Consider the following 72,089-nt stretch of genomic DNA (forward strand, 5'->3'; position numbering starts at 1 on the left):
AAGTGAGGACATTTTGGCCGGTCCTCACTTTTTCCAAGGGCTGTTTGAGGGTTAAGACTCTAGGTTATAATTAGGTTTATATTAGGTTTAGAGTAATGGTTAAGGTTAGGCATTTGTTTTGGATGGTTAAGGTTAGGGTAAGGGGCTAGGGAATACATTATGTCAATGAGTGTCCTCACAAAGATAGCATTACAAGGATGTGTGTGTGTGTGTAATCGTGTGAAAATTCAAATTTATAGGGGGTGATGCTGCAGGCTGCAGTTAAATAACAGAAGAAGACAAAATAACACATAACCTGTGGGGCAGCTAAAGATGTCGCAGCAAGGATTGATAAAAGCAATGGATCAACAATCAACACACACCAGCTTCCTTTGAAACATCTTAGACAAGAGCTACCTAACAAATGTCAACAGCATTTGAAGGAATCAATGAAGACCACTCCCTCGGAGGCGCCTCTTCAATATCTTATTGGCACACACACAGGACAGCCCGGCAACATAAATCTGCAACTTTATTGTCAGTAGTTAACAGAGACAAGACGAAAAGTTGACAGAGGAGCAGAGAAACTCATAACGCAAGCAGCTTCGGTGAGGATGCTTGTTAAAATAAAAAAGATACCACTTTGCTGCACTGTGTGTATGTGCGTGTGAGGCAGAATAAGAGCTTTTCATCCACTCCAGTTACTAATCACCGTCTCATTCTCTCGCACCCTGCATAATTCTCCCCCTCGCCTTTATAAATCTTTCCTCTCTCCCCACCTCTTCCTCTCTTTCTGAGGGCAGAGACAGCAGATGTGTTGGCAGGTTAAATGACCTCTGTGATGTATGACTGAACAAACCCCAGGCATCCATCAACCCCAGCCTAAGTGTGTGTGTGTGTGTGTGTGTGTGTGTGTGTGTGTGTGTGTGTGTGTGTGTGCGTGTGTGCGTGTGTGTGTGTTTGTGTGTGGAACAAAGAGAGAAAGAGATGCTTCTCATAAAGTGCAATTTTAGTTCACCTTCAGCCCAGACTTGTGACTCACAAACCCTCTCCTCTCCTCCTCTCCTCTCCTCTCCTCTCCTTCTCCTCTCCTCCTCCTCCTCCTCCTCCACTCCTTCTCTCTCCTCTCCTCCTCTCCTCTCCTTTCCTCCTCTCCTCTCCTCTCCTCTCCTCTCCTCTCCTCTCCTCTCCTCTCCTCTCCTCTCCTCTCCTCTCCTCTCCTATGAATCAATTCCCCTCTTCCCCCCCGGATTTCATGAATGAGTATGTAGATGTGCTGTATACATGAATGTGAATGAAGACCTTCAATAGTGTAATTACACTGGCCGGATCCCTCAGCCTGCTGCAGTCAGATGATTGACTAGAGATGCTCTGTCTGACCTGCGGCGTATCTGTGTCATAGAGAGAGATTTGATTTAAAGGAATAATAATAATAATAATTGTTCAACACACTTCAGCTTATAAGTTACCTAACAGACAACAAAAGAAGCAAAAACAGACAAAGGCAGAGAGGTTGTGTGTGCGCTTACTTGACAAAATGAGCAGCTTCAGTATTTATTGATCCCTTATCGTAAGTGCAAATGAAGTGGGCTCTTGCGAAATCACTTATGTGAATGTTTCCATCACATCAACCCGAACACGTTTTCCTGACTCTGCTGCCACAGTCGTCCATCAGGCCCGCGCTGACAGACGGCGGACGTGCCCTCCCTACGCGGTAATTACAGGAAGGCAAGGAGGAGCTGCTCCAGGCACATCCTGGCACACGGCTCACCTGGATGACTTTTTCTCACTCCTGTAAAACAAGTTTAGTTTGTTCTCGTTGGTTGAGTTTAGAGGGCATTAAAGATTAGTTCAGGTCAATCAGCCAGAGTGACATTTCATACTCTGTAGATTATTTCTACAGTTTTACATTCATCTTCTAATATCGGTAAATAGAGAGTAAGTGGCTCATGGTCATATTTTTAAGATTAGAACTGAACCTTTTTTTGTGAATCACTGCTGCTGAAAGATCTACACACTGTTAGTTGTCATGTTATTTTTTATTTAGTAAGACTTACACAATAATCTGAGACCAGCTGCCATCAGTTTGAATTGGATGGATGGATCCAGTTGTTACTAGCCTTTCACTTTTCATCTTAATCTTTCATGGACTTACGTATTTGTGCATTTCAAACATCAAAATGTGGTTTAATGCTGTAAACTCAGTTGTGATCTTACAGTAATAACAGTTTATCCATAGTTTACCAAATATGGTAAGAAAGGTTTCTATCCGTTTCTATTTCCAGACAGTTTACAAGTCTTAGAGCTTAAATGATATATTTTGAGTGAAGTATAAATCTCTTTATTGATGTAAAGATCAAAGTTGTCACAGCCTCCAACAATAAAATCAATTGGCAGCTGCCTTTCAAGAAGTTAAACACAGTTTTTGAAGAGATTATTGTTGTTTTATGGTATATTTGTAATTATTGTTTTATGCATTGTTTGTGTCTTCGTTTTTTCACATGTATTTCATTCTGGGGTTTTATGTGTTTGGTATATCTAGAAATGGGCAGAAATCTACTGAAGTTTAAGGAGTAATAATAAGAAGTAACTTTAACATGACCTTTGTACTATAAGCAGCTCATCACTGTCACAAATGCACCAAACAGCTTTGCTGAATTTGCAGCCTGTTCCCGTTTCCTTTTCTTTTTCACCCACTGATCGGCTCACCCCCTGGTTGTAATGAATATTTTTTGTGTCATGTTTAGCAGCTTGTCTTTTGACTCTGTGATTCTCCCGCTAATTGTCTCAGCAGGGCAGCTGACCAAGATGGCCGCCCTGCCCTCTGGATCACTGTGACTGTGCCCTACGAACAAAAGAGGAGATGAGGAAAACAACAAGGAGAAATAAAGTACTTCACCCCCCCTTCTCCCAGGGAAGTGCCAGATCTTTATTTCACCCTTTTCTTTCCTCCTTTTCTGTCTCAGTGCCCACAAAGTGATTGGAAAGCACACAACAATCTTTTTTTGTTGACGTTCGATGGCGCGTAATAATGTGGTCATTATCATCGCTAAAGGAACAGGTTGGGGCTCAGACAGGGTTTCATTGGGGGCCTTTAAAGCACACACACACACACAGCACACACACACACTTTCAGTGTGGGAAAAGAATGCTTCTAAAAGAGGGACAGCTGTTTGGGTGGCTCGTGAGGATGGCGATCAGGTTAAAGGAATGATGGGCTACTGTAAACTCCACCTGTGCATTTGGCCACGCCTGAGGCTGTGTGGGGGGGGCAGGGGCCAGTGTGGGAGCCTGTGATTTTGTCCAGACCAGTGGAAAGTGTGTATTTGGAATGAGGTCTTCCCACATGAAGCCAAAATACACCCTTAACAGATTTTAACCAGATTTTATCTTTGTGAATTTTCATCTTCTGATTTTAAAATCTTAAAACTCGACAGTCCTGAGCTACAAGGAGGTTTGTCTCAAGAAGAGGCCCAGAGTTTGTGCAAGATTTTCACTACACAGACACACAGATACACATGTGAACGTAAATTAACCCGAGCTTGTGCAAGAGAACTATTTTATTTTTATTTTGAAAAAGTCCGTAGCTCATATATTTTTCTAGGTGTCTGTCTGGTCATCAATAATTGATATTCATATTCCAATCAATATTAATTTTACATCTTAGTTATGTTAATTGTGTGATTTAAAGTGAGTTTATCACACCAAATTGCCGAAATACCCCTTATTTGGCTGTGTCTTATTTAGTTGTATGGAATTAAAAACTGATTTTAAAAAAAGAAAAGAAAAAAACCAAGAGGCTATCAAGTTTTCACATCAATTAGGTCAATGCTAACCTGCTGAACCCCAGCCCATACCCTGACCAACTGCTGCATTTTCACATAAATTCAAATCATCAGTCAGCTCCCTTTGTTACAAATGTTGTGGCTTGAATTCTTTCCAAAAAAAAAGAAAAAGAAAAATTACATGCACCTTTCTTTTTTAGGAATATGATTAACCTTACCCTCTGTAAAGCTTGCTTCATTCTGGCTTTTCATAGAACAAAGATGTAGAAAGGACAGGAAAGAAGTTAATACCAAACAAATGAAGGGTATTGATTAAATCCCACTGTTTATTACATTCAAAATTAAATCGAAATACTTCCTCTGTGGTTTTGGGCTATATTATGTCCAGGGTGTGCATCATCATGTTGTTGAACCACCCATGATTTAAAAAATAGGATTATATTTATGCTATATGAAAGTTTTTCCTCAGAGTGTAAATAGTCTGAGTTTAGTTAGTATATTTGAGTGATTTACAAAGCTGGAAAAAAGCACAGGAAGAGGTATTTTTCTGCAGACATTTGTTTTCAGGTGAATGAGATGAAATTGTGGAGGCAGCGATGGTGTCCTCCCTTTCCCTCCCCCAGGGCTGACTGGATACGCCCCAGGGACAGGATGGGATGGACCGGGACAGCCTCTCATTCATCAGCCTCTCCCTCTGCATAGCCTCACAATTCAGTAAAATAACAGGCTGTACAAAAACTAAAACAAAGCTTTTCAGTCTGAAGCCAAGTTGTTTTAAATACTTAAAACCTTCAAGTCTTTCGAGACCTTTTCCTAAAAAACACACTGCAAATCTTTTGTCAACACATTGAGTTTTAAATGTAGTGGTGTTTGTTTTATTATTATTATTTTTTACTCTTAACACAGTGACCTGGGTCTTTGAAGTCCCCCTTAAATCTATAGATGAGTATAAATTGTGATAGGCCTAAAATCATTAGCATTATCAAATACTAGTATTGATAGTTGCTGTTGAAACTATCAATCAATTATATGATAATATACACCTGATTAATTTGATCTTCTGATAAAGCAGCACTGCTATGAGTTCCTTGAAGGCTCCCCTCGCGAGACCTCACTTTTAAAAGATTTACGACGACCTCGAGCGCAAGTGTTCAGAAACAACCCGTGCTGACTTCTGATTGGTCCTCGGGCTCTCAGCGGCACTTCAAAGCAGTGAAGAAGCTTCAACTACTACAGCAGTCAGAGGGGAAACGCACACTGATCACCGACAGTCACCGCGGCCGCACGCACACATACACAACAGACAGCACAGCACAGCACAGACCATGGCTGCACATCAAGGGGTAAGTTTATATCAACTATCTTTTCTCCCCTGAAATATATTTTAATAATGTTAAAAAAAAAGTTTCTACATTATTCGTTTACAATAGACCTTGGTGTTGTCGCTTCTGTTTTTATTTGGAAAACTGACCTAATGCAGGCAAATCATTTGGATACACAACTTCATTGTCGTCGTGGTAGTTAGTTAGATGTGCAACTGTTTGTTTTTTGTTTTTTTAATTAAACCAGGTCATATTGTCAGTTCAGTTGTGTACAGTATGTAATCTTATTGGTTGTTTTGTGCCTATTTACGCACACCGTGTTTGGCGACTGTGCTTATAGTGACAGGTCTAAATGTGTGTGTTCCCCCCAGGAGGAGCCCCGGCTGGGCAGCACCCCGCTGGCCATGCTGGCAGCCACCTGCAGCAGGATCGGTGAGCCCAGCCCCTCCTGCTCCCCCGCTCTCTCCGACGGAGCCCCGGGATTCCTCAAGGGCTTTCACCCTTGGCGGGGGGGCGCGCCGGGCACCAGTGGCTTGGGAGTCTGTCCCACCTCGCTCGGAGTTCACGGCGCGGGACTGACGGAGAGCTCCAGCGCCTTCACGGTGACCTCGGCCAACTCTCCCTTTGGAAACGATATGTCGATGTACCAGACCGCTGCGTCACCAGACAACAGCTCCGACCCTACACACGCACAGCGGTCTATGTTTTTGACCAAATCCCCCTCCTCGGTGGAAGGCATTACGGGGATGTATCCCAGGATGCACGCGCATCCATATGAACCATGGTTCAAACCCGGGGTCGGTAACGCGTCTTCTGCCTGGTGGGACTTGGGCACCTGTTGTGTGCCCGTGGACACACACGCCACTAGCGGGTCTCTGGCGTCTCTAAGCGGCTACAGCAGCGACTACAGCTCCGCCTTCAGCCCCGGAGCTTCCCAGCACCTGCACCCCGCCGCACAGCACCTGTTTGACGGCTTCAGGCCTCCGGTCCCGGCCCCATACACAGAGTCCACGACCAGCAGGCCACCTGCGCTGACAGGGACCCCCGTCGTCCCCCTGACTGCATCTTCCCGCTCCTCGCGGCGTTACTCCGGCAGAGCCACGTGCGACTGCCCGAACTGCCAGGAGGCTGAGAGCCTTGGACAGGGGGGCTCGAGCCCGCGTCGGAGGGGCCAGCACAACTGTCACATTCCGGGTTGTGGTAAAGTCTACGGCAAGACGTCTCACCTGAAGGCCCACCTGCGCTGGCACACCGGGGAGAGGCCGTTCGTCTGCAACTGGCTCTTCTGCGGGAAACGCTTCACGCGCTCGGACGAGCTCCAGCGGCATTTGCGCACGCACACCGGGGAGAAGCGGTTCGAGTGCGCGGTGTGCCACAAACGGTTCATGCGCTCAGACCACCTCAGCAAGCACGCGCGGACGCACAGCGCGGAGGGCTCGGAGGACAGCGGGGAGGCGGGGGCCGGCAAAGGGAACAGCGACACGGACAGCAGCCTGTCCGGCAGCCCGAGCCAGTCCCCCAGGCTGCACGTGCGCGAGTCAACTTGAATCAGCGAGGGACAGAGAGCGGTGGAAATGGTTTACAGACATCAATGTGAACAAAGCAACACATGGACATTTAATTACATTGCACCACCAGCCTGTGTGGAGAGTGACTTCATGAGCGCTCCGAAACTGTTTTGGCACTTTATCATGAACTTCAGCCGTGGATAAACACTGTGTCCTAAAATGTGATATTTGTATCCCCCTTCAAAAAATAAATTTTTTACACACGTTATTTGAACACGTATGGAGCCTAATGTGCGCCTTTTTTATTCTACAAACACTTATTTCTATCGAAGTAAACAAATAGCCAAATCTTTTTTCAACATCGTCGCACTCATTTTTATGCAAGATGGTCATCGCCCTGAAATAATTGATTGAAACAAACTGTTAGATAATCTCTGCTAGTTCATCACCATTATAACTGACATTTAAAAAAATCCATTCGTTTTCTTTTTTTCTCTGTAAATATAAAACAGTTTGGGCTGTAATTAATTTTCCATCTTGACTATTTTATATCAGGCAAATAATGAATTACTACTTACTCATTAAACACACTAACTTTTCTGTCAGGCACCTACAGTTTATCCATCCTTTCACAATTGGGCTGTTCTGTTGAGTCTGACTTATTGGCCTGTAAAAATTAAATGTGATTAAATGTATTAAAACTATTTTATGCTGGTAATAATGAACAATATCACATTTATTAATCACTGTTTCTTGTTCAGTTGCGTATTATCAGCAGATTTGTCAACTGTTGCAAATATTACAATAAGCAGCAGTATCACAATTGATCTCAGTTGCCTTTGCGTGCATCTCCACCTAGTGTTCATTTTATACAATTACCTGTTGTTTCTGGACACAAAAGTTCATCATCACACATCACACTTTTGCGTATTTTTTGGACCACAAAATAATTCATAATTAAATATATTTCCATTGAAAACGTTGACAGTACTGGCTGGCTTGCAAATGTGGCACTGTGCTGTCTTTCTTTACAATTTTGTAAGCAAAAAATAATTGTGCTATGATTCACCACCTCAACACAAGTCTGGCCAAACAAATGTCCAACTTTTAGATTAAAAAAACAAAAACAAAAAAAAAACAATAATTCAGTACAAACAGCCCTACAACCTGAAATGCCTCAGAACTCAAGGAATGATTTAAAAAAAAATCTTGCACATTTTTATTGTGTTGAAATCATTCATGCTACACAACTAGTCACATTAATTTTCAACAAAACTACACAGAAAAGTGCTGTTGTTACACCGAAACAAGTGCCCGGTAAAATGAGATGATTATTGCTGAATTATTCTCCAGGTTTAGGATATGGACCACTCTTCATAAACATAAGCAGTACGTTATACCCATTACTCAAGTAGCCTCATCATAAAATTGTATAATAAACATTTCAATGAAGGAAAATGATAAGAAAATCACAATAAATAATCATTAGTGTTCCTGACTTTAAAACAAAATAGAGCAGCTAATGCTGTAAACAATGTTGCATTAAATACAAAATAAAATAAAAAGGAAAAAAAAAAACAGGGTTGGGCAAGCAAAAGTCTCACAAGATGCCATGCAACTCTCTCTGGATCTAGTGCATGAGGAGTGTGCGGAGGGTAAGTCCACCTCCAGTCTCAGTTCTGATTCGTACCCTCGTCCAGGGGTTTCTCTCAGAGTCTGAACATATCACTTGATCTACAGTTCTGAATAGTAATGGCTCTGGGATGATCAGCAGATGCATGCACACACAGATCAGTCTCTGCTGTAGAGGTCACATGTCACAGGCTATTGATGATTCAGTTGCCATTAATAATCAGTGTGTCTGTATTTTACACATGGATTTTCAGTCCATTTGTTACTCCAGTGTTGTTGTTTTGTTACATTGGCTTCAAATGCACTCTGATGCCCCCTAATGCCCAACATATAGCAAACTAATCCTCTCAGGCACCTCACCAATTACAGCTCTGTTGCCTCAGAGTACCTCAGTTTTCAGTAGTATAATGCAAAACAATTGTTCTAGTGCAAGTCTAGCCAGATTATTAACAACTGACAGTTATATGGAACTACATACTTACTAAAACAAAATGCAACAAATAATACCAAGACCAGGTACCAAACAAACAACTGACTGATCAAAGTTAAAAGGAATAAAGAGTCACTGGTGTGCTTCATGAATTAAATCCCAACACAAGACAGTTGAGGTCAGTAATGTGTAGACAGTATTATTCGTAAGCAAACGTCGTACCTCTAGCTGGCCACAAGGGGGCAGACTAAGACAGGGAGACAGTACAGTTGGAGTGTCACACAGTCACATGAACGTAGTGTTTTACTATAAAATTATAAATAGAAAGCCTAGATAGAGCACAAATGCGTCTACCTGCGCCACACACACATACTCGCACACACCCACACACCCACACACCCACACAGACACATGTGTCCATAAGTTAGAGCAGTAATTGCTGCATGGCTAAAAAAGCGAGGAATGATCACCCTTTGACAGGCGGGGAGGGGGGGGGGGGGGGGGGACTTGTGCTCTTCGTTTCATCTCCATTTTCACTGGCCACATTAGTCACACAGTCTAACGAGAGTCCGGTTGGTTTGTTTAACAAATGTGATTCCACGGAGGTTTCATAGTTTCGTTTACCTTCCTCGGTCTCCACATTCAGCCGGTTGAAGTTTCATGAAGGTTAACAGAAACAGAAAAGAAGATAATAGTCCAACTCTTCTTCTTCATGCTGCTCTACTGCCTTCTTTCTAAACGTGGCCTCTGACCTCAGCCCGGGCCAGGCTGCTACTGCCAGGGGTCCCCGAGGGGCATCTTGGGAACCTGAATGTGCATCTCCATGGGGCGGTCAGGGGCATGGTCCCTCCTGTAGGTAACTGTCTTCTCATTGGTTGTAGGAATGTATGACAGGTCCTGAAGGGTGACAGAAATATGTAGTCAGTAATACAAATACACACACAAACTCTTGTCTTACGGTACTTGTGGGGACACTATGTTTACATGATGCATTCTCTGACCCAGAGCCCTAACCGTAACAATCACAACTCTGACTGACTTCCTAACCATTACCCCATTATGTAATTCCTACCCAGACCATAAAACCAAATCTTAACTCAGACGCTATTCAAACTATTGGGTTTAGTTTATCCAATAATGTAAGACGGGAAACAAAGGAGCTGTCTTACGTTCAGGAAGTAGTGGAGCTGTGCATAAAGTCCATAGAGTGGGGTCCTAGTTTTGGAATAGTGCACATTGACAATATTGGGGACTTTACATTTTCTGTTAAAAATGTTCCCCTAGCCAGAATTATGCAATAGACGTCATTTGGATCTTTTTTTCCCCCAGAGCTGGAAAAGTTCCTCGAAAGCCGCAGAGGATCTAGTACAGCTGTCAAACTGCGTAGTTCTCCAGGCAACTACCAAATTGAGTTTGACATAAAATCAGCCTCTTTAATATTGAGGGGATTTCAAAAACATTTACACTAAGAAGTGTATGGCAACAGTTAATACATTATGTAATCCTGGAGGAAGTAGATACTGCTTTTCAACACATTAAAAACTCCCAGATAATGTAAAATACACAACATGTTTCCCCAGACAGTGTCATGTTACAGTGGAAACATGGTGACCAATGTATGATCTGTAGTATCATTAAGATGAACAATAAATAAGGGTTTTCCAAACATTTGAAAACAACCAGTTGAGGCACTCATAGCTCCAGTTAGATCCCCTCGTGTTCATATTTCCACCTTTTCCTTCTCCTCAAAGGTGCTATACATCACTGTAAGGTCACAAATCTGGACGCTGTACATGGCAAGCTGGGATTTGAGAGGAAATGTAAAATACAGATGTACCTCTAACAGCAATCTCAAATTTCTCAACCCTGGTTCTGGTTCCAGCGGATACTTCACATTAACAAAAGTGTCCTAAGGACTTATGGGGTCCCTAAAGCTTCTGTGGACTCAAGGGACACTTCAGCCTCCCTTCGATTCAGCCTGTGGCAGTGCTGATGACCACCACCGGCCTACTTGGCGTCTGAGAACGAACCTTTACAGAGCAGTGATAAACTCCGTCCTCAGCAGCGCCCCCCGGTGACCAGTCTTTTTTCCGTAGAACCAGCCGGGACATGGCGACCACCACCAGCCCACACAGCACCGTCAGAGCAGACACACTGAGGAATGTTCCCACCAGCCAGGTCCTGCCGGTACACTCTGTGGACACACACATAATCACACACACACACACACACACACACACACACACACACACACACACACACACACACACACATAAGAGGTTTCACTGGAGAACTAGAGCACTGTAAATGGGTCATATGGAATCTGAACACACACTCAAACACAGTAAAATGTGCAAATGAAATGTAATTTTATCATTGTACAGAAGTGCAGAGATTCCTCAAGACCCACACTAAAGCAACACACATTCAAATGCATTTTTTGCATTTTCATATTTGTACAGTCCTTATCTTGTAACATTGACCGTAATCATCACAAACTATACATGTTTTATCACAGTCCTTATCCTAAACCCTAAACCCACATATCATACAAAGTTTTAACTCTAAACCAACCCATTGAGGACAAGCCAAACTGTCCTCAATCCTACTGTCAATGTCTAATTCTGAAAAAAATGAGCGAGCAGTGGTAGAAGTATACAGAAGTGTTTCAGTAGTAACATATGTTACTACTGTAAAATACTCCATTATGGGTTAACTACAAGTCCTGCATTCAAAACCTAGGTAAAAACACACCAATATTTACAGCATTGCCATATATGACATCATTATAAGGTCATCATTGTATAACATGTAAGTGCGTTTACACAGTGGAGCTTGTTTTAACTACTTTATAATAGAGTTTGGTAGTTGGTTAGCTCACTGGTAGCTAACCTAGGGGTCGAACCCACACCTAAGGTGCAGAGGACACAACGTGGGTCATGAAAACATCTGTGTGTAAAAAAAGTGTAATTTCAATTCTAATTCTACTGACTCACACCTGTTTGGTTTTTGCAGGGGCTTGCAAGATCATTAACAATGAATATACACATACGCACGCACACATGCATGCACACACACAAACACACACACACACACTGCTCAGACACTCTGTGCCAGCGGTGCTGTACTGAATAGTTAGGAGGCTGTGTATCTGCTGGGGAGCATGTGTGGATGACGGGTTCATCGCTCAACACAAAGAGCCCAAAGACCGCTCTGACATTTTGTAACAGGGTTACCATGGAGACCTGGCTCCTGCTGCACCCAGGAGGGGTGGGCGTGAGCAGGAAGAGAGTGTCCCGTTGGGTTGGGGGGGTCGGGGAGGCGGGGAGGGGGGAGCGGGGACAAGGGGAGCAAAGGAGGGGAGGGCGGGGGGCGGCTGCACAATGAGCAGCGCTGTTCCAAAAATTGGGAAGGCGGGGATGAACTGTTACACTTGGATGTGCAATTATGTGTGTGTGTGTGTGTGTGTGTGTGTGTGTGTGTAACCCAGGGCATGTGTGAACGAGTGGGTTTTAAATGGTGTGTGAATTTGTATGTGTGTGTGTGTGTGTGTGTGTAATGTACGGTGGTGAAAATCAAACTGACTTGGGACCTGCTGAGGGGAAATGTAAAATACAGCTGTAACACTGACAGCAGACTTGCTGACTCAAATACACCAGGGTGCAGTAGTGCAGCAGTGGTAGGAAGTGACCTCCAATGAAAGCATGTGTGTGTGTGTGTGTGTGTGTGTGTGTGTGTGTGTGTGTGTGTGTGTGTGTGTGTGTGTGTGTGTGTGTGTGTGTGTGTTGACACTGTACCTGCTCTTCTGCTAATGTGAAGCTGGGTCTGACCAGACTGTGAGCTGGTTTGAAAGCGATAACGACAGCTGTCCTTACTGATGTACATACACTGAATCCACATCTCTCCTGCTTGACCTAAAAATGGAGAGAGAGAGGGAGAAAGAGAGAGAGAAAGAGAGAGAGAGAGGGTGGGAGGGAGATAGAAGGTATTTAACTCAGTGACAGCTCTTCATTTATCACCTAAACTGCACATATCTTTAGGCTACTGAAACACTGGATCAGATATGTGTTTAATATCAAAGATGTCACTGGTTCTGACAAATCTGCAAAATCATTACGTGACTCTGAAACTGCCTGCAAGCAGCAGGTATTATCAAAAATAATACCCTGGTGCTCCCATTGTGTGTTACCTGCCCAGCACAAACATGCAGACAGACAAAGCTATGCTCGTCAAAAGAAACCCATCTGCCTTTTGTCAGCCATGTGAACGGCTCAGATTGGATTTCGCTCCCACGTCGAATGACTCCACAGTATGATAAAGATAGCACACAGGAGGACACACAAATGTTCACCCCTTTCCTGTGCTGTGATGTCTTTCAGAGCAACACTGAACACTGTAAACAGACTTGTCAGACTTCTAAGTCTGAAAAACACAAATCTCTAACCCTCAGCGTGTGTCACATGCTGGTTGTAATATTTACAGGAGCAACAACCTGAGGATGACATATTTTGCCTGTCTGCACTGCAGCTAGCAGCTCACTGTTTGAATCTGTGACTGTGTGCTCTGCAGTTATGTGTCTATCTCCTGACTAGCTAGATTAGAAACTAGAAGGGGTTGCAAAAGAGTGTATCAGTTTCGTGTTTGTTGGGCCACGTGCAAGTTCCCAAAAAACACAACATAACCAGTTAATTCAGTTCTAAAGAGCACCCATTGAAAATCTGGTTTGTCCTGACAATGCACGTTACTGTTGTGTGTGTGTGTGGTCACAGGTGAAGTGGAATCATTACATGTTGGCTGTGGAAAACTTTGGACCATAGGCTCTCAGTTAAGGGGAGACACTACAGGTGAATAGGGTAAAACATTTTAAATAACAGATATCACCATGGAACTTCCCAAGTTCATCACTTACAATAAGACAAATATTTTTTGTATTACAAGTTTTGTCAAATTTTATGTTTAAATATGTAAATGAGGCAATATCTGATGAAATAGGTGCTAATTTGCATACATTTCCAGAATCGAAATGTGAACAATGGATAAAGCCCCTTTCCTTCTTGTTTTATTTTGTTGACATATTAGAGTCAGAAGTTTTTACAGAGGGGATTTTGGATATCTCTTTTTATCACTCTGTAAATGAGAAAATACTGTCACAAGACCTAGAAAATCTATCTGCCCTGTTTTTAGGAATAAAATGTTGTATAAATCAGGCTTTGAATGATATATCAACAGTCCCCTCTGTAAAAATCTTCAGAATATAGACAGGAATAAAACTGGAAGGTTTGGTGTCTGTAAGTGCTGCTGAAGTGGAGATTTCGGGTTCAGAGTGTGAGGAAAAACTAATTTTGAGAAAACTGCCTTTAAAGACTTGTACTGTAAAATTCCATAGATTGTTAATGTAAATCATACTTTTACGATTGGTTGCGGATACGGAGGAGATCATTGTTCAGGAGAGAGAGAGAGCTTTACAATGATACCTGACATGACATGGGTCAGACAACAAGCACAGCACAGTATGTCATTTTTGGTGAATTTAGGAGAAACCAACAACAAAAGAGACAAAATGAAGTAAAATAACCACCTTATTGTGGATTTTCTACCATTTCTTTTGACTTTTCTGAAAGAATGCATGCCAAGGAAGAAAAATAGGCCAAAATCTAAAAATTGATCAGTGCATGAAAAAACTGTGTTTTTGCCTGTAGTGTCTCACCCACAGGGAAGCTGAGATGAAGCAAAAGCCTTGAATTTAATATATACTGAAGTAAAACAATGTGAAAATGTAATATTCTGAATTTACCTGACACATCATCCATGTATCCCACCAATGGTGCGCAGGTGCTGTTGCAGTGTCCCGCCTCTTCCTGTGTGAGACCGTGAGCCAGGTGACAGTCCACACACTTCCTGGGAGAGGAAAGAGAGCAAATGGTGCTGTCAGCTTCGACTGCTAAACAGTAACAGGAGGATTTCCCATCATGCTTTGTGTGAGCCAAACAGAAGGTGACAAGTACCAGTATGATTGGCAGGTATTTTGGCAAGCAGGACATCTCTCACAGAAGTCTCCAGAGTACTGGGGGTCATCACACACGCACTGTCCACACACACATCTTCCCCGCCCGCTGCATAACAAGCCGGTGGATGATTGGCAGGTTGCCTTGGAGATGGGACAAGCGCAGCTATCTCCCATCCAGCCGTCGTCACACACACATTCACCTGTCACACACACACCTCGTCCTGAGATGGAAAACACGGCGGCAGAGGGAAACGTGTTAGAGAAATAATCTAAAAATGTATTGCACTGTTTTACATCTAAATTGCTCATAGACGTAATATTTAAATTTAAAAAAAAAGTGTGTCCTAACCTGCACACAGCCGCCCCCCTTCATACGGGCAGGAGAAGTCGTCTTTCTCACAGTATTTCCCGTACACTGTTCCAAGTCTGCTCTGGTCACACACACACTTCCCACACTCACACACACCCCGACCGCTGCAGTCCACATCAGACCCATCTGCTCTGCATTTCCAGTTTGAATCTCTTATTGAGTCGGTGAACAGTGCGTGATCCGGCCTCTGTCGCTGGTCAGCGGCGTCTTGGGTCCTCGTGCACGGTGACTGGCCGTCGTCATGACAGTGGCTTGTTGATCCGCAACTGCAGTGACATTTAGAGCGAATCCTGATGACAGTGGATTCGTTGTAGCCCACGGGGTGAACCATCACCCGTACATCTTCATCTTCACCGTCAGCAGGACAAGAGCGCAGGCCGATGGTGATATTGAAGTAAACCTGCATGGGGAGACAAAGATGTAGAGAAGCGACTGAGTGAGTGGGATATTTTAATGTAGCTTTGTTTAGCTATACCAATAAAATAAGATGGTAAATATTACAGCTGCTAATCATCAGCATGTTAGTAATGTTATTGTTATTGAGCTGGAAGTAGCACTGTGCCTATGTAGCCTCACAGTGCTGCTGGCATGACTGTTCAGAGAAAAATAGATGTCTATCACTCATTCGAAGCAAATGTTAAGAACTGGCTTGTAGACACCTAAAGATGTGAGCACTGATGTTGTTATTGTTGTCCAAATGTGTATTTATTATGTATGTATTTATGGACAGAATGTGTTCTACCCCATGTGGTACAATATTTTATTCCATTATTGTTCTTTTTAAAGGTTGCCTTGTACAATCTGGCAGAGGGACAGGATTTTTAAGCTAATTCAGTCGCATTTACATGTGTTTTTTCTACAATGTTTATTAATGTGCATTGTCCTTTTTCAAATAAACTAAACTGAAACTGAAACTGAATGTGTTTGTATCTGTAATCAAACAGTCCCGAGTGCAATGAGTACAAATAAAATAGTTGTAGTGAAAATACACGATGAACCTGCGAGCCCATTTCCCTGTTAGAAAGGCGAAATTGTGACAGATCTTCACATAAGGCAAGACAAGTTAAAAAATGTTCCAGCAGAACAGATTGATGATGACTGACTTTTTACCAAGCTGACTGAAGAACATTTCCCCCCTTGAAACTGCAGCTGTTAATCTAAAAGGAATGACATTTAATGAACAACTTCTCACTGCATAATTATGACAACTCCTGATAAGGCTTAGATAGCTGGATAGGGGACTTCAGGCCGGCTTAAGTTGAATGGTTATTGTGTTGCTGACTGTGGTTTGTGGTGAACGTTGTGCATGCCAGAGCTTTGAATCAACAATTGGGCTGTTTGCTTGATTTTTATCACCATTCTGGTAAAGCGTGGGTACTTTTCCATAATTCACTTTAATCCACCCGCGGATTAAATGTCTGAACTTCACTCACTTCGTATAATGGGACTAACTGCAAGAGCAGCGATTAAAACAGTTTTGTTTTGAAAAAGTTAAACAGCCCCCAAAAGACCGAGGAGGAGAAGAGTCTCGTAGGCAGTTTAGGGAGTGAACAGAAATACATTCCAAAATCCAGTCAAAACGCTCCAATTAGCACTAAATGAGCTCCTGGGTGGTGAGAAGTAGAAGAAAAGCTCTTTGCAGTGGTGCACTGCAGAATATGTAGGACTTTTGTTTTTGTGCATAAATAGTCTACAGGTACGACAGCTGTTAATTTCCAGCGACTTATTTCTATATGTAAATGTTCTCACTGTTGGCATGAGAGTTGTGGTGTTAGGAAAGGTTAGGGATTTCAGGGTGGAAAGGTCTTAGGATCACATGGAAATATTTTCCTGTTGAATACAGTCTATAATCCGCTCAGCCTGGATTATTTACCAAATCATTTCTGTCACGCAAAGCTCTCAGTGATGCCTTGTATGCGTTTGTATGTGTCACAGTAATCCAATCCAACCAATAACTGTCCGCTGATATTGCCAGGAGCATAAGTCAAGGATTTCTCAATGAACTCGAGTAAAAATTTGGCTCAGTTCTTACTCATCGGTCTGTTTAATTACGTTTGTGTGTTTACCGTCTGGTCAGGCTTCACCCCCGAGCAGCTGCGGCCCTTTGCAGTCGACCCATCGGGACAGAGAGGAGACACGGACACCCAGTACCTGCTGACTGCCTCGTCCTCCACCGACACCACCACCGCCACCTCCGACAACAACCTCTGGGTGAGAGAGAGGGAAAGAAAAAAGCATCTTCAAACCGACGGTATACTGGTGAGCGAGGGAACGCGGGTCATGATGAGCGAGAAGCGCAGTGGCAATTTAAATTTTAATGAACATAATCTGCGAGAGTGAAAAGTAATGAAGCAAGAGGAAGAAAGAGAGCTAGAAAGAGAGCAGTGATTAATTAAAGTTGTCACATGTCCCCAGAAAGCCCTCATTGTCGCCCTATCTGTCTTTCCAACGTACACGGGGGGGTTTATGGGAACAAGGAGGTGGGGCCAAAAATAGCATCTTTGTATTCGACCACGATTAGGACACATGGTTTCCGTGGGGATCTGATAGCTTTTATAATGCCAGCTTCTGTTCGGGCTGTGCTGCTTGTGTATGCATATGTGTGTGTGTGTGTGTGTGGGTGCATGTATGTATGTGTGTCTGTGTGTATGTGTGTGTGTTCGTGCACCCGGATCTGTGGATTCGGCAGATTCTCGAAGCAAACAATGGAGTGCTGTGCCTGAGGCGAGATTATAGCCTAGACTGCTGCCAACTGAACAAACGCTTCAACCAACACACACACACTAACACACTAACACGCACACATCCGTGCACAGAAGGCCTTGTATTCTCCATAACCTCCTGTTTTTGTCTGTGATTTTCTCTATCATTAGACCTTCAGCAACCAAAAAACATCTCCCATCATCTGTTTTCTCAGCTTCGGGGCTTTAGCCGTGTTTCAAGTGTCATTCAGACCTACATTTCCTGGGTACATACAGCACCCGCTGCAGGCACCTTCAGAGACACACTGTAATATCACTGATATCAAATAGGAATGTGCTCTAGGTCAGCTCGCACGATCAAACAGGGCCAAAAGAAAACCAAGCTCATGTTGACTCAGCGGATCAGTGGACTAATTCCTCAAAAACTTTTGAACCCGGGCTGCGTGGGCTCATGTATTCAGTTCCCGCTGTGCTTCTACTCCTCTGGCCAACCTTTTACATGTCCCTGTTGTCTTAAGGGCTGGTAATGTACTTCGGGGAAACAAAGGGATCTAAAAGCAAGAAAGAGTTTGTTTTGCTGAAGCTGCAGAGATAGGAGGTGCAGTGTGTCAGTACCTTGTATGCATCCACCACCAGCTCGATTAGGTTTGGAGCCTGGAAGAGGCCTAGCCTCCCCAGGTAGGAACCTGGCAGTAGATTCACCAACTCCTGGAGAAGGAAAGGGAGTTAGGCTAAAGAAATACTTTGATGCTGAAAATAACTTATTCACATAAAAACATTTGACCTAAAGGAGAAAGGGTAACCTTGCGCCCCTCAAATCTGTTAGAGTCAATGTGGAGCAGACTATATATCCCCTCTTACAACATTATTAGTTGATAAATACACATGATGAGGGGAGATTACCTCGTACCACTGGTACTGTTGCTTCTCCACAGCAAAGATGGAGTAGATGTGGTTTTCAAGCAGCTTATCTGACAACTGACCCACACTGGGATGGTCCTGAAGAAGAGAAAACAACAAACTGAATTACAAATGGATCCTACCCCACCCGCCCCCGCACCTGCCCCCACCCCCTCTAGATCTGTTGTTGCAGTCTCAGGTTCAATGTCTAAAAAAGATGTCACCTCCGGTGATGAAATTGTGCACAGTCATTATTATTGTTTGACCACAGCAGTGGCGTGCACAGACTTTTTGAAGGGCAGGGGCGAAAAGGAAAAATAAGGGCACATATAGCGCGTCCTCGCCACTAAAGAGGGCACTTTAGCACGCTTTTTGGCTCCTAGAGGGCACTTTAGCACGCGTTTTTCAACAATTGGGCCAAATGTCCTCCTCTCTCACCATCCTCGTGCTCCCCGTGTAGACGTTGCTCTCCAGGTGACAGAGGCCGTCGTGCGGCCTGACGATCCCGGCCAGTCGGCTGTCCAGAGCGAGGTGAGACGGCTGGTCGGTCATCAGGAGCAGTAGACGTTTGGCATCTGGTCGCCATCCCACCGCCTCCTAAAACGCACACAGAGTAAAAAACAAGATCATATTGTGCCGAGCTGTGAGTAAAAAGAAAAAAAAAACCAACTTCACAAATGATGTCATTTTTAATTCCCTTATTTCACACACACACACACACACACACACACACACACACACACACACACACACACACACACACACACACACACACACACACACACACACACACACACACACACACACACACACACACACACACACACACACACACACACATACTGGAAAATATTGTTTGCATGTGCTTCATATTTTAGAGGTTTACAACATGTGGTAAGAAACTGCACATTCAGACATGTTACTCATCCACATTATATTAGTTCCCTCTGGTGATCAGTAATGCCCCATTAAGAGCAACGCAGCAGCCACAGAGTCTCCCTGTTTATGTCTGTGACTCGTCATAGACACTGTGAGAAAAATGGGTCCGTGTGTGTGTGTTTGCACGTGTGTGTATTTAAGGAAACCCATCGAGCTAATAAGTAGGCCTGACATAATGGAGAGTCTATTTCTAGACTCATGACCACCACGGTGGTTCCCTGCAGACTGGTTACTCAGGCCCCCCCTGCATGGTGTGAATCACAGCCCTCCCGCAGCCATATAAGCAACTGTGACGCTGTGTGTGTTCATCCTCCATAGCTCAGCAGTGGTGTCATTGGATAGTGGGATTCCAGTGGCACCATCCCGTGCTGAGTCAGGCTACCACCATTCTCCCACAACACAAGCCTCATTTAGCAGCATGAGACCTACCACCAAATTTGGGCTTAACCCACATTTCTGTGAACGTATTGAAGCAGCTAACTCTCTCCCTCTTTGTTTCACACGTGCAGCTGGAGTCTGTTTTTACACACCTGGCAGACAGCAGCTTGCAGCATAGCGTCCAGCCCCCCCTCAGGTGTGTCCATGTTCCCAGAGATGCGCTGGCGCTTGATCACCCGTGTGAACTCGCTCATGTTTCCCGTCATACTCAGTACGTGGTGAAAGCCGTGGGCTGGGCGACAGCGGATCTCATAATCACTGGTGAGAAGCAGAAACGAGCCAGAGAAGAGAAAAAAGATTTTAAATTGCAACATTCAGGAATGCAGAGCTCCAAAACAACCACCCGAATAAACAAACGGCAAAAAGCCTGTCTGTTGTTTCAGTCTCCCAGCACGGCTCATCATCAAAACAACGTTGCCACCAGCAACTGATGAGTCTCTCCCTGAGTCACACAAAATTAGGAGATATAATGGAAGCAGCCTGCTTGGATTGGATTTTTTTTTTAATAATCACTCTTTTATCTCATTAAAGGTACATTGTGTAGGAATTACTCCCATCTAGCGTTGTGGTTGTATATCGCGAGCAACTCAATCGTATTTTTCATGCTGCATTCACGTGAAATTGGGCAGACGGCAGACGGACGACAGCCGCTGTACGTAACGGCATAAACAAGTCTCTATGTAAACAAGTGGTCCGTCAGCACGAGGCAAAACAATACACGTGACAATATGTTGTCATGGCGATGTCGTATTGTTTACCTGACCCACGTTTTACCAGCTTTCTCTCGACTTCTGTGACTAAAATACCGGAACACTTCAGTTTGTTGATGGGGGTGATTACTGATTAATGAAAAACATACTTTTGAACGAAATAATCGATTTTCGTGAATAGATAACAGGCGAAGTTACACAATGTTTGCTGAGGAATAAAATATGCCAAACTTTGGCAGTGTTAAAGATACATTAACTTAATGGGCTGAGCTCTACCCACTTTTTCCTCCACAATCAATAACCTAACCACCACACTGTGGGTCTTACCTGCAGGGGTTGTTGATCTTCGAGGGATGGACATTGATGTAAGGGGAGACAGGTTTGTCCACAAACGAGCCGAAGCCCAACCAAAGGTCAGAGGAGTAGTCTGTCATACGGAGAGACAGAGCTACACCCACCGTCTTCAGCTAGACCACAGACAGAGTATAGGAAAGCCACATATGGGTGTGAAAGGTAAGAACAACAACAGACAAAGACAAAGTCAGATATGACACAAGAGAAGAGAACAAAAGCTCGATGGAGAAACAGAGATCTAATATTTCTGCAGTTTATTTAATATAAAATTTTAAGTAGGAGTCTCATATGCTCCCAAGATCTAATACTAAGTCATTATCTGTATTCAGAAGTGCATACTCTCTAAATGATGCATTGGAGGAAATGAAAAAAAAAGAAAAGTGAACTGGCTGAGTGTTTAAACACGTACATGGTCCAGGTTTTCCTGCATAGAGGCTGATACATCCACCAGGTAGTACAGATCCACAGGGTAACGCTCCAGCTGCTTCACAGCCACTATTACACTGGCCTCTCCACCTAGAAACACACATTATGTAACATACAGTATACCTCTGCGCTGCAAAGTAAAGATTCAGTCACATCTGTGTGTGTTGTGTGTTGTGTGTACCTGGTCTGAGGGTGACACTGATGTCTTGCGGGGACACTTGTGTGCTGCTGGTGGTGGCGTTGACCTCCACCTTGATCTCTGTCTGCTCCATGAACTCCGGCCCGCAGCCTCTTCTCAGCAGGTTCACAGACAGGTCGCAGCGCCGGCCCATCCACAGCCCATCCTGAAAGTCCTACAGAGGTCACAAAAGGTCAAAAGAGGGAAACAGCAACATTTCTATTAGCATAGTTTAGGCTTACACCAATGAAATCAAGAAACATCTGAAAGCAACACAAGAGAAAATGAGCAAACCAGACATGGAACAAAACAGCAGACAGGCAGTTGACGAAGATGATGCACGTAATCTGTCTTTCAAGATCGCAGTAACCATGACGCAGAAGTGACAAACAAGTAGGTCAAGTTGAAGGTCGCATTGTCCCATAATACTCATAAGTCGGAGCCACTAATGCTGAGAAATACGTGACTATCTGAATCTGAATCTTCTCTGTGTTTATTCAGCTTTAATCTCCGTGTGCTCCTGTTCCAGTAATGGATGTAGCTATTCTTCCACCAACTGGAAAGAGAAAACATTGCAAATCGAAGCTTTCACATTCGCTCACTTTGGTTTCATTTTTTATTTCTGTCATCTTCACAATGTTTGTATTGATTTTCAACGATAAAACAGCCATTGTTGTTTTATTATGGAGTCATACTCATCAGTCAAGAATATCAGGAAGAATTCTGTACTCATCCATGCTCTTATCTTGTCCCAGAGGGGGAAGTTACATTAAATCCAAGGGGGAAATCTGACACACAGATGGCATCTGATCATCCACTTAGCTCTTATTTAGTACAGTAGTACATAATTTGATCAGCGCTGTGTTGAATGAATCTTGATACACTGTAGATAACCTCTCCACTGCCCAATAGCCTGCAGCAAAAACAACAACACGGTAGAAAAATGTCATGCCTTGCAGCTTTAGAGTGGATTATCGACCTTTGGTACTTCATTCTGCGAGAAACGCGCCCCAAAACAGCCTGGGAATAACCAGAAACATAAAAGTAGATCATTAAATCTGTGTATTTACAACATGTCAAGGGCGTGATTGGTATGAATCAATTTAAAGAGTGCGACATGACTGACAAGATCACACAGATAAGCACTAAAAATAGCAGCTGAACACGGAGCTGAATATGCGAGCGACCACAGGCTGAACCTGAAAGCTCCAATGACTTTGGTGTATTTATGGCTGCGCCTGCCTGCAGCTATCATTTGTCCTGGAGCTGCTCTGAATTTCACAAAGTTTCACAGAGACTTCCCGGGACTTCCCTTACAAACACCGCCTCTTCAGCTGGCGTTAAATGAAAGCGTCAGGATGGGAACGTGCACATTAAAAAGCTCTGTATCTGAGTGTGTGGCTGTGTGTGTGTGTGTGCGTGTGTTTGTGTGTGTAGGAAGTGAGGTAGGTGGAAGGAGAGACGTTTGAATGCTTTCACACACACCAGTGACCTGCTTAATGATGTCAGATAAGGTTAGGGTTCACATGGTGGGAAAGCACCTGAGGTCTGTAAACACACACATGTCGACTGTCTGGTCTGGCAACAGGTTAGCTCTATGTGTGTGTGTGTGTGTGTGTGTGTGTGTGTGGGAAGGTTTACAGCTTCTCAAGGCTCATTCAGGATGGGCTCTTTACGAGGCAGTCTAACACCCAGAACGCAAAGACAGATACAGACAAACACAGGCGAGTGGAAATACTCACATGCTCACATATACACAAACGCACAGATACAGGTCAAAGGGCGCTGAGCTCAAACATACACATTATATTCCCATCTGCGTGCCCCACCAGGCCTTTGATGCGTGTCATCTGTTGAACGCCACTGACTGCATTTTTCCCTCCACTCCGCCACACACACAAACACACACGTTTTTTTATAGTCTCTCCCACCTCCTTGAAGCACCAGGCACACTGTGGTCCACGTCTGAGACACTCAGCGCAAGAAGTGATACTGGGAGACTGACACACACTGTCACCTGCAGATGAGGAGAGGAGAAGAGAAGAGAAGAGAAGAGAAGAGAAGAGAAGAGAAGAGAAGAGAAGAGAAGAGAAGAGAACTGTCATTAGCATATGAAAGAGTGTGTGTGTGTGTGTCGACACTCATTAACCATGCAGTCGAGGCCCCTGTGGATATTTAGAGATCTCATACGCACTTTTGATGATCGAAGCACCACTTAGCATCTCATAGGAGGCCGTTCAGAACAGACACGTACTGGTAGTGCTAAAACGTCTGGGAGTGTGGGAACAGGTGCTTCAGTTGTTGGAGTGGTGTAAAAGATCATTTCCCACACCCACACACACTCACTCATGCACATGAGTTAACGCACGTATTAAAGGAGTTACAAAATATGTGACAAATCAGCCACGAAGCAAGATGCTTTATCTGCAGCATTCTGCAGATTTTAAGGAGCTGACAAAAGGTAAAGTTGTGAACCTGCAGCTTAATGTAGAGCGATGAATGATTCATTGAAGTGAATTATCTGCTGAAATCCAATTTTCCAGAGCCACCTCAGTGAGATACAGAGCTGGAATGTAGGACAGAGAAAGGCTGCAGGTCCTAGCATCACTAACAAGCAGCTGTGACCCAATTAGCACTCCTGGCCTCTGGCTATACCCCTGAATAGGTGAAAGCATTTAACTTCTATTTATAACTGATCAATACATGCTGAATGGGCTTAGACTGTTGCAGATGGGTTCACAGGTTTACCTTCAAAACATGAGGTGTAGTTTCCTACTGTGAGTGAGGCAACTTTTCATGCATTCCCTGTGATTTTGTGTGTAAATGTGCTCTCGAACAGAAAAACAGGGAGTCTTTAGGGCATTTTGGAGAACCCATCGACCCCATGCAGAGAGCACACATGACGCGGGATGGAGGCTGCCGTTGCGCAGTGATGTCTTGACAAGATACAAGACGCAGGATAAATGCTTGCTGGGATATGATGTAATTGGCCCTAATGAGCCTCCACTCACCGGCACCGGAGGCTTCTGCGCAGACGGCGACCACCACGCAGCAGAGCAGGACACACAGAGCGACGCTGCCGTATGTGCGGAGCCAGGAAGTCATATTATCCTATCCACGCCGGGAGCGAAGCAGCGAGGAGGCGCGGGGGAGCAGAGGTGTTGTTGGTCACGGCTACTTGATGAGATGATCCGGGGGAGACCGGGTACCGTGCGTCCGCCGCCGCGCGAACAATAGCCGGGAGTGCGGTACCGAGCCGTGGGGCATTGTCGTTGTTCACCCAATAACCTTCTAATCCCGGAGAGGTATTCACATCCCCGGGTCAAATCAGCTTACAAGCGCGCTCCCCCGTGGACCAGGAGAGGAGGTGAAGCAGTCGGTAGAGTGCGGCGTCAACAGCGGCTGCTGCGCAAGTCCCTCCATCTATTTCCATCCAGCCGCAGGTGAGCGACGTGTCCACGCGTGCGTCCACGTCGGACCTCGACCGTCTCACAGCTGATCGTGAAGTCTCATCCCGGGACGGAGCAGCTATACACACACTCATACGTACGCACACACACACACGTGCGCACACACATTCACTCTCTCTCTCTCACACACACACGCACGCACGCATACGAGTATAGGCTACCAAGCAGCGCTGCGTTCAGCCGGTGCGCGCCAACCGACCTGACTGAACATCCCCGCACCGAAGCGCAGGAGAGTGACCGTGTTTTAACCGCTGTACTGACTCAGGCAGGCGGCGCCATGGCAACGATATGCTGTATCAGAGAAGGAGCAAGCCAGTGTGAGTTTAAGAGGGAGGGAAGAGAGACAAATAAGGAGAGAGAGAGAGGAAGAGAGACCTAAAGTGCTTACTACTACGAGTAGTTGCGGTGGGGTGCATTCCGAGTGAACCACGGCCTTGAATTGAACACTGATGTTTATATTGGCTCTTCAGGGAGCCGTTTAACAGCATTGGGGCGCTCCTGTGTGTGTGTGTGAGTGTTGAGGGAGGAGAGAGGAGGGGGTGTGGGGCAAAACAGCATGTGGACCATGATGGGGTGAAGGAGACGAAGAGGGGGGTGGGACCTCTTGCAGAGGGGGTTCACAAGCTGGTGCTAAAGGAGGCTGAGGTGGAAGAGGAGGAGGAAGAGGAGGAGGGGGATTTGAGTCCATTGTGCACAGATTCCAATGACATGGAGTAACCTCGCCTCGCCGGCTGCTCCAGTGAGCAGGAGCCAGAGACTTACTAAACAACTCAACGTTTTAAGCCAGAGGAAAACAGAGACAAAGCAAAGACAAAAGGCGCAATAGTCTCCCATCTTTGGCATGATCACACGCTCGTCTCTCCGGTCGAGGTCTCAGCAGATAAAACAGACATGTTTTGCTTGGCCCGTAGCCTAAACAGTGTGAGAGTGCCAACAGTCAGAACCAATACACAGCAGCAATAACCCACCTCACACACACTAACACAAGTCCCTTATCTACTCTGTTTGACCTCATCAGGAGCTCGGAGCCGGGCCAGCTACGCCTCTCTCCTCTCATTCATTCACATAATTTGTCAAAAGGGGATTTTGGAAAAAGGAGGGTGGGGAGGTGGGGGTGCCCAACACCCCAACACATCCCCGGCTCCCCACCCATGCCCTCTTAGCAGTCACTCTCAATTATGGTAATGAAGCAAACACTCAGCACACTGTTTTCTGAGTGTGTGAAACATCTCTAAAATCCAGATTCCATAGACCCTCTACCCAAATCAAGCCTCTCCTCTCCTCTCCTCTCCTCTCCTCTCCTTCTGTCTCCTCTCCTCTCCTCTCCTCTCCTCTCCTCTCCTCTCCTCTCCTCTCCTCTCCTTCTGTCTCCTCGCCTTGCCTCTCCTCTCCTTCTCTCTCCTCTCCTCTCCTCTCCTCTCCTCTCCTCTCCTCTCCTCTCCTCTCCTCTCCTCTCCTTCTGTCTCCTCTCCTCGCCTTGCCTCTCCTCTCCTTCTCTCTCCTCTCCTCTCCTCTCCTTCTCTCTCCTCTCATTTCCTTCCCTCTCCTCCTCTCCTCTCCTTCTCTCTCTCCTCCTCTCCTCTCCTTCTCTCTCCTCTCCTCTCCTCTCCTCTCCTCTCCTCTCCTCTCCTCTCCTCTCCTCTCCTCTCCTCTCCTCTCCCCTCCTCTCCCCAGGTGAGGGGGAAGGGGGATTTGGATGCCAAAATATGAATCTGTCCCCTGCTGAGCAACCTTGATAATGGACTCCTGTGTAAACACTCTCTCGGTTCTGTCAATACTGGTCAACATCAGTGTCTCAGTGACAGTTGTCATACTCGTAAAGTTGACACAAAACACTCTTCTCTCTTATCACCCCCCCCACCCCCCCACCTTTCTAACCTCCGCTGCCCTTGACCCTCTTTTTCTGTTTCTCTCCCAGCAGTGTGTTTGTGTTAGCAGTCTGCTGGGCTTTCCATCACGCTGGTCTGGTCGCATCACCCTCTCCAACCACACACACAGAGCTCCTGGTTCGTGAGCTATCACTCCCCCGCAAACACCTTCCTTTGTCAAGTCAACTCATCTCACTGAAATTTCTCCCACACTCTCCTTTCAGCCCCTCATTCTGTGGCTAAACTCATGTGAGGACAAAGTAGAGGTCAAAGGTGAGATGGGACTAAAATGGGGGATTCCCATGAACAGCCCCAAACCAACTGCCACAGATGTATGATGTAGAAAGACATTTGGTACGGGGGAAATTTTTTCTTTGTCTGCGTGAATGTCTGCCATGAGCCAAACAATTGCACTGTTATAAAATCTGTAACATTTAATTCCCTCAAAAAATACATGTTAGCTAGGCAATTATAAACATAGAAAGCTGAATTCCCCTCTCATATACAGCAACAGTTGACATTTAGTGAACTGAATTCCCCCATATCAGCACGTTATCACAATCCTACACCTACTTAAAAACTTTTAACATGCACCACATACATAAACACTTTTTATGTAAATAGTGTCTTGTTTTTTTGTGAAATTCAGTGGAGGTTGATGTCAGGTTTCCGCCTCTGTCAAGAGTGCACATCACAAATCAAAAACGAGGCAGCAGTGATTTATATTTAGCTACTGCTATTATTCAGCATCTACCCGCAGACAGTTGCATTTCACTTTGTGACAACATGAAAGTCTAAAAATAGCACAGAGGAACCTCAGTGTTCCTGTTTCTGTGTTTGTATTTGTGTATTTCTGACGATGAGGTCAAAGAGCCCCCTCCATGGAAACCCAACGAAGAACTGAAATTTTAGAGACAATGATTAAAAAAAAAACATTATCCCAGTGACATTATCTGGTCTTTTTCGTGTGTCTAATGTGACCACTTCACTATTTTGAATGTCACGATGGGAACAATATGTGAGTTGTTGTGTGAAATAGATCTCAGTTGTTTACAGTAACTGTACAGGGATGGCCGGTGAAGAGCTAATCTGGTTTTTATCCTCATTCTACAAATAATGTCCTCATAAAATGTGTTTGGTTACTGTTTTGCAGATGTGGTCGATTTTCGAAAATGTCACCTTGAGATAAACAGCAGTTTTACGTGATCTCCAAAATGTTTCAAAGACCAAGAACAACAACAAAGCTGTGGCTCTGGTTCCAAGTCTTACAGTGTTTGGCACAAGCAGAAGGTCAATAGTACATTTACAGCAGGACTAAAGAACATGTCCTCCCTAACCCTGTGATTACAGTTGTGTGTATTTAGACAGCGATGATGAATATGTAGCACAGAGCTTTCTGTGGCTTTAGATTTATGACTAGACAAAACCTGTTTTTGGTCAGATCAATTTATTTATCGGTTTTGAACCTAAAGCTTTCATCTATTCTACTTCTACCTTACTCATCCCTCCACAAACTCAACCTCCTCATGTAAGGCTGTTGATTTCATGCTTTGTTCCTGCTCATTTACATAGAGTGTGGTTGTGCTGTTGATTTGTCCTAAGGGAAATAAATATGCATCTGCTCTTCATTAATAATGTATTTGTTGACCATCAGTGCAGAGTAATAAGTCTACAGGAAAAAAATTAACACAGACAACGAATGTAAAAGATTACAAAGTGCTGCTGTAGCAAAGAAGTCTTAATGAGCTTCTTTGTAACTGTAAACAATGAAAACATTGATTCCCATTTCATTTATGCTAAGCTGTTTATCGACTTTAAAATGCAACAGCTAAACAGTAATGTAGGCGCTGACCCCAGTTTCCTCTTTCAGTGTTCAATCTAATAGACTTTATTTAAGGGAGAACATTCAATCATTACAGTAGCAGTAGCAGTGAAAGCAGTGGAACAAAAAATGTCCCCCCACAGTTATGATGCAACTTCTATTTAAGTAGCATCTTTAATTATATACGTAAAATGTCAGAGCTATGATAAAATCTGAATAAACCCCCCTCCACCTTCTTTTATCAGTGGGGCTGTTTGCGCGGGTGTTTTTCCACACTCAGAGCACAGTACAAATGTTTTACCATTCATACCACTCTCTGACATTATGAGTTATTTGGAAACTTGAGGTTGTGCACACACAGAGCCTTGTTTTGTATGTGGCAGTGTACGTTTAAAATGTCTGAATTGAGATGTACAGTGTATCTCAGCCCGAGTGAGAACAAACAGGATCATTTGATTTCCATTGTGGTTTCATGGTTGGAATGATAGCATGCAGTTGGATCTCAAAAAACATCCGTTTGCTCATAACCAAGGAAACCCCGTGGTTCTTCTACCATGACAATACTGATACCTACATCCACATCAGCAGCCATGTGGTCAATGCATACACGCATGTAGCCACCGACGCTTTAGTCAACCACTAGCATGACTGTCAGCACACAAGCAATACTTCAAGGCCACAGTGAGGAATGTTTTTATGCCTCTAAGTGCTTTATTGTGCTGAGGAAATTCAAGTGAACGAAATGATTGCGAAACTAACTTCCCAAATAAATCTATTCTCTTTAAGATCTCATAAACAACATAGGAATCCTGTGAACCCTGAATCATTTATTATACCAGAGGCAAATCTGGTAAATGATCGAAAAGTCTCTGAAAAGTGACTTTCAATACAGTAAATGCTATGGGCAGTGCGGGCAAAATTGAACTCTAACTTTTCATTAGAAGTTAGAGGCTAATTTTCTTAGAAACAAGATGCTACCATAAGCTGGAGAGAAGTGAGATAGATGCTCACATCTTTGAACAGAAGGACACTGCTCTCTGCCATTTGACAACCTGTTGTGACTAATGCTTTAGGTCATGTGATCTTCATTTGGGTACACAGCAATGCTTATCCACTGTTAGATGTCAGTGGAAATATCACCAAACAATGTTGAGGTTCCAAGATCATTTACAGAACTCATTTCAATTATTTATATATTAAGGACTGCACAATAAGTCGGCAGAATTTAAAAAATAGATATTTAAAATTAAAATAAAAACAACAACAACAACATAATCTTCATAGCCTAATTGTTATACTCTCTGTGCTACTAAATGGTGTCTTGCCGGGAACTAGTTGCGATGATTGTCACCTGACAAGAGCTTTGTCCAACTTTTTTGTTATAATAAGGTTACAATATGTCCCTTGAGAAGCATTACATCTTCAGGGAAGATTGGGGATATTGTTACAGCTATCAGGACGTGAATGCAGGCTGTGGCTAGCTGGTTAGCATGCTAACTCCAGTAGAAGAAAAGACACGGTAGAGACCAACAGAGCTGACACGGCTGGATGGAGACACCTCTTGGCAAGTAAACAGATGTTAATGCTAACGTCGGCTCTGTGGGCGCAGTTGAACATACAAATAGCCCCTTTAAACACTACTCTGCATCTTCTCAGGAAAACACCTGTTCCTGTAATCCTCTGGGCACAGTCCAGAAAGTAAGTCATTTTTCCTTGAAATGTGAAAGTGAAATGCAAGAGGCTGCTGGTGCCCACTAGGCTGGCTTAGTTATCTATTCCTGTCATCATGGCCTTTTCCACGCACCAGGGAGTCTTGGAGAGTCCCTGATTTTCTCACCCACATCCTGGGTGCCAGCAGCTGTGCAGAGTACAGTGCAAGTGTAATTCTCTCAAGGCCGTCTGTGGCTGCTCCCCGGCTCGGTGCCAGCCTCGCCATGAGAAAGAAAGTGAAAAGGGAGGGAGTGTGAGGGAGGCAGGGAGGGGAGAGAGGTCACCGGTCTCAAGGACTCTCAGCCACAGTGACTATATTCAGGGAAACACACATTTTGCAGTGCTGGGTTGACGCAGACAGGAGCAACAATGACAGACCATCCTGTGGTTTCGGTTGTGGTCCAGTCTACACATACACTCCCACACCAACCACTGCTTCCTCTGAATCTCCACCCGGGTTCGATGTCCCTGACACAAGTGTCCGGCTGTGTGATGTAATGTGACTCCACACTCATTTGGAAATTGACCCTGATTCCCAGGTAATACACCCATTTTCAGTTTCAGCTCAGACAAAGCTCCACTGCAGCACTGCGGATGACTCATGTGTTTACACTGTCAGTTTCCCAGTCGGTGTTAGAGAGTCACAGGTTGTATTCCCAAATCGGACCCAACAGATCAGCCATTCATCCGAAATGAAAGCAGCCTGGGCTAATTTAGATACGTACAATTGCAAAATCCTGTAAAAATAAAAAAAATTCCAGTCTTATTTGACATTTTTGTGGAATTAATTAAAGGGATAGAAAGGAGGCTTTATAACTCACCAAAGCCTTCACTGTTCTGGGATGCCCCTACATTTCCTGTTAGGCAAAGGTCAGCAGAGAGAAGCCTAGTCACCATGTTGCTGGCAGTATTAGATGGCAAAGGATCAGGCAGCAGTTTGACCTACAAGATAAAGGACAAAGACAAATATTTCAGAGCAGCCAAAGAGCATTTTTATGGCTTTATAGTGATAGTGGACAGGCTCAGTAACTACAGCAGTATCAAGAGACATAAAGTTGACTTTAGTCCTGTAGTGCATTTCAGCAGAGCTTGTGCTGACCAAAGTGCTTAACAAAGGGCAATTAAAATTAACTTTTTTAAAAACAGGTAAAACAAATGTACAACATATTCATACATGTTATTGAGTGTCTATAGGATAAGTGAGCTAAAAAGAATAAAAATATGTATGTATCTTTTAATCTAAATTTAAAAATGTAGATGGAAGGAGCATCTGGCAGACGCTAGTTTGGGGCTGCAACTGTGAAAGCTCTACCACCTTTAAGTTTTAGACAACATCACAGGACACTTAGAGGAGGTGAGCTTCAAGATCTTTCTAGTATCAGCCAACATCGCAGCAGCTGCATCCTGGACCAACGATAAGCAAGATAGTGAAGTTTACAGGGGATCTAAATAAAGAGAATTGCCTGGAGTCCAGTCGAATACTGATAAAGATTTGATAAGAGTTTGGAAATCGGTCTACAGTAACTTTATCTTCATAACTACAGAGGCGATAGGTTTGTCAAGGCAGAGGCTGTTAGGATTTACACCGATGTTATAAGCATGGGGCCAAAAATAACTACTTCAGTGTTGGTACTTTAAGATTAATATTTATGTGAATTAGTAAATTACCCATTTGACAATATTCTTGCACCACTAAAAACAATCTGTTTATGTAACATAAAGAAACACCCCACTTGCAGTGAATTTGTTTATGGCACATATGTATCATCTATTGGCCTATTGCTCAATCAGGTGGGTGTGGGCGGGGCCAAGAGGGAAGTGTTGCCCAGAAATGAATGAACAAATACTTCCTGCTGGTGTTTTCAATATCTGGATTATCTGGAAGTTCGGAAAAGGTATAATAATAACGCCAGCAATTAGCTATTAAAACTATGTTGCCAAACCGACTGCCTGTAATTATGGGTGAATAGTTCACTTGAGTATAGTGGCTGGTAATGTTTAGCTTGAGGGGGTGTGGGTGGTGACTGACCAGCACACATTTGGAGCTCAGAGCTTATAGTGCAGACTCACTGCTGAGATCATTCATTACAACAAGTCCAGATGCTTGACATGACAACATTAGAACTAGCTCTCACAGGCTTAACATGTGTTTCAGTACACGTCCTGTGAGTGTACACCAAAGAGGGCTTAGGGAGTAGACGTAACTAATTAATTGATTAGATTTTACAATACAAATGGCACCAACACAATTATTACAGTAGATTAAAGGGGAACTATGCAAGTCCAGTCTCTTTTCCGCTGTTTTGCTAACCCTCCTCCTGGCCATGTGCATTTGTTCAACAAAGCTGGTGAAAAATGTATCCAGAGCAGTGGATAACGTAATTTATCATATACAATGTTACAATGTGTATATCTGTGTAGTCTTATCTGTCATAAACAAGAGATTACGCGTTACAGGGTGCATTTGTGTCGTGGTGCTGCAGAGACTGGGTCGGAGGCTCTGATCTTGTAAGGTTGGTTTTTCAGCCAAGAGATGCTATAGGTGTAGCAGGTTGGAAGTCATTTATTAAACCACCCAATTACTCTGAAGCTGTTTAATCGAAGTATAAATGTAGCATAGTGAAGGTGAAAATCCTGCATAGTAAAAAATTAAATCTGATTCTTAATCTCATGTCTGAGTGTGTATAGTCACAACTTGTTGAAGGCACGGAGACAGAAAAACTCTGGTCACAGAGGTGGAGCTGGGATCAACAGCATATCTGGAAATAGTGTACAAGATTTTAAGTATGACATTCAGATATTGAACTGATGTTCATGTGAACACATTGATAATGGATTCGAGCATTCAGGTATGAGGGGCGGATCTGATGGCTCAAACTATTGGGTGTACAGTACAGTGTAAGGGGAGTACTGGGAGTGGTGTAATGCTTCTTTGTCATGTTTTTTTTATTTATTTTTTTATGTGTGTGTATGTGCTCTCCTACAGCTGGTTGAGGCCTGAAACACTCACTCACTCACTCTGGGAAATCAGCAAATCCTGGAAGTTCTTACATCACCATCATGTGTGTGTTTACATGCATCCCTCCCCCTTCCTGTGCGTCATTCATGAATATGTCATCCTTAAAGGGAAGTAGTGGTGATACAGCAGTTCTCTGATCCCTCGGACCTGTGGATACCAAAGAAGCCAGTGAGAGAGGAAGAAGAGAGGCAGATTGTTTTTATGAAAACAAACTCTTGCAAGTATCGCTATGATTCCGAACCTTTGATGTTTTGCAGCACACTTGAGGGAGTCGGTTAATGTGTGTATATTGATACAGCCCCTCCTTCTCTTCTTATAAACACATACACACAAACACGCACAGCTGCTGGACTTTGGACTGACGTCCTCTGGGAAAGCAGGGAGTTTCTGTGTCATTCAGTGGGCTGCTCCTGTGGTCAGGGCTCGGCCGGCAGAGAGGTGGAGAATGAAAACATCAGGGCAAACTTTTCACCCTCAGAGTGGACAAACACACTCAAGTCTTCCGTCCATCTCACACACAATACTAATGTAATCCCACTTGTGTCTTCTTCAGAATTTTCTGCACACAAGTCACAATGAGAGTGTAAATAAATCATCTGCGTTAAAACTGAGAGGAGTCTTAAAATAAAACACTGTGGGGATAACCTGTTTATGGAATCAACTCAATAGCACGAGTAGAATGTAAATTAACCAAACAATTATAACAGTCTTTAACAATGACTTCATTTCAAGTAGCCTACAAGTCCCACACTTTTCTAGCAGCTCTCACTCCAGTAAAAGTAAAAAATATCACCTAAATGGAGTTGTATGTAAACTAAAACTTTCAGCTCTGCAATGAAACACTCCCTGTTATATTATTATTATAGTTTACATTATTGGATTGTTACTGCTGATGCGCTATGGTTTCTTGGCAGCATTGTTGTAGCGGTCACAATAGAGCTAAACAGAATGCAATCACAAGGTTGGTAATTAAGTCTGGTGCTTTGAAAAGGTTCACAAATGAACAAGCAGAAATATGTATAAAATGTAAATTAAATGTTCTTATTGTGGCTAAGGACATGCTCCCACTGTGTGACAGGGCCCTCTGGTGGTTCACCACTGTAAACAGATAAACAGTAATTAGAGGTGAAAAGGGACAGACATATCAGTCTGATCTTTTGTCTGTGATCTTTTAGTGCTACAGACAAAAAAGGTTGGAGAGGAAAACAGGAACAGGGGGCAGGCGGAGACATGTGTTTATAGTTTGTCTGACTTTTACAGATGCAGGTTAAAGGTCAGAACACAGGATTATTGCAGCTTGTAGAGATTGAGTTGGAGATTTATTTCAAAGGTAGTTGATGTACCGTCTTACCTGATCATATATTACACACTAGTGTTAGCATGTTTCAAGGTCTCTGGTGTGTGTGTGTGTGTAGTGGAGCTGAATCAGACTGGCTCACACTCTGCTTACTAAGTCATTCATCTGTCCATCCATTAGAGGCCAAGAGGGTCATGGACTGGCTGCTGTTTAAGTGTACAACCTCCTTACAAAGGATGGAGAGAGAGAGAGAGAGAGAGAGAGAGAGAGAGAGAGAGAGAGAGAGAGAGAGAGAGAGAGAGAGAGAGAGAGAGAGAGAGAGAGAGAGAGAGAGAGAGAGAGAGAAGGAAGGAGGTCCAATTTCACTGTGACTGAAGGAAAAACAGGCCACTGACTCTGCACTGGGACTCTCACACACTCTTCCAATGTAGTTGCATTTGTGCATCTGTGTTAATGTGTGTGTGCTGTGTGGGGTGTTTAATAGTTAATAAGAGCCCTGTTTATTTGGCAGGGCGGCTGCACACACAGCAGATGCTGCTCAAATGCTGAGAGAAACAACTTAGGAAACACAGGAAATAGATCCAAAACATTATTTGGATACTTTCAGATGCCGGTGTCAACCCAAAATGTAACATATGGCAACCAACACTCACTCTTTTGGGATTTTGGAACAACTTGTTGGTGTTGTTTTCCTAAACTGTTGAAAGATGTGATGAGTTAACATTTCAACAGAACAAAATTAATGTATTACACATAGTGGTCTTCAAACAGACCATGGGTCTGAAAAGAACTCACAGCTACAGCACGTAATGCACACAAACACAGACACCAAGGAAATGAATGTTCCTAATCAACTAGCCTCACGATCAATATCTCTCCCGCAGGATTCACTTTTACTGTAACAGCATGTTGTGGCCGTCTTGGTTTCCATTTCAATGTCATTACTTACACATACACGCACACAAAGCAATTATTTTGATAATAATTAATTCACTTTGGAAAAGCACTCAGACAAACGGGTCTGGTCATTCAAGGCAAAGCTGCCATCCTGTGTGTGTGTGCTTCACAGTTATAGATAATGCATGAATGGCTGTTTAAAATTTTACAGTGACCATATAACCACGACATAACGATCATCGTAGTGACAGGTGACATAAGGTCACATCAGGAGAGAGCGAAAAAGAGAGAGACATTTTTTTTTTAAAAAGGAAAGAAGAACAGTGAGTAAGCTGTTGGCTGTTGATGTTTCTCCCAGTGCTTCTTTTTTTGCTGAAGTAATTTCAGTTGAAGTTTTCCGCATGTTTAGCATTATTTTTTGCCATTATTTGTTGAGGATTAAGGGTTTGATTAAACTGAAGAAAAACATCTCTCCAAATTTGTAAATAGAACGTGTGATGGATGCGTTGGTGGTCTGCAGAACTCCAATGAAAGTAAAAGTTTGTGGGAGTATTTCACTTTCAATCAAGTGGGCTTAGAAGTGAAATATCCTTCACATCATTCTGTTGAGTTGGCAACGAGGTAAAACAAATCAACCAGATAAGACACACAAAGGGAGGGAGAGTGTACAAGAAACTGAACTTCACTAATTAAGTCCTGGGATAAATGAAACAACAGAGTGTAAGCTAGTGATATCGATAGCTGTGATATCAAAGCAAAAATTATAGCTGCTGCGCAGCGATGGGTCGGGTCCAGGCTATCTTTTGGCAGATTTAGGCAAATTCTGAGCAACAAACAGGAGAATAGGAAGACAGGACAGTTGACTATATAATGTTCAATTTACACCAGTTGAGGCTTGAACCCACAACTTCTAGAACCAAAGACCATTGTCTATCACACTGAGCTAATTAGCGAGTGGCAGTGCTACGGTGCATGGCTTCACAAATTGATTAAGCCATTCACTGTCGTGCAGGCAGATTTGAAACCACTGTAAAAAGAAAAGTCAGTTTTTGAGGTAAGATTCTATTCTTTCCAATTTATTTTGTATATTTGTTTCACAAGGACCATCTGGTATTTTGTTGTGTTAACTCCCTCCTTGGGTCTTGAACCCACATCCTCCAACACCAAGAACCAGCTCCTAACTCACTGAGCTAATTGTCTGTGATGGTGTGTGACTTCTCAAATAGACTCAGGAGTCAAAGCCAGGCAGCAGGTGTCAAGGCAGATTTCAAAAATTGTCAAAATGTCAGAAGTTCTGTTAACTAAACAAAAATCTGATAATACATAAATTGCATCTTGACAGCATGGAAATGTTGGTGATTTGTTTTTAATGATAAGTGTTTTGCTTCACAAGAGAAAATCTGATGTTTACAAATACCACTCTTAGATTGACTGCAGTTGTTCCCATGAGAACAGAATTCAAAATGTTCTAGAAAATTCAGTTTTTGAGATTAAAAAAAGTATGATTTCCTCGGAAGAAGAAGAAAGAATTCCTAGGAATACAATAGCAGCCCGGACCCTAATGAGGAGCAGACGACTGAGGTCTGGTCACTGACTAAGTCATGTCACTTTCTACTAATTCCTGAGGCATTCAAAGATTTGAAAATACTTTCTGTGGTTCATCTCTACAAATGTGTTTCACTTCCTTTTTGTCTTACTACTCTGTCTGCGCTAATAAGAGCATCGACCACAGCAGAACACCCCAAAGAGCAGCTGCATCATTAAAGCTCCACCTCTGACTTGTTGACACATATTTGACTGTTAACAAGCACCTTTCTCTCTAACTAATGACCTCGATAAGGGACAGTACGATGATGAAAGACACAGCATTGATTTCTGCTATGATGAACACATCCACACTGCTGTGTATAATTAGCTGCTCTGTCGAAGTGTGTGTGTGCGTCCGTAGGGAGGAAAAATTGTATTATCCAGGATCGTCTGTGAGGAAACACACTCACATATGGTTTATATACAATCTATCAAAGAAAACAACAGGAGATGTGGATGTTTGCTTCAGTTACTGTAATAATCTTCAGGAGCACTTGTACAGTAGGTTGATTTTCTATACCTTTGTAGAGAGTTTTGAGTCACATCGGCTGTGTCTCCTGCTTCCAGTCTTTATGCTAAGTTAACTAGCCTACTTCTTGACTAGACGTCTGTAGTCAAAACACAAGTCACACTTCTCTCGTTCTTTGTAAGAAAGTGAACCAGTGATTCTCAAAATAGAGAAAATCTGTTTGAAGAACGAAAGTGAAGAGGAAGTTGTGCTAATCTTTCCTCTATCATCTCATTTCCTGCACTTTCTTTTTTTTCTTATGTAATTCCTAACTTTTTCTTCTGCTTTCTTTCTAGTATTTATTTATTTATTTTTTTGGCTTAAATTGTCCTTCCTTGACTCCGTTTCTCTTTCTGTCTTGTTCCTGCCTCGCTGCTTCACTCTGCCAAGTCTTTGGTCTCTAACAGGAAACAAGCAGCAAAGGCAGCAAACGTTCTTAAGGTCTGACAACAACAAAATCCCACTTGTTTACCCACTGTGTGTGCGCATGTGTGTGTGTATTCTTTGTGTCCCGAGTTCAAGGGCATTCCCCCACCAGTCTCCTGGCACCGGCTACAGCAATATGTGTAGGAGTTGGGAGGAATGTATATTTCCATACACTGCATGCTCGTTGCATGGAGTCAGTGCACGCTCTTTCTCTTTCTCTATCACACAGACACACACAGAGAAGGGCAAAGGGCTTTGCTTGTGTTGTGAAACACAAATTGACCGCTCTGTTTCATACTTCTGGATAGACATGACGGTAATGAAAGCTCACATCACATCACATTCAGAGTGGAGGAATGAAACGCTCCACTTCTCCAGCTTTTAGTCTCCTCAGAAACAGACACATACGCTGATTAGTGGCTTTATACAGAAGGGGCCGTCACCTTTTCTTACAAGCAAGCAGGTGCTCCGTGTTCACGGCATTAATTAAGCAAACCGGCTGCGTGACCTTTGACCTTCTGTGACCAACACTGTCTGATAGGGTGGTTAGCAAGTTCAGCATCCTGTCAGGAGCTGACAGAGGGAGTGTTCAGCACAGCTCCGAGTCAGGAGGTGAAAGAAAAAACAGGGTGGAGGGATTGAAGCAGGAGTGTGTGTTACCACCGAGTATAGTTTGAAGAAGAGGAGTCAGAGGAAGAGCAAAATACAGAGAGACAGACAGAGAAAGAAGTGGCTGCTCGCTCCGAGTCCCAGAGGGTGAATTGATTTTAGAATTGGTTGCCTTTGTCAGAACATACCCAGTGAGAATCTATTGACTGATTGCATAATCTCTCTTCATCTCCTCCTCCTCTCCCTCTTCTCTCATTCCCAGCAAGTGGAAGAATGAAAGGATGTAACTGACTTGACCTATCCACTGATAAATGCAATTGCATTTTATTTTAATTTTATTTTTTTACTAACAGAAAGTTGCTGGGTGACGCCTTCCTCTGTGTAGAGGTTTTCAAGCCAATTAAGATCTCCCCATGTCTTATACTGTATATCCTAGGATCTCTGATTGGCTCAGGTGCTGCAGGAACTGTCCAATCAATCAGACATGCCGATTCACTGTGTGATGATGGTGGTTCTCAAATGTGAAAACTAGATTAAGACCTTCAACAGCCTACTGTAGTTTTAGAAAAGGAGCTAGAGAGGCAAGTGTGTGTTTGTGTGTGTTCCTGTGCGTGCAAGTGTTAGTGAGAGAGATACTGTTTGCCTCTTTAAATTAATTGTGCAGTCATCAAAAAAACTGTGAAATTGGCATCAGATTGAATACTTGTAAATGTCGTGTTTTGATGTGGGCTGTTGGGTAATGGAGGTGATGTTATTATTAGGTGGAAATGATGAGTGAGTGTGATCATGAGAGTGGAATACAGATCAAAACCAAAACCTCTGAAGGTATTTCTCTAGCAGACACATAAACACACACACAATCAAACAGGGGGAAAAAAAAAACTTATAGTAGCTTAAGGGAGACAACAGATTGCCGTGTTTTGAAAGATCTTATTTTTCTCGTCTTATCTTTTGCCCAGTTTTTGTTTTTGGCCGTTGATAGTGTTTTGAACAGTCGCACTGATGTCCCGAGAGCACTGCAACTAATTTAGTATGAAAGAAAAATCTGTTTTTACTGTTTGGCACTTCACCTAATGTTGTGTTTGGATATTCACAGGATGTTATCATGGCTAGTTGAGAGCATAATAAAAGTTCTCCAGTCATTCTGGCACTTCCACTTAAAGGATACTGGAAACCTCTTTCTTGCTCTCTCTCTCTCTACACACTACAGCTGCTACAATGTGTTTTCTTCCTGGCTGTATCCATGTCCTCAGTTGTCCTTCCATTCCTTCTCCGGGGTCTCTTCATTACCTTTCTATCCTCCGTTTCCCCTTTCTTCCTTTTCCTGCCATCCCAACCACACATGCTCTCCCTCTCCTCCTTTTCTAATATTCAACAGGAAATAAGAAATGAATAATCCACAGTGTTGTTCGACAGATAAGCTACTGTGTGTGTGTGTGTGTGTGTGTGTGTGTGTGTGTGTGTGTGTGTGTGTGTGTGTGTGTGTGTGTGTGTGTGTTGTCAGATACACAGTTAATGCCTGAATTGAGTTAATGATGTGTGTGTAACACGTTCCCCTGAAAAGGGCAAGTGCTGCTGATGCACTTTTTTATATTGCAAAACTCCCATTAAAAACTATGTTCTTATTTGGAAAAGTCAGCAATTAGTCCAACTCCATGAAGTAACTTCAGGGTCTGTTAATGCACTTCATTCTGCAGCGCATCACCCTATATCCTCCTCACCTCGACCACCAGCAAACCTCTAGCACAGTTCAAACTAATGATAACTCATAATAGTGTATAAAAATTACAGATGTTAGTCTGAGTTTCCACCAGCAACCAAGTGCATTCTACAGGGTCGCATCATAGCCAAATGTTATTATCATGGTCCAAATGCACCAAATGTAAAAAACAAACAAACAGCAAAATCAAGCATATACTGTTTCATCATACTTTCACCTAGAGGCTCCATTTAAACTCCTTTTTAATGGCGGTCTATGGCGGTCTAGAGGTTTCCCATGTTGTGATGTGTTTTATACTTTTTGATCAATTACTGTTCAATGATCATAATCAGTTTTGGAGAGATCTGCTGTTATAAAGGGTGTGATATATAGGCCTATCCACCACCACCATCATTGTTATTATGTTGCACTAGAACGTCCCACCACCACAAGGCAACATGTAGGCTAAAGAGTGAATGCTGCAGCATGTAGGGTGGCACTAGTTTGTTGCTTGTCCATCACTTGCTATCAGCTGACATGATCAGATGTCGCGTGATGTTAATATGTCTCCTAACAGATCAGCCAGGTGAGGATATCTATATTATACTGTCCTGTACCTGAGTGTAGGCGAGTATGTGACCTATAATAAAGAGAGCAGACCTGCTCAGTGTGGTGGAGTAGGTCTGTTCATTTAGTTTCACTTCGTCATAGGTCACATACCAGACACACCTCCATTCAGGTTCAGGACAGTATATATGTCCTCACTCACCTGAATGTGACCTTTAGTTAAGTTATATATAGCTAACTTCAGTAGTGGTTGTTTTAATTTTGGATTGAAAATGGGGGGGTTAGATTTTTTTTTAGAGCTAGAGGAGTTTTGAGTTGTTATTTTGGGGAGTTTTATATGGTATAATATGTTTAATTATCACAATAGTATTAATAGTATTTCAGTTCACAGAGGAAACAGGAAGGCAGATTTGTTTATAAAAACATAATTATAAGCGGCTAATTGTTATTTGAAAAGTATAATAGAATTTATAATTTGTGTGAATTGAATAAACTTAAAATGGCACTAGGCCTATAGAACGTGATATATGTATGTACAGTATGACTTGTTTAGGACTTGAAAATCAAATTAAAGTTTTGGACATCTGAATCTACTTGGACTTACCTTTACTTGAGACTTACTCTGGACAGTGCAACTCGAAAAACAGTGACTTAAACCCACCTCTGAATTTCATTCATGTAGATGTTAGTTTATAGATTTCAATGCAAACAATGTATAACGTTCTTTTTAAAAGATGTTCAACAACAAAAACATGTAACAAGCCATAAGCCACTGTTAGCCATCATTAGCCAATACTATTTTACAGTAATAACAATACTCTATGCTGTTTCTACACAAACAAACAGCTTTGGAAATTGTCCCGGCCCCCAGGATAAGAATTTAACAGTGCACATGGCTGACCATTATTATGAGACAATGAGAGAAATAAAATAAAGAGTACAATTGCAGAGTGTTCACTACTGTTTACACGAGTAGAGCAGCCATCATGAATTCTTATGTTGGGGTAGGTGTCCAACTTCAGGATGCATTAAGACTGAAATTTGGACTTTCGAGTACAATTGAAGTGCACCATTATCCCGAGGCTCCTGATTGGTAACTGGACACATGTATGCAAGTTTACCTGCTGGAATAGAGAAGAGCAGAACAGGGTACTCCACCACACACACAGAAATACATGGCACCGTTGGCACTTAACAATCCCCTCCATAAGATCAACCCACTGGTTGATCCGGTCCATTCAAAAACCACAGCATATAACACATGTCCATGGAAATGATAAAAGTGTTCTCTTATGTTTCCTTTCATTAATGTATTCATCTCCAGGTTTGACCTGTGTGTGTCAGTGGTAATCAGCAGCTTTTGTGAGATGGCTGTTGTTTGTGTTTTGCACTTGTTTGTTTATCAGGGTTGGGTGACTTCTGCAGGTGGACAAGTGAGGGTGAAGATAGATGACAAGTACAACAGCCCACTGGTGCTCAATGTTGCATTAGTTTGTCCTTTATTTTTGAAAGCTGTGTCCCAGTGTAATCACAGTTTATGTGTATGTTATGATCAGACTGACCATCATACTAAATCATGGTGCTCTATGGTCTATAAAAATGTTAATACTGGTGCATCTAACCAGCAACAATAACTAATCCCTTCAATTATTCACAAATTTAAAAGTAGAAAGATGTTAAATATAACATCATTAATACCATAATCCTCAACTCTCTGCCTTAAAACAACATACAAACTTATTGCGGCTATGGACATGCTCCCACTGTGTGACAGGGCCCTCTGGTGGTGCACCACTGTAAATAGATGAACAGAGATGATCAGAGGTGAAAAGGGACAGAAATATCAGTCTGATCTTGTTTCTGTGATCTCTCAGTGCTACAGACGAAAAAGGTTGGAGAGGAAAACAGGAACAGGGGGAGGTGGAAATATAGTCTCTCTGACTTTTACAGATGCAGTTATTGCAGCTTGTAGAGATTCAGTCACCTGAAGACTAAAGATAGTTGATGTAGCTACCGTCTTACCTGATCATATATGATGACACACTAGTATGAGCACGTTTCAAGGTCTATGGTGTGTGTGTGTGTGTGTGTGTGTGTGTGTGTGTGTGTGTGTGTGTGTGTGTGTGTGTGTGTGTGTGTGTGTGTGTGTGTGTGTGTGTGTGTGTGTGTGTGTGTGTGTGTGTGTGTGTGTGTGTGTGCGTGTAGTGGAGCTGAATCAGATTGGCTCACACTCTGCTTACTAAGTCATTCATCTGTCCATCCATTAGAGGCCAAGAGGGACATGGACTGGCTGCTGTTTAAGTGTACAACCTCCTTACAAAGGATGGAGAGAAAGAGAGAGAGAGAAGGAAGGAGGTCCAATTTCACTGTGACTGAAGGAAAAGCAGGCCACTGACTCTGCACTGGGACTCTCACACTCTTCCAACGTACTTGCATTTGTGCATTTGTGTTAATGTGTGTGAGTGTGTGTTTATTTTGCGGTCTTTGCCATGAAGTGTTTAATAGTTAATAAGAGCCCTGTTTATTTGGCAGGGCTGCTGCCCACACAGCAGATGCTGCTCAAACGCTGAGAGATAGAAATACAGGAAATAATTTGGATATTTTGTCAACACAAAATGTTGCATATGGCAACCAACACTCGTACTCTGGGAATCTGGAAAAGATTTGTTGTTTCTAAAGCTGTTGTCCATCCCTTTGTATTAACTTTTTAATAGAATGGAAGATGTTTTTTCCCCAGTAGAATGTAAAACACATGAGCATATGGGACGATAATGTGGGGGAAAAAGTGGCATATTAATGTTAACATTTGCAGCTCCCAACTTTGCAAAAAAAAAAAAAAAAAAAAAAAGTGAAGAAAGAAAGAAAGAAAAAAGTCACTTTTTTATCAGAGCAATAGTTTGTAATTTCCCCCCCATGAGTAAGGTTTAAATTACATTTATTTCATTTATATTCGATTGAAAATCTAGGCTTGAGGGCTGAACAGGTGTTTTGTATTTGCAGATCGGAGAGGGGGGGTAAGGAGGCATCCCCATGTGCTTGGGGGAATAACTGATCAGTTACAATAATAATGCTGACTTTCAGATAGTTTGTAGTAATCTCATTAGTAGGACAACATGGACTGTACTGGATTTGATTGATTTAATGAAACTGAGGCTGACTCACCAGTGGAAGAATGGAGGCATGAAACCCGAAGTTATGAACAAATAAAGATCACAGTGGAAATTAATGACTGACAATAGTTTGGTCAGCAAGTGAAAAGAAAAGAAGCAGCATGCCATAAGGGCCACTCCATATTTTACAAAACATTTTGATAAAATGTTGAGAATTTTTTCACACTGCAGGAAGTTTTTATTTGTCAAATGTTTTAAGAGGATTGATCCAAAAAACGTTTGTGGAAAATGACACTGATAACACCACTAATGAAATTCCACCACAATGTTGCCTCCATAGGACTAAATGACGCAATATGTACAATTATATTAAATCCATTCAGGGCCACGGACCAACTATGTCATCAATTTTCAGTTATTCGCAGGTTTCATCTCAGAGATCAGTGGTTGATTTTGGATATTTTTGCCACACACCATCTTTATCCATGTTGTGTTTTTTTTTGTTTTCCATTAAAAAGATTCCATTTTCTATTTCATTGTATAGTTTTCTGCCCTGATGAATCATTATTTATCCTTATTTCTTACTGTTTTGTTTTATGCTTATAGAGCTTGAATGGAGTCTGCAATAATAAAACCCTCCTCGATGCACGTGTGTGTGTGTGTGTGTGTGTGTGTGTGTGTGTGTGTGTGTGTGTGTGTGTGTGTGTGTGTGTGTAGTTGCAGTGGTGCTTAAGTACCTTAAGCAGCACCAAGGCAGCACACACGCGCTTTCTGTACGAGCGGATGAACTTCACCGGAGCTCTCGCTCTCTCTTTACAAACAACATCCAGCCGCGAACAGAGCCGTTTCCCTCCGCCACTTTTGAACACTTTACTTCCCTCTAAAACCTTTCTACTCCACTTGGATCTACCTTCTCAGACAGCCCTTTTTTCCCCTTTTCCAGCCGGACATGAAGCAATAGATCCCCGCCCTCGGCCCACCGGGTAGCGGAGTCCTCTCTTGCCCCCCTGCCCGCCTCCTCCTGTTGGAGCTGGAGAGATGCCCGGGGCAGGATGTGCTCCAGCCGCAAGATCCTGTGGAGCCTGCTCCTGCTGTCCGTGGTGGAGGTGGGCCTGGGTGTGGCGAGCATCGTCCTGGGAGCCGTGGGCATCAGCTGGGTCCGGGGCGAGCACAAGCCGCAGCAGGGTGACGCGTCCCCGGTCTGGAGCGGACTCTGTGTACGTCTATAGGAACAACTCTAAATCCCGATTTTCACCTTGTTTACTTCCACAGAGGATAAGTAGCTCCAGGGATGTAGATTAAACTCACCCAGCATTGTATAAGGAATGCTTTTGAAATAGATAAACCCCCATAATCTCTGTTCTGTTTTCAGTAAATAGTTATAATTATCATTATGTGCTATAATATATCTGAGGAGTGACTAAGATTTTAACTGGATGCAATTCCATTTAACAACAACAAAAAACATACTCCTTTTTTTTTTTAAAGCCATTTCCATTGTCTCAGACACATACACAGCTTAGTGTGATCTGGGAATTCAACTGATTCATGCTGCTGGCTCTCTATCTAATATTAATTAGCCTACTCTCAGAGGTTGGGTTAGGTTTCCTCCCAGAATTAAAACCCTGGCTGTGATAAAGAGTAAATATTTTGTCTGTTTGTCCATTAGATATCTGAGATACACATAGAATGACTTGGCCCACTACACGCCGGGCTAAAGATTGGTTTCATTAACTCATGCTTGAATTGTTGCTCAGTGGTTTGGAGGGTCAAAGCTTTTACACACAATCGTCCTCTCACTCTACTGCATATGTCTCCTCGTGTTACAGCGCTGCTCTCAGCCTCATTGTCTCGATTTTGCTGCTGCAGTGAAAAGATGACTTTCTGACATTTTTGGCAGCCGTAATTAACCTCATATCAGCCACTTTACTACGGCTGCTCCTGCAGCTGGGGAAACACAGTCTGTATCTCAGTATCTGTTGCTAAGAATAACTGAGAGTGCCTGAAGCCCCAACAATGTGAGTCACAATATCTGTATCAGATTTGGTCAAAGTTTGGAGTATCTAAAAGACGTCTAAAGTGTGTGCACTCGCAGTATAGGCTATGTGGGTGTGCTGGGACCACAGTGGGGGAGAGAGCTTTTAGAGATCTGACACATACTTTGGGGGTGTGTGTGTGCTCCTTCAGTGTGGTGTGTGAGTTACTGCAAAGGTGTTATGCAATGTGACGGCTGTGTGTTCAACCTCACAGCTGTTGAGTACTGTCTGCTGAGTCAGCTGTCCTTGTCTTGTGATTACCCAGAGGTTTAGTTCTTCTGTCAGGACCTGAGAGTCATTACCACTTATTGACCACCGTCCCAATCGTGGACGGAATAATCGTTTCCATTAATACCCTGCTGAAAGGAAACTGTCATCTTATACTGCATTTCCACAAGTTTGGCTGAAGTTCTTCAAACATCAGAGAATAAAAAAGGGGCAGAAAAGTAAAAGACCTACTCTTTGTTTTAATTAGTCAACTCTTTTATTGCATTATATCTTCAGATGGATTTTTTTATTGGCTATATCTCTATAGAACTCACCAGCAGCTGTCGTGTCTTTGGTGCTAAACTTTGACCAGCTGGAATAGTCAGATCCAAATGGGCTGTTATGGAGACAATGGGACAAGGGAAGGGGGTTCATCCATATGGTTAAAGTTGTTTATGCTGCTGCTACATCAACAAAGTTCTTGACAGGTAAAATCTGCTTGTCTCTGTTTCCTGTCGGAAGATCATCCAGAACTTCCTGGGGCGTTGTCTTTAATTTTTATTCCTTTCTAATGAAGTCCACTTACAAGGACCTTCCCTTCGACAAACTCTGGAGAAACGATGTCCCAGTACTGAAACCTGATTTTGATTGGGATTCAGCTTGGGCTAACATTTTGCAGACTTCTCATAATTACATTTAAATACATTTTTTACTGTCCATTTTATCATGAATTTAGACAAAAGCTCTTCCTTAAAATGACCACGGAATGTCCTGATTTGTTTTCTATGTCTGATGACCGTAGACTAACATACCTGTTTAGGGAAAAAGTGCTTTATTTAGCTCAATTTGTGTTGAACGTACTTTATGTTTGATTGTGGATTATGCTGAGGACTGTATATATCTGGATAGCATATGTGAGATGTTCTTTTGTTTATTGTTCTTTATGACTTATGGTGTGTCTTGTAAGCCCATGCAGGCTGGGCACCTTTTTGGTGTATGACACCGTGAAAAAAAAAAAAAAAACTAAACTAAAAAACATAATCCAGATTCACCTGAATTATGCTTGTAGAATTTGCCTTGCTCCAAGAAGGTCGCACATGATGGCACTCTTGTGTCTGTTTCCGGCTGCACCCGTGTTCCCTGGGGGCTCCTGGTTCGTTCCTCCACATGTTCTGGGAGTGCCCACCTGTCGCTTGTTTTTGGAGCAGGATGTCCTCTGAGTTGTCCGATATATTCTCTTTGACAGTGTGACAGTATCAGTAACTACTCGTGAACGATTTATCTCAGCTGCCGACTCTTGCAGGCACCAAGAAAAGACTTATCCTTGCTGGCCTTACTGCAGCCAAGAAATTGGTAGCTACAAGGTGTTAACACCCGGACAAGCACTCAGTGAGCGACTGGATTTTCACATTTCTTGACATAATTTACTTGGAGTTGTCCACTGTCCAAGATTGATCTATCTGTGCCAGCAGCTACAAAGTTAAAGGAGTGGATCTTATATTCAACCTGTTTGCAGCATTTAGCCCTTGGACGCCCTGGGGTGGTGGGAGAGAGTGGGTTTTGTTTTTTTTACATTTTCTCTTTCCTGCCCATGTTTTTTTATCCTGTTGTTAATTTTTTTTTAGTATTTTCTTTTGTTGCTTTTTTTTTTAGTTTTTTTTTTTGTCTTATTATATTGGTTATCATTAAATATTGCCTTTTTCTAAAATTTGAAAAAAAAATTATAAACATTTTTTGTCATAAAAAAGGTTCAACTTAGAACTTAGAACAACCCATTTAAACGGTTAAAAAGTAGCTTGACCAAAAATCTTACATACAACAACATAAAATAGCCACTCATGAGAAGGCAGGGCTAAAATCTGGAAGTAAGTGGTAAGTGGAGTTTTTCAATTAATATAATGATCAAGAAAGAAAACTGTCAGAAATGTGAAAATGCCAAGCATTCGTGAACCCTTGAAACACAGGCAAGTCTCTACCATGGACTGCAAATAATAATGGACATAGACTCTGTGATGTCACCTACCTTAAAGGTTTCTGAGGAGTTTTGAAGTTCAGAGTGAGCTGCTCTGCCGTCACCATCTTACCTGTTACCTGGCTAATCCAAAATTAGGCCAAGAGAAGGTGTGAGTGGAGGTAAGATTTCAGTGCATGCCGACTTGTGGTGAGCATACATCCACCCACCTGCCACTCAAAGCTGCACGCCCTCAAAAATGCAGCTTATACAGGTTATGTAATAATTGCCTGGAGGAAATCAGATATAAGGACTAAAGCTGGGTTTTTTTTGTATTTTTACCAGTCTGTAAGCATGGTCCAAGTCTATTTCTGCTGCAAATTTGGTCATCTTAAAGGTTTACAGAAATGGCCGTTTGTCCTGTTTGTCGCGCCGAGTTGTCACAAGCTGCAACACGAGTTTACCCGAGTAAGGAAAACAAACTTGATTGGTCGTTATCGAGCAGGCGGGATATTCAAAGCTTGGGGCGAGCCCGAGCTCGGTGTGTGTGTGTGTGCGCAGGCTGACGTATAATCCGTGCGCCTGCATTATCCAGTGCGGAAAAAAAATACCACACTTTCATCCCAGATTTACTCAAAAATAGAATTTTGGGCTACATCGTCTGAAAGATGAGTTATTAAACTAATTTTATGATCCAGAGTGGGCTCAAATTCAATTTTCTTTTCTGTACACCTTTAATATTGGAGTCAACGTTGGATTTACTGAGTTGACTTCCAAGTTGAGCTCCAGTGCAAGAGTCAAAGAGCTGGCATGAGAATAAAAAAGGTCCACTGTATATGCACACACACTAAAGCTAAGAATAAAAGTCTTAAATCTCCAACTTCCAAGTTTGGACTCAACTCTTAATCATGGACACAGATACTACAACACTGCATCGCACCCTTTCCACACGCACACACACACATGGAGGTGTTCCAGTTCAGTCACAATCACTGACACCCAGGACAATATGGCTTCTTGCTGGAAGCCCACAATGGCACTCTATTTTTAGCGGGAGAAAATTGCATCTAAGTTACTGAGTGTAAACAATACATTCACCTTTTCTGCCGTCAAGACAGGAAGGAGAAGGTTGATGTGAATATATTAAGTTTCATCTCATTTCTCAACTGGTTATTCTCTCACACTAATCAAAATGTACCAAACTAATCAAATGGACCTGTTCATTTATTAATTTGTTGTTCTCTATTTCCAGTTTCTGGTCTGTGGGATGTGTGGAGTGCTGTGTGCACGAAAGAGGACAGGTCTTATTGTAAGTACTTGTATATATTTAGTTGTTTACCTAAGACCCAGCATCCACCATTTGTTGTCTTCTCCTCTTTCTCTATATCACACTGTGGATTCACTCTATAAACAGTATGTTCCTGCGTGAGGGAGTGTTTCAAAGGAAGAGCTTGATATTTTGGGATATATGGTTAATCGCTTCTTTGGTAAGGGTTAGACAAGAAAATTGAAACCACTCTCATTTCTATATATGTAAGGCAAAAGCCAGCAGATGTTCAGCTTTAGGGAAGCAGCGAGTCTGGCTCTGCCCCAAAATAACAGATTCCACCTACCAGCACCTGTAAAGCCCACAGATGAATACGTTACTGTATATCTTGTTTGTGTGGTCCGTACAAAAGACAACTAGTACATAATTCGCTTTGCCAGACTAGTTGTCAGGTAGCTGGTGGAGGCTCTGCATTAATAAAACAGTTTATAATGTGATTGCTGGTGCCTGGTACCTTCTGATAGAAGTGAGCTAGTAGTTTTTCCATAGTATTAAACTAAATTAACCTCCTGCTGGCAGTGGATTCATATTGACAAACAGATACAGGAGGTGCAGGGGCCACCCACACGGAAAGAACCTATAGGTTTTAATATAGGTTTGAATGTGACATACATAAAATTGGCCATTTTCATATATAGGCATATTATGCTAAAATATATGGTGCATATATAGTGCATACAGTATATGGTGCATATATGCACAGATAAACTACATACTGTAGGTCTCATATATGCGTATATATCCTCATGAGGATATATGCGCATATATGAAACCTATTATGCACTTTATCTGTGTATATATGCTGCATATATGCACCATTATGCACCATATATTTATATATTATTATATATTATTTTATATTATTATATTTTTTATATATGAAAACTGCCAATTTTATGTATGTCACATATATTCAAACCTATATTAAAACCTATAGGTTCTTTCCATGTGGGCAGTCTTTTCTGAATCACTATAGTGGCAAAAACAAAACAAACTGAACAATAATAAGTACATTTTCCAAAAGAAGAAAATATCCGTCCAACATTTCTTGCTTTAGACAAATTACCATTCTCACAACTTACAATTCAAGTTTGCAGAATATTAGACTTTGTTTTGTGTCTTGTGGATGTTCTTCAACTTTTATTTTTCATTCCTTTTTGCTTGAGTCCTCAGCTCCTGTGTGACTAAGTAGCACTCATCTGTGTTCAATCTTCAATCTTCTGTTTCAGGTTTTAATGATGGCAAAGCCAAGAATTATTCACAGCTTTTTTCTCTGGAAAGCTGTGGGTTCTAATAGCCTAACGATACTGATGGTATTCATTGAAAACACTTGAAAGGACTGTGTGTGTTCTTAGGGATGCTGCATGTAAATGATGACACAAGCTGGAAGTTTATAAGTAAAGACTGTCCAATCCTGTCAATGGTCGACAATAACCCGAAAAGCGTGTGTGTGTGTGTCCTCTGAGCTTGTGCAAACAGTCTGCTCTGGAAAGAGACATCTGAGGAAACCAGGGGAGACAAGCAGTCACCTCTCCTCTTCTCTTTCTGTCGCTCACTCACTCCATCTCTGCTCTGCTCTGCGTTCGCCTCAGAGTCTCTCAGTGCCTCAGAGTCCTTGTGTTTCTTTCTGACTGGCTCCGTCTCCAGTGGGGAGGGCATGATAGATTAGTGTCAGCAGCACAGTCTGCTGTAACAGAGACATACCTCAACCTTTCTCTCTCATCTGCCTCATCCTATCCATCCCTACCTATTGTGTTTGTCTTCTATCTGCTCGTGCCTTTGCCATTATTTTCTCTACTCTCATCTGTCTCTCCTTACCTTCTCTGTTCAATCTCTTTCTTCTGGGCGTTTCGACGCTCTGACTCGCTCCCTCTTCCTCTCCTCATCTCCTTCCATCCCCTCTCTTCTTGTCAGCCTTTGGGGTGATGATTGCATTAGGTTGGTTTGGCTCTGGACTCATGCCAGCCACTTTCCACACTTCACCGGATAATGACTGAAATTGGAGATGCCCTTTTCCATGCAGTTAAAGGCACTAAAGGCATCTGTACTGGGAGCAATGAAAGAGAACCTGCACTCCAAACACAATATGTGCATGCACAATGAACGGAGAACTCCATCGATTGGATTTTGTCATTCTGATTGCAAAGTAAAGGAACTGCAATCATTTCCCCATTAGATCCTCTTGAAAAAACAATAAGATCCACATACTGGGTTTGAGTTTTCCACACAATGATTATAATAAGAAAGTTATCCTTAAAATGTGATTGATTAAATAGTGAAAGTAATATCTCGCCACGTAAATCAGACACACACGAGCACAAATACAGCAAGTAAGTGATGCAAGCATTATTTAGAAGCCATGCAATATTTCTGGAAGAGACGGTGTGCTTTCAGAGCAATCCAATTTTCTAATAGGAAATGAGATTTATTTTGACTGGTATGCATTACTCATTACAGCAGCCGTCGTCCAAAAAAGCAGAATGATGTGATGGAGATGGAAGCTGAACAGTAGTTTGTATATCTCCCATCTCATCACATTTTGTCAGTCTGTTTACAGTTTTGTTGATAGGATATCAATTCTGCCATTTGCATTACCATAAACCATTCTCTCTTTCTCCATCTGCCTCTCTGTCCCTCAGATGATCCTGTTTTCAGCATGCTGTATCTGTGGTCTGATCGGTGGGATCCTCAACTTCCAGTTTGTTCGGGCGCTGAACAAACGACCAGACTCAATGCACTCGATCCACCTTGCTGCCATGACCCTTGCCTGTCTCGGTAAATTACGCAAAATCAAAATAAATAACGAAAGTTAACGTTTATGCGTGTTACATGCATGTGCTATCACAATGTCTTATCCAGGGATCTCATCGTGTACCTTATCTACGTGGCTGACGTGTCGCCTGGCTAGCTCTGAGCAGCAGAGGATGTTTCTGGAGAGGGAACACTCGCTGCACCACTCACATGAGATGACTGAGAAGGTGGGAGAACATGGTAACAAGGACAATGGCCCTGTAGCTCCAACATATTCAGAATTTTGCATGAACACTGCATGTGAAGTTTTCACAGTGTGCTTTCTGTCACCCTAACAGGAGATCCTGGACAATTCCAGTAACGGCATTCCTCAGATCTCCTACAACGGACACAGCGCGGCATCACCGTGATGACGAATCACCAAAGGCGAATTGCATACACTGAAAAACAGACACCTTGGCAGTAAATCAAATGCCGTCAAAAGACAAATGTAGCATGTACTTTCTTCTACATATCCTGCGACATACACAGTACCTAGACTGAGTGCAGGGGTGTAAATCCAAGTGTCTCGCCTTGGAACCCTTTTTTAGTGAGAAAGACATTTCGACAGCAAAAGGGAGACGTGTGTGCGTCTGAATAATTATGCAAACATGGGTTCAAAGGAGCTCTGTTCAACTGAAACCAAAGCCAGGATGGTGGGCTGCCGTTTGTGTGACAATTCAGGTGACAAACATCTGCAAGACATCATCTGACCTTTAAGCTAATGAGCAGGAAGGATAGATTTTATCTCAGATGCCTCAAAGTGATGAGCACAAACCAAGCATGCAGCTGATTCACTTGTTTTGAAGAGCTACTGCTATTTCAGTCCCAATGTCCTTATTCTCTCTCTATCTCTCTCTGTGTCTTGTAATGTAATGCAAATGTTGAGATAGCCTAGAGTAAACTGTATAGATCATCTCATAATGGAATGCTTTGACATGAAAATACAGTGATATCCAATGTACTGTACTCTATATCCATGCTTGTATATCAGGAACCTAGTCGTATAAATAAGACATATTTTTTATAAATGCTTCTTATAAAAGGGAATTCAAATAAAGTCTAAGTGATGGTTCATCTAGCATGGATTATTATCTTGTGTGACTTTTTTATATGGTTTAATTTACGATCACAAAGAGCAGTGAGACGAGTTTTGTGTCATTAGATTTGATCAGCCTATTAGTCTCATAGAACAAGACTGACAACTTTATTTAGAATTTAAAAGTAAATGCAATATGCATAACTTATAAAGTTATTCCTCATTAAGGTCAGTTTTAAGCAGGTCTCAGAATTTCTATCACTGAATGACCTCCTTAATCCAATTTAGTTCAGCTTTAAGAGCGGCCACTCCACTGAAACGACTGCCCTTAGGGCAGATTGAGCTGCAGCCCAGCCAAGTTCTTATCTTGCTGGACCTCTCAGCATCTTTTGGTACAGTTAACTGTCGTATCTTTCTATCCACACTCTCCACACAGTGCGGGCATCTCTGGAAAAGCACTTTCTGGTTTAAAATCCTGCCTCACTGAGTGCTTCTTCAGTGTTTAATGTCAAGGACAAACATGATTATACCATGCCCTACCCAGTGGAGAGCCTCAAGGATCAGTACTGGGTCCTCCTCAGCTATATACCCAGCTATACCTTACTGTTTGACATACCATCAATGAAAGGCACCACTTTTTTAATCAGTCCACACAACTATTCTCCAGAAGGTATCTTTGACCCATTTGTCAACTCAAACTGTGATCTTGTTTACGGCAGATTTTGGAGCTGTGTTTTTCTCCTTGCTGAGCAGCTTTTAAGGTTTTGTGTGTCAAGACAGGAGTCGTTTTACCGTAGATGAGATGCTTTTGTACCTAATTCCTAATCTTCACAAGGTCCTTTGCGGTTGTTGTGGAATTGATTTGCACCTTTTGCAAGACTGTACGTTCATTTCTAGGAGACAGAGCATGTCTCTTTCTGGAGTGATACAAGACCTTCAAAACTTTGAATCTCAATATTAACAATAATGCAGCTCATAACCCAGCTAGAACCTTATAAGTTCAAGAGGATGAAAATTAATTGAAACTTACCTTGGTCCCTCAGCTATCCGTATACCTTCATCCTGTCTATAACTCATAGTAATCATTGCCTCTTCACTCATGGGCATGTTGTATCTTGAATAAATAAAAAGCCAAATAACGCATACATTAAGAGCCTGTAGCAAACACAAACATACATCCGCTGGTTCAGGCTTTCAGTGCATGTGTGCATGTAAAGGTTTAAGTGATCAATAATCAATTGACTCACTACTCCAAAGCAAAAGCTGTAAAAATAACATCTACAGGATATAGGGTCATTTAGCTGTGTGTTACTGTAAGCTGCTCTGTTTGAAGTGTCTACATGAAACATTTTGGCTGAAGCAGATAGAGGGAGAGATGACACACCACATACACATAAACCTCATTTGAACACACAGGCTCATAAGTTTTATGACTCTTTAGCCATATGTGCAATTTGTTCAGTATAATTAAGTAATGATCATGTCGGAGCTATTTGTTGGCGAAAGCTTCTGTATGAGTTGCAGCCCTGACCTCAACACAACACACAGGATCAGCAGTGTTTCCATGCAGTAACACAGCTGCTGGTTAAACACAGCACCAATGTGCATGTAGTCATATTTAGGAGGCTGCTCATGAAATTCACCAAGTGTTGCACTGGACCACCAAAGTCTCAGACCACAACAGATGTCTTGGTGGCCACCCCTCCACAATAAAGCCTCTTTTCTTGGCAACAATGGCCAAAGTTCTTCACATGATCACATGATCGAGTGACAGTCACTGCCACCTGCTGCTGTCAGGACACCACACCCAGGAAACTCCAGAACGACCAAAGACTTCAGGACAGTGATTAAATTAGCTGAGATTATTTTATGAACAGTGTCTTCACATTGGTGGCACAGTTAGTTCAAATATTCATTTTAAATGAATGACAACTGGATTAAGACAGATTGCCACAAAAGACTGTGAAAATCTTTGCCTCTGTCTCTGCTGAATGTTCAAAGGTCAAACAGACAGATATGGACAGGTAAAAGACACCACCTCTCATTGTCTCTCATTGATGCCCCTCAGAATGATTTTCTATAGACAATGTTTGTCTAGGTAATGCAGCCCATCCATAATTCAAACACTATGATTGGATTGGTGTCGGTCTCGTGACACCTTGAGGCCTCTATAACAGAGTGGCAGACAGACAGAAGGAAAGAAGAGGGTGGCAGATGTATGAGCTGCCACATGTGTGGATATTTAGTGGAAACTGTCTACATAAATTACTGAAAATGGAATAAAGTGACACAGTGGCCATGTCCATGTTAATGACTGACAATACTTGTTATAATGAATTCATTGTTGTTTGAGGTAGCCTATTTTGAAAATGAAAATTATGGATGGATATAGAGTATCCTCAGATTACTCTCGACACCATACCCATTACCGGTGGAGGCATTTCCCTGTAAAGTTCAGTAAGAATATAACGATAGTTCAACATTTTGGCAAATTAGCCCATTGCCATGATCTGTAGAGTCATAGGAGTAGGTTCATTAATTATCGGTGCATGTTGTTTTGAGATCCGCGGGGCAGAGACATGAGCTGCTCAGTACAGTGAACACAATGAGTGAATGGAACAGGTCCCCCTAACCCTAACCCTAACCTCAAACTCATCAAATACACAATCCAACAACTCTAAAACACTCTTGTGGAGAAGTTGTGACCTGCACATTCACCACGCGAAATAATCGTGTAACATTACAAGACAGAGTTGTTTTCGAGGCAAATGCGTAGCCGGAACTACATTCCAGACACGGCTGCTGGGCGGAGTGATTTCAAAAGCGCAAGTAGTTCAGAGTATTTGCTTCACATGTCCCGTGGCGAATGTGCAAGTCACAACTTGTCCACCAGAGTGTTTTGGAGTTGTGGGATTGTGTATTTGATGAGTTTGATGAGGAACAGGCAAGGGGGCAGTTGTCGGTCTGAGAAGTGAAGCTCACTTCCGCGTTCAAAAAACTGCGATCCCCCCGGCTGTCGCTGGGGGCTGGCTCCAGAAGGGAGCAACTCCAATTGAGCCCCATGTTACAGTAAAATAGCCGATTTTACAGCTTAAAAAAACATATTTACAGCCTGGTACATTTTATTTTTCTGGTCTCAATCGATAGTTTCTACCCCCGCACACACTCTGAGGGGGGTGAATTTTTTTTTAACTCTACCGTTTTACTATTATTAGGTTTAAAGTTCTGGCCAATAGGGCGCAGAACCGTTGAGTGACAGGTCCGGCGACCACTGCTATGAGGCCAGTGGGCGGGCCCTCGGCCGGCCAACCGCCGCACCTCTCCAAATATGGCAAGTAGAATCCAACATGGCGCAGCTCAAACCCCCGTAGTAGCGGCACAAAACAGACTCCCCCAAACCAATGGGTGACGTCACGGACGCTACGTCCATTCTTTTTACAGTCTATGGGAACAGGTAATCACCATTCACCTCCATTGTGTTCACTGAGCAGCTCACGTCTCTGCCCCCCTGATCTCAAAACAACATGCACCAATAATTAAAGGTAATGGACCTACTCCTATGACTATCATGGATCATGGCAATAGGCGAATACGCCAAAATGTTGAACTATCCCTTTAAAATATGTATTATAATTTGTTGGTGTCACAGAAACCAAACCACACATTGCTGCAGTGATACATTTCATGGGGAGGTGTAATTGTTGAATAGTAGGCTACTGTATAATGAAAATGTTAGCTGTGTCATACAATCTTCCACAGTGGTCTCAATGTTATCAAAGTAGAAGAAGATTTTGTCAGGAAGTCTGATTAAAAAAAAGAAAAACCATCTCCGCATTAGATGGCCAGCTCAGATTTTGTGTTGGCTCTCCATCACGTGGAACATTAGTTACATAGACTCCGGTTTTATAGCAGTGGCTTCAACAGAAAGAGGCAATGCACTTGGCCCAAACGACTTTTATTAGTCTGGATGAGATGCAGCATTTGGCCCAATGCCTGAAATGTACAGTGGCTCCTGATCAATGGCAGACTTGATGACATACCCCCCTCCTCTATCTCTCTCAAACAAATCAACAGACTTCTTACTTTGGGCCTACTGCTCCTTAGCACTTTTATTGTTTTTGATTGATTTAACTTTTGATGAGATAAATTAAGTTTTTATTCAAGAGCTACATGTAACAGAAGCTAAATTTAGTGCTGTTTCCCATTTCGTTATGCTAAGTTATTCTAAACAGCTGCTACAAGCATTTTTTAAGCATCAAGTTTTTGAAAAATATTTATTTGTGTACTGTGAAATTTAACATGTAGGCTAGTTCCAACATACAGTAGATGAGACTTTTTTTTAGATCAAGATATTGCTAACTTTCAACACGTATGACCATACTGTATGTTACTGTAAAATAGTCATTTTCATTTATCACTAGAGTTATGGAAGTAAACTAAAATACTGTACTAAGATGCATTGACTGTAATGTACAGTCTCAATGAAAAAAAAAAGCTGAACAATTCATTAATTAGCTATGTAAAGTGTACAATCTTAAAAAAAAAAGAGACAACAAAGGAAAACAAAAGAACATCACAAGCAAAACAAGAGTCACTAGAATGTAATAAGTAATGTGAATATTTACATAACTTGCCAGGATATTTACTGTAAGTACGTTTTTGAGTAATACTGGGCAATAAAATTTAATATTTAATTAAGCCTTAGTTAAAGTCTGTCGTTTTCATAAATGTGCAGATGGCAAAACAACATGGTCGTTTTGCATCCATCTTTTTGTGGGCTTTTACAGTAATAAGTGAGCAATGTTGCTGAAGAACTTTAAGTTTATTTTCTGAACATTTTACCGATAGGCCTATTATAAGCTTCTCCACGGTCCCCTCCTCTGTCAATGTGGCTCTAATCATTAGGAGATGTATGACTGCTAGCCCATAATGAGTGTAGCACTGGGCAAACGTCAATCTGTCATCGCTCCTGAGAGACGAGGGGATGAGGGAGATCGAAGGTGCCGCAGGCGACTTGGAGATTCCCTCTGTTCCACGGATGCTTCAACGTAGGTGTGACCGTATCAGACTGGAAGCCGACTGTGCTGTTACATTGTCTCCTAAAGGACTGAAGAAGTACTGAGATGCACTGGTATGGGTAAGATATTATTGAAGCACTTTGACGACATGTCTTGTGGTGCTGCATTGCTGTATCTTTTCATCTGTTTGTAGATCACACCCATTTCCCTTACTGTGCACTAGAGGGAGAGAAACTCTACACTGTACTCCTGCAGCACAATAGTGTGAGTATCTGAGATCTTGTTGATAAGGTGAGATCTTTATGTGTTTCCAAAAAATCTCAGCTGAAAAGTTCACTTACTTTTCAGAGCTTTCAATGGACCTTGTTTTTTTCTTCAAGAAACTGTGAGATACAGCATCTGTAAAGACAAAAAATTCTGTATTTAATGAAACTTGGCACATTTCCACATGTTGGTCTACATTGGCTACATAAACACACATGCACACAGAGGCACACAGATTTGGGGATACAAAATACTGCATGAGCAGCAGTCTGTCCCTTCAGTCAGTCATGTGAGAGGATTGTGTTACACACATCATTAACTCACAGTATCAAATAAACACACACACTCACCATCACACTGGGTGATTTTCAGGCATATTAACTGTGTATTATCAGCGCAGCACAAGAAAACACACATTTCCTGTGTGTGTATGTGTGTGCGTGTGGGAAAGTAAAAGTTAAACTCATGTTGATCCAAAGGCACCAGATGGACACACCTCTTGGTTACACTCCAAAATGGTTGGAAAGGGCAATAGTAAACTGGTCGCACACTGCAGTCCTGAGCTCCAGATGTTTCCAAACGCAAAGATGTATTCAAACTTTTGACAAGTGCTCAAAATCACTGACTCATCCACTCCTCCCAACTCACTCTCCACTATCAATGTAGGTACACATTATAGTGATTACTTGGTTGATAACCATCAGTTCTACACCACTTTTCATGATAGCCTACACTGTGATGCACTGACGCGGTATAACAGTATCAACAACAACTGGCGAACTCCCTCTACTGTGAGTTATGATTGATTTTGGACGTCAGTGACAGTCCTCTTTGTCTCTCTCTGTGCTTGTTTGTTTGCCATCAGGCCGTGGTGACCTAGTTTTCCTGTTCATGCAAACTCACCTGCACAGATGTTGAGACCTCCCTCATCTGAGAGGCTCCTCCACTTGCCACAGCGGTCTTGCATCTGGCTGACCTCAGTTGTTTCACAAATTGTTACTTCTCTCCTGTTTTGCCTCTGCTCCCGAACTACGACCCCCCTCCTCCCTTCTTCATCTGTCCGCTCAGGTCCCGAGATATGACAGGGGACTTGGGGAGATGTTGATCGACTTGGTCATGGTCAGAGACACTGATTGGTTTTGTGTCTCTGAGCAACTTTATTTTTACTTTTTAAATGCAACTGCATATTCTTGGTGTATAGGATGTGCAGAGACTACAGTGGTGATTCGGGAATGAGAGAAGAGGGAGAGGAGGAGGAGGAGATGAAGAGAGATTATGCAATCAGTCAATAGATTCTCACTGGGTATGTTCTGACAAAGGCAACCAATTCTAAAATCAATTCACCCTCTGGGACTTGAAGCGAGCAGCCACTTCTTTCTCTGTCTGTCTCTCTGTATTTTGCTCTTCCTCTGACTCCTCTTCTTCAAACTATACTCGGTGGTAACACACACTCCAGCTTCAATCCCTCCACCCTGTTTTTTCTTTCACCTCCTGACTCGGAGCTGTGCTGAACACTCCTTCTGTCAGCTCCTGACAGGACGCTGAACTTGCTAACCACCCTATCAGACAGTGTTGGTCACAGAAGGTCAAAGGTCACACAGCCGGTTTGCTTAATTAATGCCGTTAACACGGAGCACCTGCTTGCTTGTAAGAAAAGGTGACGGCCCCTTCTGTATAAAGCCACTAATCAGCGCTGACAGCGCATGTGTCTGTTTCTGAGGAGACTAAAAGCTGGAGAAGTGGAGCGTTTCATTCCTTCACACTAAATGTGATGTGATGTGAGCTTTCATTACCGTCATGTCTGTCCAGAAATATGAAACAGAGCAGTCAATTTGTGTTTCACAACGCAAGCAAAGCCCTTTGCCCTTCTCTGTGTGTGTGTGTGCAATGTACATTTCTTCCAACCTCTGCACATGTTAGTGTAGCTGGTGCCAGGAGACTGGGGTGGGGGTGCCCTTGAAATGAGGACAAACAAAATACACACACAAACACATTACAACCCACCACACTTAGTTTGGCTCCCACTCTCTCCCCAAAAAAGTCTGAGTCAGAAAAAAATGAAAGAGAGAGGAAAAAAAAAACTCTTAACGCCACTCAACATTCATTCTCATGACACACATAAACAAATGGGGTTTTTGTTGCTGCCAAATCTTAAGAACGTTTGCTGCTTGCGTCCTGTTAAGTGGCCAAAAACTTGGCTGAGTGAAGCAGAATGAAAGTGAATCAGCAACATGGAGCATGAGGTCAAAGAAGGATATTAAAGGACAATTCTGGGCAAATTCAACTCGGGGCTGTATTTTCCTAACGTTTTAGGTCTAAAAGAAGGAATCTGAAGATTTTCAGTTGAATTGCTCCTGTTTTGCCGTAGTTGTGTCTGTCCCCGCATTGCCACAGCATCAATGAATGGGAGTGGATGGAAGTTCTGCTGCTTAGGCTGTTTACATCCCTTAAAGCCGCAATTCTTTTCCACAGACAGCGTCAGATGGCGACTCAAACATGCACCGAGAAGTTTATTTACTTCAAGCAAGCCGACATGTTTGTAAAAACTAGATCTAATTCAAAGTCTCACAGAGTCTCGCGCGAGACCCAAGTCGACGTGCTCGGTGTGTTTACGTGCAGTCGGAAGCTGCTGTTGGTGTCATAAACACAGGAATATCAACTCTTGACTTGCTTGAAGTAAATAAACTTCTCGGTGCATGTTTGAGTAGCCACCTGATGCTGTCTGTGGAAAAAGATTGCGGCTTTGAGGGATGTAAACAGCCCAAACAGCGGAACTTCCATCCGCTCCCATTCATCGCTGCCGTGGCGATGCGGGGACAGACACAACTACCGCAAAACAGGAGCAATTAAACTGAAAATCTTCAGATTCCTTCTTTTAGACCTAAAGTGTTAGGAAAATACAGCCCCGAGTTGAATTTGCCCAGAATTGTCCTTTAAGAAAAATAACATAAGTAAGGTACAGTAGCAGAGGAAAGAGTCAGAGGCTCTGCAAGAGAAGCTTAGCAAGGGAGCAAGTGTTTTGACTACAGACGTTCAGTAGCTTAGCATAAAGACTGGCAGCAGGAGACTGACTCCATCCAAACGGTAGAAAATCAACCTACCTCCTGAAGATTATTAAAGCAGAAGTGAGTGATACATTTGAGTTAATATAAGTCTTAAATAGTTATATCTTCCGACAGCAATCACTTACATAGAGTGTTTGGACTGAAACACGGGTCTCTCAGTCCCTCTGCTCTGCTCTGAGCCGAAGAGAAAACATTTATCGTATCCTACAGTTTTTATCCAATGAGGAGAGAGAACGGCATGCAGGGCTGTGTGTGCAGCCAAGGAACGCCGTGAATGTGGTGACGTAGCGACGAGGACTGTTATGGTGCGTTCAAGGAAACTCGTATTTTTCCGACCGTGAAGTGGTACCAGTTCGATCTGGTACGAGTTCACCGGTCGGAAGTTACGAGTGGCCGTTATAGTGACTTTCACCGGTAAAACAGGTCGGAAAAACACGAGTGGGTTGCCTGGAACGCTACAAAGTCGTAAGTTGTGACTTGAAGCTGTAATTTACGATTTCAAAAGCCTGCCTGGAACGCAGCATTAGCGAAAACGACCGGACCACTTACTTCTGCTTTAACTGAAGGAATACATTTGTTTATGTTTTGGACACTTTCTTGACAATAGTTAGATGAGAAGATTTAAGTGAGAGTGGTAGCCTATACCAGTCGTGTTTTGTGAGGTTAGTCCCTCCAGCATGGAGACTGAAGTGATTAATGTCCAAACATCCATATCTCCTGTCTTGTTTCTTTGATAGATTGTATATAAACCATTATGTGAGTGTGTTTCCTCACAGACAATCCTGGATAATAACATTTTTCCTCCCTGTGGACGCACACACACACTTAGACAGAGCAGCTAATTATACACAGCAGTGTGGATGTGTTCATCATAGCAGAAATCAATGCTGTGTCTTTCATCATCGTACTGTCCCTCTTATCGAGGTCATTAGTTAGAGAGAAAGGTGCTTGTTAACAGTCAGATATGTGTTAACAAGTCAGAGGTGGAGCTTTAATGATGCAGCTGCTCTTTGGGGTGTTCTGCTGTGGTCGATACTCTGATTGTTTCAGCGCAGTAAGACAAAAAGGAAGTGAAACAGATTTGTAGAGATGAACCACATAAAGTATTTTCACATCTTTGAATGCCTCAGAAATGAGTAGAATGTAGCATCATTTCTATTTATATCTTTCAAGCTGCAACAGTCTTGAAGGGGAACTCCACCAATTTCACCTTTTGTTTACAGACTGGGCTCAGTTTCAGCTCGACCTGACCTCAGCAGTCTGCCCCTCACCTCGGCTTTGATATTGAAGCCATTTCATTAGAGTTACTTAATCCAGTTATTTATTTTGTTCATGTCTTCATTTGGCATGAGCATAAACAGATATTGTAATTAAAAGAAACTGTAGTGTCCATATACTGTTTCTGCAGATGAAGTAAAAACGAAACTCTACACCTGCCTGTCTATCAGCATGTCAGTCAGTCTCTTTGTGTGTCTGTCTGTGTGTTTTTGCTTCGTGTTTAGCCTACTATATGGCGCTTTCTGTCTCTCTTACTTCCGCAATCTCTCCTGATGTGACCTGATGTTACCTGTCAGTAAGGTGATTGTTTTGTCGTGGTTACACTGTCACGCTTAAATTACATTTTATAATGCCATTCATGCATAAAAAGCGCACAGGCAAACACAAACACGCACACAGGATGGCAGGGGCTTTTGAAGGCCTTGAAGGTGTTTTGTAATGTGCATGTGCGTGTGCATACATGTGTTCTTCTAAATGAAACAATGAGAAAAGAAGAGTAGTTTCCCAACAGAAAAAGGACAGCGGTCTGACAAATTCAATGTGTCCGTGTGTTTATGTGTGTGTGTGCTAACTTGGGCACAGCAGCAAAAGCCACTGGGAGCTCTTGCTGACTAAGAAAGAATGTCACTATTTATCACGATGAGGGCACCAGATCTGCACTCCCTGTGTGTGTGTGTGTGTGTGTGTGTGTGTGTGTGTGTGTGTGTGTGTGTGTGTGTGTGTGGAATGCTGAATCATGTGACCTCCTATGGCGCTGCCCTGTCAGAAAACAGTAACACTATATTAGCCTCTGTGTGTATAATGTGAGTGTATTTTTCTATGTATGTGTGTGTCTGTGCACCCTGTGGTTGCACTAATTGACACCTCAGGTCACCTTAATGATCTTAATGTGCCATTGCAGGTAAGAACAAGATACAGAATCAATCATGTCTCTTATCAGATGATTTGCTTCAAAGTATTCTTGCCAAGTTAGTCAGTGCAAAAAAATTCACAGACTAGCTTATGTAACAAAGGGTAGGCTAGTTATCAAGGAAACGTGTCATTTAGGACTGTATCTGAACCAGAGTCGGTATACCATTACTAGAAGTTAGAGCCTGAAATAATGATAGTGCCACAAAATCAGAATAAAAAGCACTTTTTTGGCAAGCAAGTTGAATGAATGTTTTTTTTTCCAGTGTCATGCCACCACTGTGACCCATCCCATATGGGATTACAAGACACATTTAATGACAAATACTACAAAAAAAAAGACTAGACAGTCCTTCCTGTTGGTATTACCTGCCACACAAGCAGGGCCGTTGTAGAAAGGTGATGATAATTCTAGGGGCCCAGCACCCAGTAGGGCCCACAAAAAACCCCAGTCTAATCTTTGTATGACTGAATTATTCTGCATAAGACCCTGACTAATACTATAGTAATGCTGCATTAGCATCAAAACAAAGTAGGCTAAATAAAAAATGATAATACATAGTAGTCTAAGAAAAAAAGTGGAAAAGTCAGGGGCCCACTTTAGTATTCTTTCAGGGGCCACAGAATTCCTAGCAACGGCCCTGCACACAAGTGTGACACGTAAATAAACAATTTAAGATTACTTTCAGTACTCAACTATACTGTATATCGCTCTTCGTCTCATTGCAGAAGGCCTTTTCAAGAAATAAAGAAAATGCAAATATATTCAACTGAAAAGGATGTTTTAGCTTCTCAGCATCGTCTAACCACACAAATTCGTTATTTGGATCTATCTTACTAAATTATTTTTGTCTTATAGAGTCATAGACAGGACAGCAGGACACAAAATGAATTTCATTCTCCACCTCGGATGTCACATAAGTTACAAATTCTGCTGTGTCAACATGCCTGTCTCAATATGAGTAGCCGATATAAGTCTAAAGTAATAGTTTTCAGCATAATTAAACAATATATATATATTTTGTGTTATTTATAATACCACAGTGACAGGATAGCTACCTGGAAGACTTCATAAAACAACAAAAATGTTTGGTAAAAGTTAGGGGGAAAAAAGAAAACAAAAGAAAAGAAAAGTGCAATCCCACCTTCTGACCAGCAGGAGTCAGTATAAACAAATGTTTGACCTCCCCAAAGCGGAAGTCAGCTGTTGTTGGTCTTCCGGTCGTCCTACGCAGCATGGCGAACCTGGAGCATGCTGAAGACGACCCAAAACATGTGAAAATGTCCGGTGACACCGCCGCGGCCCAAGTCCAGCCGACCGAGCTGTCCTCCGCACCGGGCACATATGCGGGCGAGGCCCCGTACTCGATCCCGTCGTTCGCCGCCGCCTCGTCGCTGCTGTCAGCGCCGTACTCCTGTCTGGTCATGAACACGCACCGGAGGCACATCGCCTTACCGCCCATGTACCTGAACAAGAAGCGGACAGGTATCCGGACGGAGCTGGAGGCCGAGCTGCTCAAGTTCTCCCCGAGGTAACGACACGACAGCAGGACAGCTGTGGACAGCACCGTGTCCTCTTGTCCTCTGTGTGTCCAGCTTTGTCCTCGTCTCTCCTAGTTGAGCCTCGAGTAATGTGTGACAACAAACACGTGTCAGCGATTTCTTACAGGTTTTCTCAGTTGGTTTGGCTCATTTCTCTAAACAGAAATTACATTCTCAAAACTCTTAAGAGCATTTGGCAAAACAGTCTTACAGTTCAGCACAACACTATAGATCACTGGTAAAAGCGCATCTCTCTCTCAAAACAGTTCACTCATGTGTCAAAACTAAATTTCCTTCTCATAGTCAGTTTCCCCAAAATGCATCGGCCCTTTGGCATTGTGTGAGCACTGCAAGTCAACATGCTTAGATGTTTTGTCATTATGGCAGAGGACCATTGAAATGTCCCTCATGTCCTCCTCTCAGTCTGAGCCCAGTCCTTCATTGACAATAGTTACTGGACTAGTTTTCTTTTGTCTAGCTAACAGAATACAATTGTGTATAATATAAGATAATTAAATAAATAAATGAATACATAAATAAATGAATAAAAAATAGGATTTTAGGGTAAGAGTAGCCTGCGGTTTGACAGCACACATTGCACTCATATTGTCAAGGAAAGGTAGCCATTTTTATTCACACACGTAAAGTAACTTCCATTCATCAGAGAAAAAAGAAAATGTATACAGCATGTAATATATAGCTAATAAATATAGCTGTAATATAAACATATAAACAAAAACAAGGAACATTACATGTAGCCTACAGTGCTGTAAATAAATATATGATATTATGTTGTTGACTAATTTTGACTACTGAACAGACTATTGTGCATGTGATGACTTCTAGAATGAAATGAGGCTGACATGTTTTGGAGAGAGAGAACAACTATTAGACTGAGAATCAACAAGAGATATTCACCTGGACATTGTGCTAACTGCAGCTACCTGTACTTAATAATTTGCAAAGATGTACGAAGACATTTGCAACTTGATGAAATGAATGAGAAATACAATTCTGTTGTGAATATTTGCCAAGTGGATTGGAGGTTTGTCCATGTTGTTTTGAGAATGTAATTTCTGTTTCAAAAAATGAGCCAATGGAGAAAAACTGTAAGTCATTCAGAGTTAGTCCTGTTAGTTGTGTGTTTATGGAGTTGTTAGGGGCATTGGATGCATATAACAGGTGACTAGATCCATTATCGGACAGATATTAAAGCCATGCTTCACTGCAGGATCTGCAGAGAAGTTATCTTTCTTACTACATGGTTATTCTGTCACAGTGTATCCCATTCATCGTCCTAGAATAAACACTGGATCAACACTAGATGACGTGCACTCAGATGAAGTCTGTTGCAAATGTTCCAGATGACAGTCGAGCTCTGTCGGATCGCGTTGCACTGACTTCATCTGCTTTACACCCTGTAACTTTTCCCGTTCTTTCTCTCACAGTCTGAAAGGAGTGCCCTTGGCTTATGACAACATCAGGATAGCTGGCCGGCACGGAGATATTTATGATGACAACGGCTACATCCACATGGACATAGAGGCACACTTCATTGTGTTTCAGCCCAATAAAGGACAGAAACTGCTGGTGAGATTTACATTCACTGCATTTGGCGGCTGTCATCCCGAGAAGTAATACAGAACTTCTCAGCGCTGTAATAGTGTATTTGATTTAACATCCAATAACCAGGCCTTACAGCGCCTTGGAAACAAGAAAACACACGTATTAAGTATTCCCAGGCAGAACAATTACAGTCAGAAACTGCCCATGAGTGATTGTAGGTCATTATGACGAGGGTCTTTGGTTTCTTGAAATGGAAACTTTTTCTTTCTTTTTTTTATCTAAAAAGTGCTAACCTCACAACCTCCTGTTCCCAGGGGAAGGTGAATAAACTAGGAGCAAGCCATGTGGGCTGTCTGGTGCACGGCTGTTTCAACGCCAGCATCCCCAAACCAAACCTGGTCTCCATGGAAACCTGGCGGGACGCGGGGCCAAGAATCGGAGCAGAGCTGGAGTTTGAGGTGATGGCACTTGACGCCGATACTGCTGGAGTGCTGCTGATCAGAGGACGGCTGGACAGGACCAAGTGAGTGTGCTGCGGCGGTGGTGGTGTTGAGTGTGAAAGGCAATGAAAACATCTGCACAGCATTAAAGTGATACGCCAACATTTGTTTTTCGTGTCTTGCCTCACTCGCGAGTCGATGACAAGCGGATTGACACCATCCTTTCGACTGTGCGTGCAGTAACAAGGGAGATAGAGCCGTATCGCCCGTAATTAGCTTAGCTCAAACACTGGAAGTTTATAGGTAGTGTTAGCCTGCCTCCTACCTGAGTCGAAATTTTTGGGCGAGAAAGTATCCGTTTAGATCAGCAGTGTGTCGTTAATTTGTCTAAATACCAGCTGTTTACAATTTTGTTTGGACGAATTCGGCGCTACTCAAGCTAGCCGTTGTGACCAACGCACTTCCGGTTACTTTCACAAAATAAAACACCCGTTGCCCTTTACATACAGAAGTGCTTTTACTTTGAAATAGGAAGCTAACCTACCCTCGCTGTAGCTAGCTTCAACCAAAATAAACCGTCTTTCCTTTGTCAGCTCTGAGACGAAGATCGGTCTGTTTAGAGTTGCTGAAGAGTTTCTCTGATGACTTTAGGTGGAGGCAGGCTAACACTACCGATACACTTCCAGCGTTTGAGCTAAGCTAATTACAGGCGATACGGGCTCTCCCTCGTTACTGCACGCACAGTCGAAAGGATGGTGTCTATCTGCTTGTCATGGACTCGGGAGTGAGGCAAGACACGTAAAAAAAAAAAAAATGTTGGGGTATCCCTTTAAATGATTTTTCTCTCTTGTCTTTGTGCGTATCAGGGTCCAAGAGCTGCTGGCCATGGCTGAGAGCTCAGAGACGAGCATCCCCACAGATCAGACTGACACAGCAGACACAGAACCCAACCCAGACGCCACAGAGGAGACCCCCGAAGACACCCCCAAGAAAAAGAAGAAAAAGAAGAAGGACAAAGTGAAAGAGGAGGAAAGCGTAGAGCAGGTTACACCCTCCTGCCTAGAGGACAGCGTCAACGCACCAGAGCTGAACGGAACGACGGAGGAGGCAAACGGCAACGAAGCCGGTGAGAAAAAGAAGAAGAAGAAGAAAAAGAAGGAGAAACGTGTGAAGGAGGAGCAGGAGGAGGTCCAGCTCTGTCCCACGGAGGTCCACGGGAGCGACTCCAGCGGCTACATCAGCGACAAGCCGAGCAAAAAGAGGAAACGTGAAACTGGCAGCGACGTCACATCAAGTGTCAGTGAAGCTGCTGAAACACCCACATCCAAGAAGAAGAAGAGGAAAAGTGACATTTGAACAATTATGAAAAACAAATTTGTTTCCATTTCAGGAAAACAGGTGAATTACAGCCGAGTTAACTAAGGTAATCCCATGTCAACGACAGTGGATGCTGACGTGCCTTAACATTTAAAACACAATATTTAGTTTTTCCATCACATGCTGGGTTCTTCTAAAGTCATACTACAGAGGGCCAGATGTCTCTGAATTGTATAAGCTTTTTGTAGTTTATGCAAAAAGGCACATGAGAGGACAGTTGCAGACTTCAGGATTGTAATTCCCTTTCACTGCCTGACGGGGGCGCTGAATCACTTCGTATGTCCACATTAGGGGGAATGAGGCTTCGTCAGTTCATCTGATAAACATGGGCACAAGTGTAACAAGGGCAGGTTTTTACCTTCAGGCCGCAGGCGTTGAGGTCAAATAGGACAAAAGAAACTGATGTGAGATAGCGGAGACCACCAAACTGAGTTCAAGAAATGTCCTTTTGCTTCTTGTGCCCATATGAAAGCTGCAAGGGAGGGAGATCGATTACAGATAATCATAGTATTCATACACACTGCAGGGATTTATTGTTGCCAGAGTTGTACTGATTTCCTGAAGTGTTTTGCACGGACAGTTTACAAAGAGGGTGTGTTTTTGTCTTTCTTTTTTCTTTGTGAAGCAAAAGAAATTTGAAAAGAAATATTCAATTTTCATCCCAAATTAAAGATATATTTTGATGTTTGCACCGCTTTAAATTATTTAATCAATGACTTGATCAGAAACAGCATATTCGATTTTTTTTTTTTCCACAGTTGCATCCTCGTACATGTTATTCACAAGATTTGTTTCTTTTTTCGTGGCAGATTGCCTCCCACAACAAACTCTTTCATGGTATCAGTGGGTGTTGATTGATAAAGTGCGGAGAGACAGCCTAAAGATCTTACTGTTTTCTTTACCCCCACCTCCACACGTGTACACACACACACACAGAGATCCTCCTGCCGTGCAGTGGGGTGTCTAATTAGCTGTGAGGTGCTAAGAGCTGGAGAGCTTATCAGGAGCTGCCTAAAGAGGACAGATAAGGAGCCGCAATTAACTCGGCTCATCCTCTCCTGTCACACCTGATCATATATTTCTGTAATCTACAAGGGCTGACTCAGCAGAATCTCTCAAAATATTTTTTCTTTTTTTTTAATTGCATTCCCATATCCCATTTTCAGGGAGCATTTTAATCACTGTTGCTGTAGTATTTATTGTATATTTAACATTCATGATGGGATCAGTGTCACCAGCCATTGTCTCCTTTCTAATGAGGCACCAATTACAAGTTGTAAGTCCTGGCTTTTATTATAGGTGTTAATGAATCATATACTAAAATTTTACGTATCAATTAAGAAAACTGGAATAATTGTGGGGGGGAAATGATGTAGCCCTTTTGGACTGTTTAGAAAGGAGACAATGGCTGGTGACACTGATCCCATCATGATCATCAACACACTGGACAGAAATCAGTTAATTACATTTTTTTTTAACATTAATGAAATGATATTAATGGTTTAACATCTACCACATTGTCTCAGCCTGGAAACTGTAACCAGATTATCTGCTGGTTGCCTAGCAATAGATCCAAGCAGGAAATGTTGTGTACCATATTTTTATTCCATGAGAGTGACATCAAAGTATCACATATCAGTATCAATCCTCTGATCTCAGTAAGACAACTATAAATCTGCGTTGCCGTCGCAGGATTTCTTTGAAAACATCAAATCCTGAAGTGTGTACCTCCAACAACTGAAGCGTAGGTGAATGATTCATTCTGATTTATTAATCGCTGATGAAGACGTCAGATAGAAGTTATAAATAAGACCAAAATAAACTGACTTACTGAAATATGACTGTTAGACCTGCTTCCAGCAGAACTACACACTGAAACAACACTCACACATGCAATGGAAATAAATAAACATAAAAGCTTGTGTTACACATACTTAAGCCTTCAGCAGAGCAAGATTTGCTCCATTTAAAACTTTTTTTTTTTTTTACAATCCAATGTAAACACAGTCATTACAAACGGCTCCCCTTGTTGCCAAAATGCTCTGAATGACCTCAAATTGTGCAACCTCCACTGTTTGAACTGTACAAAACACACACAACACTTCACACTTGCGATCTTAAGATAAAGAGATTTTGGAAACCAAACGATCTGAAAAGTTCGCTGTAATTTGTCCTGCCACGACCTCGGCTCTCGTTTGCTCCATGGATTCATCCCCGGCCCCTCGCGCACCGCTCTTGCACCTGTGCCCCCTCCCTCCATCGCCACTCATTTATCTTGTCATTCCTCCTATCGCCGACTCCTCCTCTTCCACCCGTCCTGCTCTCCCTCACCTCCTCCTCCTCCTCCTACTTGTCTGGCTGATTTGTGGGAGGCGGTGTGCAGTTCACACACATTCCACCTCTGACAACACCCCCCACCCCTCCTGCCACTGGACTCTCATATCTAGGCATGGTCGTTTATCTTCATGATCCTCCAGTGGAGAGGAGAAGAGGGAGGGTTAGAGAGATGAGACAATAGGAGGAGTGTTGTTTATGTTGAGTGGGCCTGACTTTTTTTTTCATACACCTCTGTCTCCTGTTGACTGCCTCGATGGGAGTGACCTTTCCAGTGTGTGTGTGTGTGTGTGTGTGTTAATGTGTGTGTAGGCTGGCTGTGGAGTCCCTATCTCCTGCGTTAAAGTTTCCAGGCCTGGCGGCTCCTACATGAAAGAGGCCGTGGTGTCTTTATGGAGCACAAACGGCGCCCTGACGCAATGCTCAAGCTTCAGGACACACACACACACACACGCACGCACATTACACACGCAGACAACGACCCATGATGCCACACACTCACTGGTTTGCTCACTCATTCACTCATTCAGACACACCGCATCCACAACCCACAATCCACAAATCCCCATCCTCGCACACCCCTGTTGGCCAGGCCTAATTAGTTATGTGGTCGGCACTCTGCTCTATCCCAGAGCCCCAAATGGCAGCAGGTCATAAAACCTTAAGTGTTCCACCAG

The 72,089-nt window shown here is 42.7% G+C and overlaps 4 protein-coding genes across 4 annotated transcripts; 3 read left to right on the forward strand and 1 right to left on the reverse strand.

The window, feature by feature from the left end:
* Window positions 1-5,089: 5,089 nt before the first annotated feature.
* Window positions 5,090-6,633, forward strand: sp8a (sp8 transcription factor a; the record flags this gene model as incomplete). Its single annotated transcript, XM_083981555.1, has 2 exons — window positions 5,090-5,107; window positions 5,458-6,633. The coding sequence occupies 2 exons, from the start codon at window positions 5,090-5,092 to the stop codon at window positions 6,631-6,633; spliced, it is 1,194 nt and encodes a 397-aa protein (XP_083837681.1).
* A 2,554-nt stretch (window positions 6,634-9,187) lies between these two features.
* On the reverse strand, window positions 9,188-24,785 carry itgb8 (integrin, beta 8; the record flags this gene model as incomplete). Its single annotated transcript, XM_083981556.1, has 16 exons — window positions 9,188-9,553; window positions 10,687-10,850; window positions 12,454-12,570; window positions 14,451-14,554; window positions 14,662-14,884; window positions 15,013-15,433; window positions 17,100-17,240; window positions 18,351-18,443; window positions 18,639-18,734; window positions 19,074-19,232; window positions 20,105-20,270; window positions 21,050-21,189; window positions 21,486-21,592; window positions 21,684-21,855; window positions 23,612-23,697; window positions 24,692-24,785. 16 exons carry the CDS (start codon window positions 24,783-24,785, stop codon window positions 9,428-9,430), a joined length of 2,409 nt encoding a protein of 802 aa, XP_083837682.1. The 3' UTR covers window positions 9,188-9,427.
* A 20,536-nt stretch (window positions 24,786-45,321) lies between these two features.
* tmem196 (transmembrane protein 196) lies at window positions 45,322-52,951 on the forward strand (the record flags this gene model as incomplete). The annotated part of the gene is made up of 5 exons (XM_083981958.1): window positions 45,322-45,486; window positions 49,716-49,772; window positions 52,430-52,565; window positions 52,650-52,768; window positions 52,880-52,951. The coding sequence occupies 5 exons, from the start codon at window positions 45,322-45,324 to the stop codon at window positions 52,949-52,951; spliced, it is 549 nt and encodes a 182-aa protein (XP_083838084.1).
* Window positions 52,952-65,385: 12,434 nt separating this feature from the next.
* polr1f (RNA polymerase I subunit F) lies at window positions 65,386-69,765 on the forward strand. Its single transcript, XM_083982111.1, has 4 exons — window positions 65,386-65,685; window positions 67,144-67,285; window positions 67,576-67,784; window positions 68,568-69,765. Exons 1-4 carry the CDS (start codon window positions 65,390-65,392, stop codon window positions 69,055-69,057), a joined length of 1,137 nt encoding a protein of 378 aa, XP_083838237.1. The 5' UTR covers window positions 65,386-65,389; the 3' UTR covers window positions 69,058-69,765.
* The last annotated feature ends 2,324 nt before the right edge of the window (window positions 69,766-72,089 follow it).

The sequence above is a fragment of the Trachurus trachurus genome (assembly GCF_905171665.1).
Source record: "Trachurus trachurus genome assembly, chromosome: 11".
NCBI lineage: Eukaryota > Metazoa > Chordata > Actinopteri > Carangiformes > Carangidae > Trachurus > Trachurus trachurus.

Excerpts from the sequence above, each read along its gene's own strand:
- polr1f (XM_083982111.1), top strand. The coding sequence starts at position 65,390 with ATGGCGAACCTGGAGCATGCTGAAGACGACCCAAAACATGTGAAAATG. Across the intron at positions 65,686-67,143 it reads CTGCTCAAGTTCTCCCCGAG|TCTGAAAGGAGTGCCCTTGG; the intron begins GTAACGACACGA and ends TTTCTCTCACAG. Across the intron at positions 67,785-68,567 it reads GGACGGCTGGACAGGACCAA|GGTCCAAGAGCTGCTGGCCA; the intron begins GTGAGTGTGCTG and ends TGTGCGTATCAG.